The following is a 70,947-nucleotide window of genomic DNA, read 5'->3' on the forward strand; positions in this document are numbered from 1 at the left end:
GTAAATCCTCATTAGTTTTCAAGAGGTGAAGCTTGTGAGATAGCGTCATTCAGGCAGGAGCAATGCTTTTGGGATATCGTTCAGGAGGAACATTTCCCCCGTGCTTACCCTTAGGAAGGATTGTCATACAGCTTTTGCCCACTAGTGGGAAACACATTACTGACAGGGCCATTTGTGCATTTTGACATCAAGAGTTAAAGCATGTTTTCCATATTGCTAAGAATGAAAAACTGCCTATTCAATGGCCATTAGATAGGATGATGATATTGTTTTTGTGTATTAGCGGTGAGCACACAGTTATCTAAACTGGGTCATAAAAGTTGTGAAAGAGGAAAGGTTAACAAGTGTTGATTTAAAGAGTATTCCTTTGAAGCTTAATGTACAGTTATGTTATCTAAACATGAAATGTTACCCACACTTTATCACTTTTTTCTTTTATATTTGCAGAATATGTTGCAAGAGAAATAGAAGATTCTTCAACAAGCTGGAACTGTTCAGAACCAGAAACGGCTAAAAACTAAACATACATGAGCAACTCTTAAAGGTCTGCTGTATTCAGTAACACAATACATTGTTAAAAAGCAATGTGCATATAAATGTAGAAGATGGTTTGTTTCTTTCTGAATCTATGGGAGAAGACATTCAGACTGTACATGTAAACGGTTAACCACTTTCCGTTTTGAACCCATTGTTCTGGATTTAACGTAATTCTGAAATGGATTTTTATTTTTGGGATTCGTTAATAGTCTTGTGGCAGTCATTTAAAACAGGGAGCCGTTAACTGGGAGTTTTACCTAGAAGTATATGTATCATGAAGAAAATTGATACTTTGATTAACACTTTGGTCATGACTTTATTCAGAAATCAGTTTTTAGGAGATCAGTGATATCTATCTATAGTAGAAAATAGGAAGTCTATAAATCGTTTCTGGAGGTCTTTTACTTGTATTATCAGTTATTGTTAAATATGAAGTAGGTCATCATAATTAGTGAAGGCTTTTATATTCAAATGGAATATTTGCTTTTAGAACATTAATGACTTTATATGCAAACTTATAACCATAAGAGAAGGTTGAAATGCATAACAGAAGGAAAAAGCCAGAGGAGGGCTAAAGGTTTGTGAATTGACAATGATCTGTGACGTTTGCACATTAGCAAATTGTCCTCGGTGACACTTTGGGCAGATATATATACTTATACATGAGGCGATGGGAATCCTTCTTGTATGTTCCCTTTCTTTTCTTTTTCTTTTTGGTGGGGGTGGGGTGGGAAGGTGTTCTTTTTACTAATCACCTTGTTCAAATGCATGTTAATGTGTCACTCTTCTTAAACTAATTGAGATGATATAAGTAAACTAGCAAAAGAGTTTTGAAATAAATATTCTATAAAGGATTTCAGAATTATGTATATACAAAATATTTAGTTTCCAAGTAGAGAACAAGTATTGCTCTAATGCTCCTTGAGAACCATTAATTGGTGTGAAGATTTGATGAAGTACCAAAGAAGAATTCTTCCAAAGGTTATTACTAAATGCCAGCACTCAGAGAATTAACTGTTTAGTATTGTCTTTGACGCCTCCGAGTCCTGTATCCTTCCCATCCAGTTATGACTAGGCCCTGCAATGTTTACCTCTGCACCTGTACTTGAGCGGCTTACTTTGAATTCCCGCTGCTGCTGACCCAGTTCAGGACCTCATCATTCTCTGCTTGTACTATTAAAACTCTTATCTGATTGCTCTCTTCTCCAATCCACCCTTCACAGTTCTGCAATGTGATCTTCCAGAATGTATGCCTTCCCTCCTGAAAACCTGTCATTAGCTTCCCATTTTCAATTCTCAGGTATTCAGCGTGTGCCCCATAACAAGACTCCCTTTGTGCTCTCAATGCTTACATCCCTTCTTCCCTCCCGGGCCTTAGCTAATCAAATATACAGATCTCAGCCCCAAAGCCAGTAACTTGCTCAATGGGGAAACTTTAGCTCAGAGAAGTCAGAAACAAAACAAAAAGAGATGCCTAATACTCATTACTGTTTGACATTGTGGTGGAGGTATGATCTGACGTAATTAGACAAGAGAGAGGAAAATACACACATAAAACTAGACAGGAAGAATTAGTGGAAAAACCACTATAAACAATGGAAGATATTAGTAAAGTAACAGGTAACAGAACTAACATCCAGAAATCAGAAGTCTTCACATGTAGACACATAACCAGCTAGAAAATAACAAAGGAAGGTTCCATTAACAATGGCACAAATAGAAAAAAGGTCACCTACAAAGGAAAACCCATCAGGCTATCATCTGGCCCTTTGTCACTTTCCTGAAAATCCTCAACCGCCTATAAAACCCCAGACCCTAAACCTTTCAGGGCGCTCCTCTCTGAGGTCGCCCATACTTTCTGGGTGCGTAGCCTTAAAAATTTATCTCCACCTTTTAGCGCGCTTCTTCTGTGAGGCAGCTCACACTCCCCTTTCTGCAAGCGTGCACTTGCTCTCTTTAAATAAAGGTTAAACCTTTCAGGGCGCCTCTCTTCCCTGACGTCGCCAGCACTTTTTCTCTTAAGTAACTTTAAGTAAAACTTTTACTCTGCTTCATTACTATCTCTCTGCCCTTCAATTCTTTGTTGCAGCGGAGACAAGAACCGAGGAAAATATACACAACGCTCCCCCAACACCAAGAGGGCAGGGATGCGGCCTGCTTTAGCTCACGGCTGTATTCTCAGTGTCGGGCACAGCAGGGGCTCACAGCACCTTTGGTGACTTAGTGAGGGGTTTTGAACCCTACAGTAAGAGCTGGCGTTGCTCTGCTTCGCCCTCCGTTCTCGTCTCCCTACCCTCACCCCTGACCGGAAGGCGCCCAAGGGGTAAGGGTTCTGCGCATTCCTCCGTTCCCTCCTTCGTGGGTGGGCCCATTCACTCTCCCGTTCATTCATTCATTGGTACATTCAAGCCACTCTCCTGCTCCCCGTAGGGCTCGGGCCCTAGCGCGCGGCTGGTCTTGGTCTGGCCTGATCCTCCGCGCCGGGACTCATCTCCGCCCCCTTCCTGCCCCGCCCCCTCTCCAGACCAATTGGGGTCGGCGGGCGGGGCCTGGGCGGGGCCTCGCGCCCTCACTACCCCCAGCGGCGCCCGCGGCTCCGGAAACGCGCCGCGGGGTTGCTCTGCGCTGGCGGCTGCGGGGTGCTCCGTGGTGCTTCCTGCCACGCTGGGCGTGCCTGGGCCGAGCCAGCGCCGCTCTGCCGAGGGCCGTGTAGTAGCCGCTGCCCCGCCGCGGTGAGCGTGCGGAGTGCGGGAGGATGTGCGCGGGCGCGTAAAGGCGTATGGGGCCGGGATGATCGCGCCTAGCCGCGGGAGAATGTGCTGGGCGGTGGCCCGGGAGAGTGCGCGGTTAGGGGATGGCCCAGCCTTTTCGTCGGGGGCGTCTCTGGGCCCCCGGAAAGCTGTGAGGCCCTGGGGCCAGCCGAAGTGGGAACGGGTCCAGGATGACGGGTACGAGGAGGCCGGGAGGCCTTCCCGCGGCGGGCGGCTGGCCGGAATCGCGGACGTGCCGAGGCCTATGCTGCTTTTTGGGGGGGCGCTTGGAGATGGGAAAAGGGCAGTATGGGAAGGAGGGGACCCTCCCTCGAAGCGCAATGGAGGCTGAGGGGGAGGGGCGTTGAGGGGGCTGTTAAAGGGCTTTTTCCCAGTCTGGGAGGGAGACCGAGCCGCAGCCAGGGGTGCTGAGTGGGTGAGCTGGATTCGGTTCATTCTGATGGAGTCTCCTTCCCTCTTGAGTAGGGGGTCAAGCCTCAGTTTGGCGGGGAGGATGTGGGGGTGGGGGTTAGCCCAGCGCCCAAGCGCTGCCCGGGAGAGGGAGAGAACAGCCCTTGCTGGACGAAGACGAGTTCAAGGCCCTGAATCTGAACAGAGCTTTTTCTGTCGCCCTTTTTGGGGGGGCATCAGCTTCCTCTTCAGTGCCCCCCTTAAAGTTCTTTGCTGCCTCCTCTAGTGTATATTTCGTTGATTAATTACATGTCTTTTTCCATCCCCCACACACTCGCCTGCCGCCCGAAGTCCATGGTCCCTTTCAAACACCCCCCCCTCCCCCCCCCCCGTCTCCAAATCCTGGCCCTCTTCCCGGAGGTCCACCCTGTTCCAACTGACGACCTCCAGCCAGCTTTAGCCTCGCCCTTCTGCCAGCCCGCTCCAGTCTCCTTGGTCAGTGAAATATTTCCTCTTCAACCTCAGACCCGACATTTTTCCTCTACCAAAGGATATCAGATGGGATTGCTAGAACAGCACCCCCTCTGGGTACTAATGCTGCCTCATCCCATCTTCCCTCCCCCATTGGCCTTTAAGTAGAAGCAGCTTGCACGGGGTGGGGGGAGGGGGAGCGGCACAATCTAGTCCAGTCCCCAAAAAGTCCCTGCATCTGTAGAATCCTATTGAGTAGTGACTTCCAGCCTTCTTTGGGTAAGACCCCTTGCAAAATCACTAGAAAGTATGAACTCTCTTCCCAGAAGTCTGAGGGCACAGAGTGAGGTCCCAGTCAGGACGCTCATGGGCAGGAATCCTGTCCACTGAGTGAGCAGTGGAGAGATGAGGAAGCCTCCAGATTCTACACAGGCCCACTGCTAAAGAGGCACAGCTCTGCATCCCAGTCCCCTGGGTGCTGGTTGAAAATGCAGATTCCTTGGTCCCACCCACATTTGTTCTTCTGCCCCTTGAGATCTTAGCAAACCCCAAGCCAGGTTTCTAACCCCCTGATCCAGCCCTGGCCCTAACCTGCCTGTGCTCCCCAAAGGACCCAGGGCCCCTTGCGATTTGCACAGCATCTCCCACCCCCATTCAGAATCTTTCATATCGAGGTCAGTGTAACCCAAACAAAGCTGTACTGATAGTTTATTTTGATTTTTAATAAGATGCCATGCAGCTTCTTGGGGAAATGGAAACATAACCTTTCCTCAGTTAAGTGTAACAAACACTACAAAATCCCCTTCTGGTCTACCTTCTGGCTTTTTATAGGAGGGAAAGAAAATGGAAACCTAAACAGGGAGGGACAGGTGCTCAGGTAGTGAGAGAGGAAAAGTGGGGGAGATGGGGACAGATGTGTCCCACACACATAGAAAAGACATGTACAGACATAGACATCTTGAGAGAAACAGTCTTTTCTGGTGCATCACCCTCTCTTTTTTGGCCCTTTAGGGTTCTGCTTCTAGTAGCAGCGAGTTTGCTTAGTACAAGGTGAACCCAAATGGGTCTTTGGTGGCCACATCCTGGCCAAACAATTTGTGAGCATGTGAGGACCAGGCCCAGCTCCAACCCAGGAGCTCGGCTCTGCATTGCAGCCTTACCTGTGCCTTCTCTCAGCCTATCTTTTGGTCCAACACTCACAACCCACAAAGACATGTTCCCTGAAGGTGCACCCAAGTCTGCTTCTGTCCCCTCGCTGAATTATTCAGTCCAACAGGTAGGACCTTATCTGCCTGCCTAATTGCTCAGAATTGTTCTGAGACATGATGAGCCATCCCTTTCTGTCTTTTTTGGGTAAATCTGGGTGTTTCCAGGCCACGTCTGCTGGCCATGCTGTCAGAAGACCCCAGGTGTCAGGATGCAAGATAGTGAGAAGCGTCATTTCCATTCCTACATGCCAGTGTTGCTGAACCTTCTTTGCCCAGAGACAGTTCTCTAAATCTGAGCAACATGACTCAAGGGAGAACAGATACCCAGTAAGGAGAATTGGGAATCCAGATGATCCTTTGGGTGGGAGAGGGAACTGAAGGCACCTATCTGGATTAGATGCTGAAGAGTGAGCTCCCTTTTGTGATCTATAAAGACATCCTCCAGGGTATTTTCGCTCCCCCCAGAACCAAACTGAACACCTTGAGCCAGCTGTTGTCTTCTTGGGCCTGAGGGTATTCTGTTGCAGGTCCTTATTTAGATGCTTCAGGGAGTCCCAGTGTTACTGGCACTCAGACAGATCTTGCTTGGGTGGCCTTGCTGCCTCCCTGGCCCCCACTGCCCAGGGAAGGGCACCACCTGCTGGGGAGGTGACTTGGCTCTTTGTGCCATGGCATCAGTTAAACACTGATCTTTCAGACTCAGAAGTGGCCTTTAATAGTAGCCAGATGTCCTGAGGAGAGGTCCTGAGTGCAGAGGTGACCAGAAGATACCTAATTATTCATTACTTTTTGTGACATGGATCGTTTTTTGATTTTGGGGGGTTTTTTGGTAACGTTAATGTACAATTACTTGAACAACATTACAGTTATTAGACTTCCCCTAATATCAAGTCCCCCCCACATACCCCATTACAGTCACTGTCCATCAGCACAGCAAGATGCTATAGAATCATTACCTGTCTTCTCTGCATACACCCCGTGGATCGGTTTTATCTCCATTGAATTCAGCTCTCAATTTCTGTTCTTTCGGTTCAAAATGGAATGATTGTTTTGGTTCTCTTAATGTTTCTGATTCCCTACAGAAAATCGGTTTTAAATAAGTTGGTTAAAATTTTATTGCCATCTGAAGCACTTAACAGAAACATTTGTTCACTCACATGAGCTCTCATGTTTTAGAATACACAATTTTTCAGATTTTCAGGCAGTGGGTTAGCATTGGCATGATTTCCTATGTTCATGAAACAGCTGCAGTGTCCAGGGGCACTTGGCTAGGTCCAGGCTGGACTCTAGTCAGCCTCCATAGGGCCTTTGCTCTCTGAGCATAGTTGGTTGTTAGACTACTCTTCAAATCCTACTGAAAGAAAGACGGTAATATTATATTATTTATATTAAGAGGCAAAAACTTGTTTTCCTGTAGTCTTTCTCTTAACTGGCATTTCCCTGTTGGGTGTCAGAGTGCACCTTCTGAGATTTGGGACATGCTTTTCCACAGTGGGTCAAAGTGCCTTAAGTTCAAGGCTAGCATCATCCCCTGTGTCCATAGATAGCACTACAATGGCTTTCATATTTTGCCTGGAATTGCTTGGATTTCGGTTCCCCAAGGCCCACTTTTGCAGTGGACACCTGTATTTGTCACTTGTGTCACAGAACCCAGCTTTTCCAGATGAATTGCACCATTTAAAGTAGAGCTGTAAAGGAACATGGCTTCTGAGTGATCAGATTGTCTCCAGGATTGATGATAATTTTATTCTTAACTGCAGTGGAGCGGTTAATGTGTATTTTGTCTTGTTTAATGATCTTCCTTTGCTTCTAAAGCATTCACCACACACACTTAATTACAGTTTAGCTTCTTTTTGTTAAAGCAGGGCTCACTTTTCCCCTCCATTTTATGTACACCTTCTAAATGATCTCTGTGTGTCCATAGGCTGTGTTACTGTGGATGGTGATCTGAAGTGTGCTCAGGTTAAGTGCCCTGAGCAAGCCTGGTACAGGAAGGGCCACTCCTGTTGCTACACAGGAAAGGATAAATAACAATTCACTTGGGGTTGTAGCTCCTGGATTTCAAGAGTTAATCATGCTGATTAAGTAAAAAACTAATATAGGACCCGCTCAATTAAATGAAACATTTCAGGAGGATTTGCTCAATTAAACATGGTGGCTTTGGAGAATGGTGTGTGAGTATGAGAGAATTATATATATCTCTTACACAGTGAGGGTCTGCGATGGCATATTAATGGGCTGGTTTCAAGCCAGTCCCCAAAACCATATATACCATTAGGCTGCAAGGACCCTCTGGATATGGTCTGGTGTTAGAGTGTTGCATAGTATTTCTCTCTATTCTGGTGTGGTTCAAAAAGTCTCAAATCTTGGGAGCTGGATCTTAGGCAAGTTCCCTAACCTCTCAGATGCATGACTTCCTTCTCTGTAAAGCAGAGACAGTAGTAACTATAGGTTGCAATAATTAAATTATTTGACGGAAGCAGCACCGTGCCGAACACATAGTTGATGCTCTGTAAATGGAAGTTCTCCCCATTTAACACACTCCTACCCCCACCATTTATCACATGCCCTCCAGGTGCCAGAAGTTGCTGCAGGTGACCATGAAAGACAGGGCAGCGCCCCTGTCCTGTGGAGGTGGCATTTCTCCTGGGGGGTAGCGGGTGGTCAGGTAAAATCACAAGCAATTTCAGAGGATAATTTTTAGGTAGTGAAAAGTATTACAAGTAAATCCTGATGGGGCTAAAATACGAAGCTCTTTTGAGGAGGTAACACTTGAGTGAGTCCCGAATTCTTAGGAAGGGGCCACCCTATGGCAGCTCAGAGGCCCTGAAGGGCATCACCCTGGCATATCTAGGACAGAATGAAGGTCAGAGTGTCTGGAAGGAATGACTAAGATGTAGGGTGCAGGATATGGGCCTCCCTGCCCTGAGCCATAGTCATCGTCACCTCCCCCTCTTGTTTTTATACATTGGGATAATTTAGACCCTTCCTTTTGTAGTATATTTTTTCATCCTTTACTTTTAACCTATCTCTTTACATTTAAAATCTTTATATTTGAAGTTTCTCGTAGACATCATTGAGGTGAGTCTTGTTTTTTAACACAGTCTGATAATCTCTGCCCTTTGTTCAGAGTGTTTAGCCCATCACATTTTAGCTTAGTTATCCATATGGTTGGCTTTAAGTTTGCCATCTTGCAGTTTGTTTCTGTTTGTCCCATCTATTTTCATTCCTTTGTTTCTTCTCCTTTCCTGTTTTGGACTGTTTTTTAGAATGGTATTGTATCTCCACTACTGTCTTACTAGCATGTATCAGAGTCTTGGAGTTACTCCGAAAGCATACAACCATACATTCTCCTACATATGCTATAAACCCTGTATTACTTTACTGTTATTTTTGCTTTAAGTGATCAGTTTTTTTTTTAAGATTTTTAAATGAGGGAGGTAAAAGTGTTTTAGAGTTCTCCACATATTTACATTACTGGTATTTTTCATTCCTTTGTGTAGATCCAAGTTTTTATCTATCGTTTTCCTTCATCTGAAGAACTTTCTTTGATATGCCTTGTAGGACAGCTCTGCTGGTGACAAATTCTCTCCACTTCTGTTTGAAAAAGTTTTTATTTTGCCTTCATTTTTGAGAGATATTTTCACTGAATATAGAATTCCAGGTTGATATGGTATTGTTCCTTTAGCACTTTAAAATATCATTCAGTTGTGTGTGGCTTGAAGTTATTCTTAACTTTAAGTCAGCAGTTATTATCTTTGCTCCTCTGTATAAAATCCTTTTTTCCTTCTGGCTGCTTTAAGATTTTCTCATTATCACTGGTTTTCAACAGTTTGATTATATGTGTTTTGATGTGCATGTGTGGTTTTTTGGTTTTGTTGTTTGTTTACTCTTGCTACAGGCTGGCTGGGCCTCTTAGATCTAGGTTTCATCAAACTTGGAAAACAATTTTCTTAGTTTTCCACTGACATTATTTTCCTTGCCATGGGTCACATTTTCCTGCTTCTTGGCATTTCATTAATTTTTTATTGGATGTTGGATATTGTAGAGATTATGTTGTTGAGTGTCCAGATTTTGTTATTTCACTTTGAAAAGTGCTGGACTTTGTTTTGAGAGGTAGTTATTTGTAGCACAGTTTGATCCCTTTGAGGCCTATTTTTAAGCTTTTCCAGAGCAGGTCCAGGGTATCTATGGCTCCAGGGATAGATCAGTACTGCTACCAAGCATGGTCCATCGGATACTCTACTGCATACCGCAGGTGATCACTGAGGACTTCCCTCTGGTTGGTTGGGCCCTGAACATCTTTGTATGTTTGTCTGTCCTTGGAGTTGTTCAGCTGACAGCTTCTAGATGATTATTTTCCTAGTCTTTGGGAGCTTCACTTCATACTTATGTGGCTCAGTAATCTGGAAAGATTCAAAGGAAACCTTATGCAGATGTTTTGGAGCTCTTTTTTCACTGTAGCTCCCTTTCTGGAACACTGCTCGGTAGCTTCCAGCTGCCTCACCTGCCCCGAATGCAGGTCTGTGTCATGATCCTGTGCTGCCTGCTGTCTAGTGTCTATTAACATCTATTTTGTCCAGCTCTTGACTTTTGTTCATGACAGAACACCAAGCCTATTCCTTATTAGTCTATCACGACCAGAAGTTGAAGTCTCTACCCATCCCTTTTAACATAATGTCTAATTTTATGTAAAAGTCTGGAATATCTGGGCTTTGTACTCCTTGACCTAGTGTAGAAATGCTTCCTTTTCATTTAATGATAAATTGAATTGAGTTGACCTGACGTTAGAACAGAAACTGTTCCTATTTCTTTGAACTCACTGAAGTGGGGAGCCTATGATGCACACATGTCTGTGGATAGGACCTTATCATAGTTCACATATTTGGCAATCTGGAAGAAAAAGGTAACTTGTACATATTGTTCAGATCTTTTATTTAGCAACTTAGTGTTTGAAGATCTTTTCTGTGAAGCTTCTTTTTTCATTTGTTTTGTTCAACTTTTCACTTTGTCAGATGTATCACAGGTAAGTTCTTGTCTGCAGCTGTCTCACTGCTGCCTGGCCCACTGTTTCCATAGGGTGGGGTATGGCCTTTAAAGTGACTTGCTGCCGATCAGGAAACCCCAGCCCCTGCTGTTTGTTGCCTCTCTTCCTTCAGTGGCCCAATCCAGGTTTTTGTTGCTCCTGCAACATTGGAAAGGCTCTCTTGCTTCCTAGTTATTTCTTCAGATAATTTTGGGGGGATGCTTCCTGCCTGTGCAATGTGAGCATCGACCTCTCGGAGGCTGGCTGCTAAGAGGCCTGTGGCAGGCCTGTCTCTGGGAACTAGTCTCCTCACCATCAGCTCTGTCTTCTCCAGGATGTGCCTGGGCCAGCATTCATTGGTCCTGTCTGGGCCCCCTCTGGCCTTCCTGTATTAATTCTTTGCCAGCCAACTTTTCACACTGTTTGGGGTATGTTTTCTTAGGCATACCCATGCTCTGGGTTCATTCAGCCACTGCAAAAGAGAAGACTCAAGATTTAAAATCAGGGGAAAGGAAATCACCACGGGACCCAGAGGCAGGGATGCTGTCATTCATGGCTCTTCACTTTCCTCAGCTCGGCCTGCCCCTCAGGGTCTTGCCGTTCCCCAGGATGGAGCCCCAGGAAACCAGGTCCTGGCAGGCCCTGTTGAGGTGCAGGAGGCCCAGGTGAGCTGTGCTTCCCTCTGCCTAGCTCAGGAGTCCTCACTGCTCTCTGATTCTAGCCATGGCCTCTGCCTATTGGCCCCAGCACAGCACACTGCAGGGCCTTCCCTCACTGCCCCTTCTCCTCTGCCCCGAGTCTGCCAAACAAAGGATGCCCACGGGATTTGTAATTCCCATCATACTGGTAGGGGAGTTGAGTCTCAATCCAGGAAAGTGATTGAACTGAGGTCCCTTGGGAAGGCAGAGGGAGGCTGGGGCCATGGCCTGGGGCTCCTGTCACTTGGTCAGGTTCTCTTTCCAGGACTTCATACGGCTTGTTGGTTGGATCTCCATGTAAGCAGTGCACAACACCTCTAGACCCTCACCTCTTGTCTCTGGTGTTACTGGCATTCCCCCTGCCTCATTCTAGAATGGATAGAAGAACTGACTTTCCCTGGGAATTCTTTCAGGATCTGGTGACATTTGACAACGTGGCGTAGTCCCTCACACAGAATGTTTGAGGTTGGACCTTGAGCAGAGGACACTGGCACATTACAGGAATGTGACTTCCGTGGGTAAGGATGGCTCTACCCCTTCCAGCTAGGTCCTACATTCACAGTCCTATATCAGTGGGAGTGGGGTTAGGGGCACCTGGCATGCATAGCCTTACATAAGATCGCCTTCTGGGGCCTTGTGCCCTCCAGGGATCGTCTGTAAGGCAATCCACACCTGCCATCACAAGAGTAGGAGGGCTCCCTCCCAGCTCCTATTGGCATGGAAATAAGCCCTCTAAGTCTTTTATTAGGAAATAAATTTCAACAACAAACTGGCCACCATCATATGGAATATTTTTTAACCCACAAATTCTGTACAGATGGCATGGCTGTTTATTGTAGTTTGTTTTTAAGAGAGAGCTTGGTACAGAAAGCTCCACATGCATGAGTGGCAAGTGTTGTCAGGAGGAGAGACTGCTGGCCCGTGGCAAGGCATTCAAAATGAGCAAATGACTTGCCTAAGGTCACAGTCAATCCTTCAAACACTTTTGAGGATTGAAAGGGTTTCCCCTTTGAAAGCCTGCACCGTTCTGATGTCATCTCTGGCTGCCATCAAAACCCAGTTCCTTTTTTGTGAGCAGGAGTTCCTGTTTTGAATCCTACCTTGGTCTCACACCTGGTGCAAGGAGACGTGCTGCTGGCATCAGGTCCATCCCTTAACTTGGATCAAGCTAAGCCTTCTGGTGAGTGAAAAGGAAACCTGAAGAAATAGTCGGGGTGGGGGGGATGCGCACCCAACTGAGGCTTGGGGGAAGGGGTTTGGCTATTCCTCAATCACAGAAGGGGAGGCTTCCTCATGCTCAGTTTGGTAGGGAGAATCCACCAATCAGACCCTTCTGCCCCTTCTGCTATGGTCCTTGCTTTTCTGGATGGATGGGTGCCAGCCATCCTCTCCAATGGCCTCCAGGCCCTGTGCTAAGCAGGTGTTTCAAGAGCAAAGTGATTCTTGACAAAGGAGAGTAACGTCCATCCTTCCTCCTCTGCATACTGCAGTGTCTTGCGGTTCTCATTTCAGAAAACATCTTGGTGAACCAACACCAGACGATGGGTGAAGACGCCCAGCCACAGGAAATGGCACCCACACGCTCCCCAAGGGCCAGTGAGCCCAGCCCTGAGGTCAAACAGAATGGGGACTCTGAGGGGAGTGGGGGGAGCCCCCAGAATCTGCCCATAGAACATCACTTTGCATGTAAAGAATGTGGGGATGCCTTTCGGCTTAAGGTCCTCCTTGTGCAGCACCAGAGAATACACAGCGAGGAGAAGGGCTGGGAGTGTGGGGATTGTGGAATGGTCTTCAGGTGGGTCTCTGAGTTCAATGAGCACCGTAAGAGGCACGTGGCTGCCGATCCCCTGCCTGGCCCGAGCCAGGTCCTGGATGATGCCAAGGAGAAGAGGGAGCAAATGGAGAAGGAGGCAAAGCCTTTCGAGTGTGAGGAATGTGGGAAAAGGTTTAAGAAGAATGCTGGCCTGAGTCAGCATCTGCGTGTCCACAGCAGAGAGAAGCCCTTTGACTGTGAGGAATGTGGGCAGTCCTTTAAAGTGAACACCCACCTCTTCCGACACCAGAAGCTTCACACTGCGGAAAAGCCCTTTGCCTGCAAGGCCTGCAGCAGGGATTTCCTGGATCGCCAGGAACTTCTGAAGCACCAGCGGGTGCACACTGGCCACCTGCCGTTCGACTGTGACGACTGCGGCAAGTCCTTCCGGGGAGTGAACGGCCTGGCCGAGCACCAGCGCATCCACAGCGGGGCCAAGCCGTACGGGTGCCCCCACTGTGGCAAGCTCTTCCGGAGAAGCTCGGAGCTCACCAAGCATCGGCGGATCCACACGGGCGAGAAGCCGTACGAGTGCCGCCAGTGCGGGAAGGCCTTCCGGCAGAGCTCCAGCCTCCTGGAGCACCAGCGCATCCACACCGGCGAGCGGCCGTACGCCTGCGGCGACTGCGGCAAAGCCTTCCGCGGGCCCTCCGACCTGATCAAACACCGGAGGATCCACAGCGGACTGAAACCCTACGAGTGCGACAGGTGCGGGAAGGCCTTCCGGAGGAGCTCCGGCCTGAGCCGCCACCGGAGGACCCACAGCGGGGCCGGGCGCTGCGAGTGCACCGAGTGCGGCCGCGTGTTCAGGAGGCGGGCCGCGCTGCAGAAGCACCAGCCGGCCCACCGCCGGTAGGAGATGCTGCCGACTGGCCCGAGGCGGCGGGGCAGTCAGGAGGTGAACGGTTGTGTAGCGCGCAGGGATTTTCTCGTCAGAAAGGTTGAAACTAATTTATACTGCCACCAGCAATTTGTAAGTGTACATGTTTCCCATGTTGCCTATGGTGAGTAGCTTTGACAACATTAATTTGTTTTGGCAAGCATAACTGGCATGAAGTACCCTCAAGGTACTTAAATCCACAGACCTTGAATATGAGAAGGAGAAGAAAAACCTGGATGTGCGGGTGCAGAGCGGATGTGTTGGTCCTCTCTTCCAAGCTCCCCCTCGGGGAAAGTACGGCACAGAGCCAGTCAACGATGGCGTCAATGTAATGCGATCCCACCTTTCCCAAAGAGATCGTCCCAAAGGTTTTCAGCCTGCTTGAATTTTTAAACGTTTAGTGATGTAAATAGAGTACACAATTGTCCTATGATACCTAATTTATTTACTTATTCGTACATAGTGTAAATCACATATAGAATAATATATTAATTTAGAAAGTACTCCATTTTTTCCCTTGCTCCATTCCATGAGATCATTTTATTCTAACTCCTCACATGCATTTCTGACCTCACCATCTTCACCAACCTCAAAGCCCCTCTTGAGTCATCAGGCAGTTTCAAAACACATCCGACAGCTTCCATCCACTTAAGCTGTGTGCCATGTGGCACTATGACAGTCACTGCACAAGTCTCACACTAGAAACGTCTCCCAAGCCATAAGTACATGCTCATGGAACATTAGGACAATTACTGTTTTTTAAAATTTGTCCTGTAGTTCTACAACATAACAACTTAATGTGTGACTTTTTAAATGACCTTTAAAAGACTCTTTTAAGCATCTAAAACTTGTCATTGTGAGGTCATACTCCTAGGATCAGCAATTGAATCTGGGTTAAATTCTCTTGAATCCTTTTTTCTTAAACCAATTCAATCTGATGACTTCCATGTGTGTCCCAAACTAGTGTCTATGGAGCTTTCTTTCAGGCTAGTGGGTCTTGTCCTCAAGCAGCACTATTTTGTTTAAACTGAAGTAGTTGAGAGAGCATCCCCATGATAACAAGGATGTCTCAAGGACTCAAATCTAAGTGTGCGATACCACCTTTTCGGAAGGATAGCCTCTCCTCACAGGGCCAACCCTCTTGAGCTCTGTAAAACAGGGGTGATCACAGGACTACCACTTAGGTTATCATGAGAATGTCGGCACCATGCCTGGCACAGAGGTGCACACTCTGAAGGTCATCTGCTGTCATCACCATAGTCACTGCTGCTACCTGGGACTCTTTAGTACCAGAACTAGGGATGGGGCTGTGCCTCCTGACTCCTACTCTCATTGTCTTTCTCTCATGCAATGATTTAAATACTGTTGCCATTTTTCTTGCATGCAGATTTTAAGTTCATCTCCTTGACCAGTTACCAAGTTACCTTTGAGTATATTGACTTTATACAGCAGTTCTTTCTATATCAATTGTGGCGATCTCTTTTCCAGTTGTACCACTTTGCTCTCTGTAGCAATTTTATTACTTTTTTGTGTGCAGGCTTTTAATTTTTAGATATCCAAGATTTCATTGTTCTCTTTTGAGTCGTGAATTTTGTTCCTTCAGTAGTTAGATGTGATGACATTTTCTTCTAGAATTTTAATTACAAATGAAAAGTTGAAAGACCTGCCCCACCAGAAGGTGGATGCACCAGGTGGGCAGGCTGGATGGGAATGGGCCAGAGAAACAGGCTCTCTCCTCATCCACAGTGCACACTGTGCATGTCTGCAGGCAGTACTTGACTATCCGAGCTGGCCACTCAAGCACATGAGAGAAACATCCATTGCAGATTGGCCCGAACCATTTGACTGTTCCTCAGTATAGCCCTAGCCATCAGCAGCAGGGCTGGGCCTTCCCGAGAGCAATGGAATGGTCCAACCGTGGTCTTGGCACCAGCCAGCCTTCCTTGGAGCTCCTGGGAGCCTTGGCCATGCCCAGTGTGGATTCAGTGCCTGAGCAGCAGATCCACCCGAGAGGCATCTCAAACACAAGAAGACTCACTTGACTGATGATGTCACATGGATCTCATCCTCCTCCTATTGAGTGACTTGAACTAGAAAGGGGTTGGTTTGGTGGCTCCTGCTTTTGGCAAGTCGGGGTAAATTCGCCCACATGTTCTGACATCACCTCCTGCAGCCACACCTAAGAGGGGCAAAGGATTAAAGGCTCGAAGAGGAACTGTGCCCCTCTGATGGCCTGCATTGCCATGGTGATAGAGGCTGCCCACACCAGGCCTGCGCTATGACTTGCCACCACCGTGCCCAGCAGGGGCAATCAAACAAGGATGTAGAGGGCAACAATGCCCTTCTGATGGCCTGTGTGGCATAGAAATAGAAGTGATCATCCTGGGGCTTGGCTGTCACTTCCAGCAGCCTCCCCCAAGGGGAAGAGCAACAAGGGCTGGCCAGGAACCTGGCCTCTCCAGTGGCCTGCAGAGCCCAGAGGTAGAAGCCGGCTCCACTGGGGCTGTGGTGTGACTTCCCAACTGCTGTGCCCAGAGGAGTACTATAGGGCCCAGAGAGGAATTGTGCCTTCTGATGGGCCCCCTGAAACTGAGGCAGAACTTCCCAGAAGCACATTTGGAAGAGCTTCTCAGGCCCCTGTCCTGGGAGGCAGGGTCCCACAGTGATCGCTGTGACCCTAGCCAGAAGGTGCTCTGGAATGGCCCCCAGGCCATGACAGCAGCCCCCTGTGACCTCTCCATCCCGATGCTCAGGCTGGAGAGGCACTTGCTACATAGCATTCCTCTCGCTCTGTGGGCTTCAGTTCCTGCTGTGGCTGTGAATCCGTCTGAAGTCACTACCTCTCGCCTGCATCAGTTCTCTCTCTTCAAGCTGTTAGGACGTGTTGGATGTGAGTGTCATTTGGTAAGGACTGTGGACATCCACGGCAGGTGAGCCTGCGTTTACCTGGCAGCACTCCGCCCCCTCTTGCCTGTTCGCACTCATCTGTCCACTGTGATGAAGGATCCAGATGCAGTATTAACTGGAATTCAGCGTCATCATCGTCACTTCTCCATTTTTTCCCCAGCCAGGACACAGTGTCTCGGCATCCCCTCATGCCCTCTATTTTTCTTCATCTTTGGTTCTGTATCTGTCTCTCCAACAAACCTTCTGGAGTTACACTAAAAACCATGTCATTTCCGTCACTGTATTTGCGGGTGATGTCCATGCTCTCCAAACGCAGTAGTCTGGCTTTAATGTGTGTCCTATAGTTGCAGCGGGTTCCATTTTTGCCTCTGGTAACTTGGGGGTGGATGTCCCTGGACTCGGCATACTGCTGTGTCAGGTGCGAAATGTGATCAAACTTCCTGTTGTGTGTGCTTGTCTATGCACTTGTGCCTACCTCATTTCATTTTTCTTTCTAATCACATGTATTCCTTTTGCAAGGGAAACAAAGAGCAGTTGGGTTACGTGGAATGCTGGCTCTCATTAGAAATATACCCGTTTTTTATATTCTGAAAGAAACCCTCCATGGCTTTTGTTCAAGTTTTGAATACTTGCCAAAATTTTCAAAAGAAAGTCATGGTTTACCGTTTTTGCTGCTTACTAAGGTTTCCTGTTGTTGATGAGTTGTGTCATGCCCACTCTGGCGTTTCCAGATGAATCCCACCCAATCACTGTGGGTATCTTTCTCAAATGGGGTTGCATTCTGTGTGCCCTGGGCTTTGGCCCTTTTGTGTGCCCTGTGACCCCCAGCCCCTTCAAGGCCACATTAAACCAGAACTGAACACCTGAATCCGGGGCAGCAGCGGTCCTCAGAGCTGGCTGGAGACAGCAGGCTGCGCCTTTTAGGTTCTCGTTTGTGAAGTGTGAACAAGGAAACAGAAGGTCTTAGTTGGTGTTGGAAGAAAGAGGGAGCCACGCTGTATTTAGAGGAGTTGTCCCTATGGGTAACACCAGCTTGAAGATCTGTGAGCTCCTACTGGATACCCCAGAGCTGCATCAATGCCCGCACCCTGAGGGCGGCGTGGCCTGTCATGCTCTTGGATTTCTGGCAACTGCCCTCATCAGTCCACTTGTGTCCCCACCGTAAGTTCCCTTGACTGGAGCCAGCTTGTGTGGGTCTCTGCCTTCCGTAATCTGTCAAGACCATTTGCTTTTACCATTTGGCCTCCTGAGAAAAATCATGTGGCTGGGGTTCTTCATGTTCTGCCAGGCCCAGATTTCTGGTCCAACTCCCACCTGACCATCATAAACCTGTTGAAATGTGGTACTGTATTCTGTGTGCTAAGATGGGTGAAAATCTATGCCTTCTAGTCTTGGTGAGTTTGACCAGTGCTTTTCTGTCTGGGGATTGTTCCTGTACTAACCCCATGTTTGCCTGTGAGATGAGTTAAGTCACCACCCACTGTTCTCTATTTTGGAAGTGCCTCACTACTTCCAGCAAATCTGTCAGATTGGGGAATTGATAGCTTCTCTGTTACTAGTATACTTAGAAGTTGAACTTCTCATTCATCACTTTAGGTATTTACTTTCAAAGTAGAAATGGTCTCTGTAAACGAGGCCGTCAACACTATTTGTATGTCCAGCAACAGTAGCTGTGTCCTGCTCCAGTTTCATATTTTTGTTGTTGGCGCTCTTGTTCCTCCCGATCTCCTTGACTTGTCTGTCGTTTGGCACTTACTATAATCGGCCTTGCGCTAGAGCTTCACTCCCCTTTGCCCTCCCCCACCCTTTAGAGTGTGAGCTCTTAGAAGACAGGGGTGGCCCTTTGGTGTCTGATCGCCCTACCAGATCTAGCACAGTGCCTTGCATCCAGCAGGCTTCAATAAATCTATGTTAAATGGCTTTGGGCTGTCTTGACTTATTTCCTCAGCAGCTCCTCCCGTGCCCCCTGCTCCACACTGGAGTTCTGCCGTCTCCTGGGGTCCAGGTGCTCTTGGCCCCCACTTGCTGGATGCCTAGAGGGGAGAGGAGGTGCTCTCCTGAGGGAGGGCTGGTTTTCCTGGAAGTATGAGCTGTCTCTTGACAGGTGGGGTCTGTTGTTCAGCCAGTTGCCTTCCCCACCCCCAGCTAGGGCTCTCCCCTGAGTCTGAATTCCATGTGGGAGCAAAGGACCAGTGTGGACCCTGACCTCCTCCTCTAGTGGCCGGAAATAGGGCGGCAGAAGTGGCTTCTGGGATTTGAGGATTGGACAGCCTCTCTGGGCTGGGTGGGGTGGGAGTGGGGAGGTCAGTCCTCTTGGTGGCCAGTCACCAGCCCCCTCTCTAGTGACCATTACTTCAGAAAAAGCAGGGAATGAGGACAGGCCCCTGGCTTTCTGACCCTCCCAAATGCAAACAGGGCCATCTGTGGAGTCAGCTGCCCCATCCCGGAAAGACATGCAGAGTGGGCTCCAGGACTGCTTGGGCTCGGCCCTCTGGGACCATGATGTGTCCCAGGGGGAGGGAGCAACGCTTGGGAAAGGAGCATGACTCCTCCCAGCAGCCCAGTCTCCCTGGAGGTGCCCAGGCAAGGCCGCAGCCCCCTCATGCTGTCAGTTCGGACCCAAATGCAGCTTCTAGGCTAGTGGTGTGCTGCCGCCCTGCCCCAGCCCCAGTGCAGCTCCCTTGCCTTGCTGGCCAGTTGCTCGGAAAGCACCATTCATTTGCTCTGCTGGATTCGTGATATGTTTGCTACCAGTAATTCACCTGTTTTTCCTTAAAACGTGTAAGCTCTGTTCTGGCAAGCTTTGGTTGTGCAAAATTCAAGGCCACAGGCCCATTTGGATGGCTAATACTGGGCCCAAAGGGGAGGGCTCTGCTCTTGGGGCCCTATGGGCCTGTAGATAGGGTTAGAGAATGTTCCTTTCTGGCCCTCTTCCTAGTGCCCCTGACTCAGTCTGGGGCCCCGTAGCTTCTCCACACCACCCGTCTGAAGTCCCCCACCGGAAGTCCTTCACTTGCCTGAAAGTTTACAGTCCCCAGACCCCCACTTCACAGGCCTGAATCTGGGCCTCTCTTATTACCCTAGCCCAGGCTCCCACCCATGGCCCTCTGCCCCAGCCCACTTCTGTCCAGCTCATGGCCCACCTGGCAGGGGCCACTGGCATTTTCTTAGTCCAGGTTACTATAACAAAACTATCATAAATTAGGTGGCTTATAAATAACAGACATTTAGTACTCATAGTTCTGGAGGCTGGAAAGTCCAAGATCAGGGTGCTAGCAAAGCCAGTGACTGGTGAGAACCTGCTTCCTGATTCACAGATGGCTATCATTTTGCTGTGCCCTCCCAAGATGAAAGGGGTGAGGGACCTCTCTGAGGTCTCTTTTATAAAGGCACTAATTGTATTCATGGGGGCTCTGCCCTCATCCCCTAATCACCCCCTAAAGGCACCACCTACTAACAGCACCACACTGGGAGTTAAGTTTTCAATGTAGGAATTCGGCGTGGGAGGGGCGGGGACCTTCAGTCCATCACAGGCATGGAGGTAGACAAGAGAGGGTCTGCTCTAGTACTCACTGCATTGTAGCTTCCCCTTGCCGACAGCCTCCCAACCAGCTAGCCTGAGGCTTCAGAGCTGTATCGAAGTCCACCCTCCCCAACCCCTCCAAGAGATGCTGAGCTCCTGCTGTGTGCCAGCCTCATTAGCCCAGGCTGGCACAGGCCATCATCAGAATCCTGGGCTGAAATGCATCTCCTTCAAAAGGCTGGCTGCTAGAGTTGCCACTAGCCTCATGTCCAGGTGTACTGCTGATGTGAATACAAGGTGGCCCTGCAGGACTGGCCTGAAACCATGGCGCTAATGATAAGAGGAAGAGGAGAAAAGAAATGTGGGCCAGAGTGCCCTGTCCACTACTAATGGAAGTGAGGGTACTTGGGTAAGTCTTGGGTTTATGCATTTATGAGTTTGACTTATACATTGGTGCGCTGTTTGAATTGTTTCTCACTGAGCATTTTTATTGCTTTAATTAAGAGATTTTTCAAATATGTAATAAAAACATGGCCACCAATCTTTTTCAGGCACAACAGTCAGAAAGACATGGTGCTCCCCTACCCCTCACCCTTTTCCTGACCTTCATTCAACAAGCATTTACTGAGCACCTGTTGTGTGCCAAGCTCCAAAGGCAAATGACATAATCCCTATCCTCAAGGACAGAGCACCAGAGCAAGACAGATATGTAGCCAAAATGTCACCACAACCAGAACCCACATTCAGCACCAAGCCATGATCCTCCATTCACTAAGCTGGGCTCCTAGGATTTGTGCACTTTAGTGGATGCAGGTTACACTTCAATTTAAAAAGCTACAGAGCCAGAACGAGGATTAAAGATGGAGGCATGAGAGGTGAGACAGAGACCGCCTTCTAAAACCATATAATAAGAAAATATAATTAATACAACTAATCCTGAAAGAGCAACAGGAAAGAAGGCTGCGCCAGACTGCATACACTTGGAGGAAAGAGCAGACCTCACGGAACAGGGTAATTACCAAAGCTGTAACCCAGCGGGACCCAAGCCCTTCCCCCACCCCACCTCACCAGTGGGAAGAAGAGAAACAGAGCAGGGAGGTAGTGGAGGCCTGGGACTGCTGAACACCTAGCCCTGGAGGTCTGCTCTGGGAGCACAAAACTACATTGCATGGTGCCCTGGTGATTAGTGGGGTTGGAAAGCTAAGAGGCAGAATACCTGGAGAGACTGAGAGTCCAGCTGCTTGTGGAAACCAGGGATCCATATCTGGCTGATAAAGGTGGGCAGTCTGAGAGACTTCCTAACAGCGAGAGGGCTGCTAAAGGGGCAAGGATTGCACAGAGCTTATTGCTCAGGAGAAAGGACAGGTAGACAAAATTGTCCAGGTGCACTCTGCCCAGCGGGTTGGGAACTTTCATGATCTTCAGGTGCTCCATCCCCCTGGCTGGATATGCAGCTCCAAGGCCCCCCACCAAGATACGCAGCCTGCTGCACCTTCCTCCCAGCAAGCCCACACCTTCCGCACAAACCTGCAAACCCTGCCCTGGCGTCAGGCCAACCAGAAGGAAGCCCTGCTGAGAGCAGCTACAATAGCAAAGGAAAGAGGCTTACACCTGTGTGCTCGGCCCATTGGTTCTGCCAGTGGAGACAAGCATAGCAGCCGGGAAGCAGGAAACAGATCTTGCCTCCTCCCAGGCACCAGCACCACTACCCTGCGACCCCCAACATCACTAGAGGGGCTCAGCAGCTCCAGAGAGTAGAGCTTATTGGCACTAGAGGGCGCCAAATACAAATATAAAACGTCAAAGGAACCTGGTTCAAAGCAAGGTTTCATTTGAAATGAAACTGAACTCATCAAGCTTCCAGAAAGAGATTTCAAAATAAAAATCATAAAGATGTTCCTAGAGGTGCAGAAAAATATTCAAGAACTGAAGAATGAATTTAGAACACAGATCCAATCATTGAGGAACACAATGGAGGGTGTAAAAAGCAGATTAGATATGGTGGAGGAAATGATAAATGAAATGGAAATTAGAGAAGAGGAATACAAAGAAGCTGAGGCACAGAGAGAAAAAAGGATCTCTAGGAATGAAAGAATACCGAGAGAACAATATTTGCATTATAGGGGTACCAGAAGAAGTAGAGACAGAAAAAGGGATAGAAAGTGTCTTTAAGGAAGTAATTGCTGAAAACTTCCCCAATCTGGGGAAGGAGATAGTCTCTCAGGCCATGGAGATGCACAGATCTTCCAATACAAGAGACCCAAGGAGGATAACACCAAGACATATAATAATTAAGATGGCAAAGATCAAGGATAAGGACAGACTATCAAAAGCAGAGAGAGAAATAAGATCACATACAAAGGAAAGCCCATCAGGCTATCATCAGACTTCTCAGCAGAAACCTTACAGGCCAGAAGGGAGTGGCATGATGTATTTAATGCCATGAAGCAGAAGGGCCTGGAACCAAGATTACTTTATCTGGCAAGATTATCTTTTAAATTTGAAAGAGGGATTAAACAATTTCCAGATAAGCAAAAGCTGACAGAATTTAGCTCCTACAAACCATCTCTAGAGTGTATTTTGGAGGGACTGCTATAGATGGAAGTGTTCCTTCCTAAGGTTAAATAGCTGTCACCAGAGGTAATAAAAAGGGATAAACAAAGAGTACAAAATATGATACCTAATATATAAAGAATGGAGGAGGAAGAAGAGGAGGGAAAAAGGAACCTTTAGATTGTGTTTGTAATGGCATACTAAGTGACTTAAGTTAGACTCTTAGATACTAAGGAAGTTACCCTTGAACCTTTGGTAATGACAAATCTAAAGCCTGCAATGGAAATAAGTATGTACCTATTGATAACCGCCCTAAATGTAAATGGACTGAATGCACCAATCAAAAGACATAGAGTCACTGAATGGATAAAAAAAACAAGATTCGTCTATATGCTGCTTACAAGAGACTCACTTGAAACCCAAAGACATACACAGACTAAAAGTGAAGGGATGGAAAAAGATATTTCATGCAAGTAATGAGAAAAAAGCAGGTGTTACAGTACTTCTATTGGACAAAATAGACTTTAAAACAAAGAAAGTCACAAGAGACAAAGAGGGACATTACATAATGATAAAGGGCTCAATCCAACAAGAGGATATAACCATTATAAATATCTATGATCCCAACTGGAGCACCTACATATGTGAAACAAATACTAACAGAATTAAAAGAGGAAACAGAATGCCATAAATACATTCTAGGAGATTTCAACACTCCACTCACTCCAAAGGACAGATCAACCAGACAGAAAATAAGTAAGGAGACAGAGGCACTGAACAGCACAATAGAACAGATGGACCTAACAGACACCTACAGAACTCTACACCCAAAAGCAACAAGATACACATTCTTCTCAAGTGCACATGGAACATTTTCCAGAATAGATCACATACTAGGCCACAAAAAGACCCTCAGAAAATTCAAAAAGATTGAAATTCTACCAACCAGCTTCTCAGACCACAAAGGTATGAAACTAGAAATAAATTACACAAAGAAAATGAAAAAGCCTGCAAACACATGGAGTCTTAAAAACATGCTCCTAACTAACCAATGGATCAATGACCAAACAAAAACAGAGATCAAGCAATATATGGAGACAAATGACAACAACAAATCAACACCGCAAAAATCTGTGGGACACAACAAAGGCCATACTAAGAGGGAAGTATATTGCAATACAGGCCTACCTCAGGAAAGAACAGTCCCATATGAACAGTTTAAACTAACAATTAATGAAACTAGAAAAGGACAAACAAATGAGGCCCAAAGTCAGTAGAAGGAGGGACATAATAAGGATTAGAGCAGAAATAAATAAAATCAAGAAGAATAAAACAATAAAAGGAATCAATGAAAGCAGGAGCCGGTTCTTCAAGAAAATAAACAAAATAGATAAACCCCTAGCCAGACTTATCAAGAAAAAAAGAGAGTCTACACACATAAACAGAATCAGAAATGAGAAAGGAAAAATCACTACAGACACCACAGAAATACACAGAATTATTAGAGAACACTATGAAAAATTATATGCTAACAAACTGGATAACCTAGAAAAAATGGACAACTTTCTAGAAGAATACAACCTTCCAAAGCTGACCCAGAAAGAAAGAGAAAATATGAACAGATCAATTACTAGCAATGAAATTGAATTGGTAATCAAAAAACTACCTAAGAACAAAACCCCTGGACCAGATGGCTTCACCGCTGAATTTTATCAATCATTCAGTGAAGACCTAATACCCATTCTCCTTAAAGTTTTCCAAAAAATAGAAGAGGAGGGAATACTTCAAAACTCATTCTATGAGACCAGCAACACTCCAATACCAAAACCAGGCAAAGATACCACAAAAAAAGAAAACTACAGATCAATATCCCTAATGAACACACATGCAAAAATACTCAACTAAATTAGCAAACCAAATTCAAAAATACATCAAGAGGATCATACATCATGATCAAATGGCATTCATCCCAGGTATGCAAGGATGGTACAACATTCAAAAATCCACCAACATCATTCATTATATCAATAAAAGATGGACAAAAATCACATGATCATCTCCACAGATGCTGAAAAAGCATTTGACAAAATTCAACATCCATTCATGATAAAAACTCTCAACAAAATGGATATAGAGGGCAAGTACCTCAACATAATAAAGGCCATATATGACAAACCCACAGCCAACAACATACTAAACAGTGAGAAGCTGAAAGCTTTTCCCCTAAGATTGGGAAGAAGACAAGGATGCCCACTCTCCCCACATTTATTCAACATAGTACTGGAGGTCCTAACCACGGCAATCAGACAAAACAAAGAGATACAAGGCATCCAGATTGGTAAAGAGTAAGTCAAACTGTCACTGTTTGCACATGACATGATATACATAAAAATCCCTAAAGACTCCACTTCAAAACTACTAGAACTAATATCTGAATTTAGCAAAGTTGCAGGATACAAAAGTAATACACAGAAATCTGTTGCATTCCTATACACTAACGATGAACTAGCAGAAAGAGAAATCAAGCAAACAAGAATAAAATACCTAGGAATAAACCTAACCAAGGAAGTGAAAGACCTATACCCTGGAAACTACCAGACACTCTTAAGAGAAATTAAAGAGGACACTCACAAATGGAAATTCATCCCGTGCTCTTGGCTAGGAAGAATTAATATTGTCAAAATGACCATCCTGCCCAAAGCAATCTACAGATTCAATGCAATCCCTATGAAAATACCAACAGCATTCTTCAATGAACTGGAACAAATAGTTCTAAAATTCATATGGAACCAAAAAAATAACCAAAGCAATCCTGAGAAGGAAGAATAAAGCTTGGGGGATCTCACTTCCCAACTTCAAGCTCTACTACAAAGCCACAGTAATCTAGACAATTTGGTACTGGCACAAGAACAGACCCATAGACCAGTGGAACAGAATAGAGAGTCCAGATATTAACCCAAACATATATGGTCAATTCATATACAATAAAGGAGCCATGGATATACAATGGGGAAATGACAGCCTCTTCAACAGCTGGTGTTGGCAAAACTGGACAGCTACATGTAAGAGAATGAAACTGGATCATTGTCTAACCCCACACACAAAAGTAAATTCAAAATGGATCAAAGACCTGAATGTAAGTCATGAAACCATAAAACTCTTAGAAAGAAACATAGGCAAAAATCTCTTGGACATAAACATGAGCGACTTCTTCATGAACATATCTCCTCGGGCAAGGGAAACAAAAGCAAAAATGAACAAGTGGGACTATATCAAGGTGAAAATCTTCTGTACAGCAAAGGACACCATCAATAGAACAAAAAGACATCCTAAAGTATGGGAGAATATATTCATAAATGACATATCCAATAAAGGATTGACATCCAATATATATAAAGAGATCATGCACCTCAACAAACAAAAGCAAATAATCCTCTTAAAAAATGGGCAGAGGATCTGAACAGACATTTATCCAAAGAAGAAATTCAGATGGTCAACAGGCACATGAAAAGATGCTCCACATTGCTAATCATCAGAGAAATGCAAATTAAAACCACAATGAGATATCACCTCTCAGCAGTAAGGATTGCCACCATCTAAAAGACAAACAAAAAAAAATGTTGGACAGGATGTGGAGAAAGGGGAACCCTCCTCCACTGCTGGTAGGAATGTAAATTAGTTCAACCATTGTGGAAAGCAGTGTGGAGGTTCCTGAAAAACTAAAAACAGAAATACCATTTGATGCAGGAATTCCAGTCCTAGGAATTTACCCTAAGAATGCAGCAGCCCAGTTTGAAAAAGACATATGCACCCCTATGTTTATCACATCACTATTTACAATAGCCAAGGAATGGAAGCAACCTAAGTGTCCATCAGTAGATGAATGGATAAAGAAGATGTGGTACATATACACAATGGAATATTATTCAGCCATGAGAAGAAAACAAATCCTACCATTTGCAACAACATGGATGGAGCTAGAGGGGATTATGCTCAGTGAAATAAACCAGGTGGAGAAAGACAAATACGAAATGATTTCACTCATCTGTGGAGTATAAGAACAAAGAAAAAACTGAAGGAACAAAACAGCAGCAGACTCACAGTACCCAAGAATGGACTAACAGTTACCAAAGGGAAAGGGACCGGGGAGGATGGGTGGGAAGGGAGGGGTAAGGGGGTAAAAGGAGCATTACAATTAGCACGCATAATGTAGGGGGTGGGGGTCATGGGGAGGGCAGTACAACACAGAGAGGCCAAGTAGTGTTACTATGCTGAAGGACAGTGACTGTAGTGGGGTATGTGGTAGGGACTTGATAATGGGGGGATTCTAGTAACCATAATGTTGCTCATGTAATTGTGGATTAATTATACCAAAATAAAAAAAAATGGGTGGAGGATATGAACAGACACTTCTCCAATGAAGAAATTCAGATGTCCAACAAGCACATGAAAGATGCTCCACATCACTAATTATCAGGGAAATGCACATGAAAGCCACAATGAGATATCACCTCACACCAGTAAGGATGGCCAGTATAGAAAAGACTAAGAACAACAAATGCTGGTGAGGATGTGGAGAAAGGGGAACCCTCCTACACTGCTGGTGGGAATGTAAGCTAGTTCAACCATTGTGGAAAGCAGTATGGAGGTTTCTCAAAAAACTAAAAATAGAAATAGCATTTGATCCTGGAATCCCACTCCTTGGAATTTACCCAAATAATAGAACTTCTCGGATTCAAAAAGACATATGCACCCCTATGTTTATTGCAGCACTATTTACAGTAGCCAAGAAATGGAAGCAACCTAAGTGTTCATCAGTAGATGAATGGGTAAAGAAGAGGTGGTACATATACACAATGGAATATTATTCAGCCATACCATTTGCAACCACATGGATGGAGCTAGAGGGTATTATGCTCAGTGAAATAAGCCAGGCGGAGAAAGACAAGTACCAAATGGTTTCCCTCATTTGTGGAGTATAACAATGAAGCAAAACTGAAGGAACAAAATAGCAGCAAACTCAGATACTCCAAGAAGGGACTACGGGTTACCAAAGGGGAGGGGTGGGGGACAGCGGGTGGGGAGGGAGGGAGAAGGGATTGAGGGGTATCATGACTGGCATACATGGTGTGGAGGGATCAGGGGGAAGACAGTGTAGCACAGAGAAGGCAAATAGGGACTCTGTGGCATCTTCCTATACTGTTGGGCAGTGACTGCAGTGGGGTATGGGGGGGACACAATAACATGGGTGAATGCAGTAACCACATTGTTTTTCATGTGAAACCTTCATAAGAGTGTGTATCAATCATACCTTAATAAAAAAAAACTACAGAGCCAAACACACAGGCACAATATAAGCAAATGAATCCCCCATCCTCCATCCTCAGGTCCTATAGATTTTATATCCCGAAGACCACCCTGCCCTGGCTGTGAGGGGCCTTGTCCCTCCTCTGTGGGGCCCCTTGTGCTTTCAGAGGCCCCCACATTACCTGGGAGTAGCCTGTACCCCCAGACTGGGAGCCCCCAAGGCAGGTGGGACAGATCCAACATGGCCCCCAGCAGCGAGCCTAGGGCCAGGCACAGAGCAGGCCCTCGGTGAAGGTGTCCTATGAGTGCGAGGGGGAACACAGCTCTCCCACCCCAGAGCTGAGTCCTGGGGCCCCTGCAGGCTAGGACCTGGGTCAGGACACAGCCTCCACCCGGATCTTGCCCCTCTGCCCCTCCCCAGATTGAAGCAGTGGAGATGATGGATGAGATCATGCACTGGGTGCGGGAGGACCCGTCGGGGCTGGGCAGGTCCTGGCTCTCGGGGACCCCGGCCTCGGAGTCCATGGCGGTGCCCATGATGCTGCTCAACCTAGTGGACCAGCTCGGGGAGGCGGCCGAGGAGCTGGCGCGCAGCTATGCGGAGCTTGGGGACTGGTGTGCTCAGAGGATTCTGCAGCACGTGCAGGTGGGGGGCAGGAGGCACCTCCTCCATCCACACCCAGCCCTGAGCTGGGCCCCAATGGCCCCCTGTACAGACCAGGAGACACGGAGGCCTGGCCGGGGTGACATGCAGCCCAGACCCCAGGGAAGGTGGAGGGCCCTGGGGGAGCTTGGGGGGGGGCCCGGGGTAGGAGGGAGGGTGCCAGAGCCCCAGGCACATCAGAGCGCAGGAAAGCCGGCCAGGCCAAGTCCTCCCAGGCCTCTGGTGTTCCCGGACAACCACTTCGGTGACTTCTCCTGGTTGGAGGTGACAAGTGGGTAGCAGCAGGTGCCTGGAGGATAGTCAGGGGTGGGGACTGTTGACCCTGAACCTCAAGAAGCCTCATGGCCCCAAGCTGGCTATGGAAGGGCATGGAAGATGCATTTGGCCAATGCTAGATGGCCAAGACCAAAATCCCAAATCTCACTACAAGGGATGAGCTTGTGAGATTCAATAATAATTCTGAAATTTATCCACAAATATAACTGCTATTATAATTTTCATAAGCACTCTCACCCTCAGACTTGCAGGGCTAGCGCTCTCGTACAGGAACTGTGGTCTCCATGGGGTCCCTGCACTCTGCTCTCCTAGTGGCCCAGTGGATTTCAGCAGCAAGTTTTCAATAGAATGCTCTCCAGAAGGAACTTTGTACCTAGGATTAATAGTTTGTTCAAATCCCCAAAACCCATTGTCCTTAATTACTGAAAACAGTTGGCATGTATAGCAGTCCTCGTGACAAGGTTTCCTTTAAATTTTTCAGCAATGGTTTTTCTAAAGCATTTTGTAAAGCCTGGTTTGAACTTGGTTTAGTTGAGATCAAATTTGTGTTTGAGAACCTTGTTTTTCTCTAAAACTTGATTTTTTTCTTCATATGTTCACATTCTTTATTATTTTGGGACCAGAGACGATTTATCAAAGACACTTTGGAGATTTTCCACCAAGATGTTCTGCTTTAATTTCACTCTTACAAAATGAGAATTCCCCATAGGACTTTTCCTGAAAACCCTCATGACCTAAGTGGAATGGAACAACTGAATATTAATTCCATTCTTAAAGGTTTTTACTTAGTGTTATGAATGCTGTGCTGGTCTACAAAACCACTGAGTGAGATGACTATTCTCTGTTGTACTATTATTAAAAATGTATAAATCTCTATTTTATATTCTTTTAAATTTAATGCCACTAGCAAAACATGAATGTAATCTCTTCTAAAAATATTAAACAAGTAGGGATAAAATAAAGGCCCCTTTTAGCCCCTCCCTAGGCCCCTCCTAATCCCCCTTTCCCAGAGGATCCTTCCTGACACTTTCTGCATTTCCATGCATATGTGGACCTATACCATGGGGAGTTTATCACACTTCGTTCATTCTGCAGCGTGCTGTCTTCCCGTAACTATCCATGCCTCTGAAAGAGTTTTTGACTACAGCCCAGTATCCCCCAGGCTGCGGTGTCCCCACGCTCTCTCCTTGGTGCACGTTCAGGTGTCTGGCAGGGTTTTGCTAATGGAAACAACACTGCATGGACAGTCTTGTCCCATCCCACAGGCCCAAGAGTTGCTGCACGACAGATGCTGAACTGGTAGGACAGCACTAAACAGCCTCAACAGCGAGACCAGCAATAAAGCAAAGCAGCAGTTTAGACATGACTGAAGATGATTCCTCGCTCATGTAAGTCTGAGCCAAGCAGTCCGGGTTGATGGGGCAGCTCTGCTCCAAACAGTCACTTGGAGACCCCAGTTTCTTACTTTTTATTTCTCCTCTCTCCTCTAGAGCAGTGCTCAAACCATCTGGGTGAAAGATCAGTTCATATCTCCCACAATCCATTGCAAACCAAGACTTTTGTAAAATGCAATAAGGATATCATGGCAATGTTGAATTGCTGTAAAAGCTTCAGAGTGCTTCCTCCTGATGTCTATACTAGCTGTATCGTGGCCCACTAACAATGGCCTGTGGCTGAGTGGTGGTCCGGGGACCATGCCCAGAAGCTCAGCCAAGGACATTGCCTCGACTGCGGGGTCAGGTCCTGCACAGGCACATCTGTGTTCTGGCTTCTGTGATATTCAGGGAGAAGAAGGGCACATGTCCAGGGCAAACACTTGTCCTTTGAGCAGGTGAGGCACTGCTGAGCTCTTACTCACATGACTACTACACCTACCCCATGGGAGGCTGAGAAACAATCTAGCTGAGCTGCTCAGTGCCCAAGAAGAACAGCCTTGGGTGGAGACAATAAGCAGTCTCCCCTACAGATACCCAGAAGTGGCATTTACTGGAACAGGCACTTTAAAATCAGATACGGTCAAACTTTCCTCCAAAAGAACCCATGCCAAGCAAATACAAGAGTTCCCATTTCACCAACCCTAGCCAACACTGCTGGGCAGAAATGCTATCTCCTGGTCATCCCTGGCATTTTCCTAGTTACCAGTGTAGTCAGGTTGGGCATCTTTTCAAAGACTTACAGGTCCTCGGCACTGACACTTCGGCAAACCGCTTGTCCATATTCTTTGTCATTTTTCCTGTTGACTTGTAGTTCTTTTCATATGCTTGATATTAAGACTTCATCTGTTATACACGTTGCATATGCTTTCTTCCACACCACGATTTATTCTTAAAGTAGTTTATAATTTTACTGTGATGCAGCTCGTGGCTAGGAAGAATTAATATCGTCAAAATGGCCATCCTGCCCAAAGCAATATACAGATTTGATGCAATCCCTATGAAACTACCAGCAACATTCTTCAATGAACTGGAACAAATAATTCAAAAATTCATATGGAAGAACTAAAGACCCCGAATAGCCAAAGCAATCCTGAGAAAGAAGAATAAAGTAGGGGGGATCTCACTCCCCAACTTCAAGCTCTACTATAAAGCCATAGTAATCAAGACAATTTGGTACTGGCACAAGAACAGAGCCACAGACCAATGGAACAGACTAGAGAATCCAGACATTAACCCAGACATATATGGTCAATTAATATTTGATAAAGGAGCCATGGACATACAATGGCGAAATGACAGTCTCTTCAACAGGTGGTGCTGGCAAAACTGGACAGCTACATGTAGGAGAATGAAACTGGACCATTGTCTAACCCTATATACAAAAGTAAACTCAAAATGGATCAAAGATCTGAATGTAAGCCATGAAACCATTAAACTCTTGGAAGAAAACATAGGCAAAAACCTCTTAGACATAAACATGAGTGACCTCTTCTTGAACATATCTCCCCGGGCAAGGAAAACAACAGCAAAAATGAGTAAGTGGGACTATATTAAGCTGAAAAGCTTCTGTACAGCAAAAGACACCATCAATAGAACAAGAAGGATCCCTACAGTATGGGAGAATATATTTGAAAATGACACATCCGATAAAGGCTTGACATCCAGAATATATAAGGAGCTCTCACGCCTCAACAAACAAAAAACAAATAACCCAATTAAAAAATGGGCAGAGGAACTGAACAGACAGTTCTCCAAAACAGAAATACAGATGGCCAACAGACACATGAAAAGATGCTCCACATCGCTAATTATCAGAGAAATGCAAATTAAAACTACAATGAGGTATCACCTCACACCAGTAAGGATGGCTGCCTTCCAAAAGACAGAGAACAACAAATGTTGGCGAGGCTGTGGAGAAAGGGGAACCCTCCTACACTGCTGGTGGGAATGTAAGTTAGTTCAACCATTGTGGAAAGCAGTATGGAGGTACATCAAAATGCTCAAAACAGACCTACCATTTGACCCAGGAATTGCACTCCTAGGAATTTACCCTAAGAATGCAGCAATCAAGTATGAGAAAGATCAGTGCACCCCTATGTTTATTGCAGCACTATTTACAATAGCCAAGAATTGGAAGCAACCTAAATGTCCATCGATAGATGAATGGATAAAGAAGCTGTGGTACATATACACAATGGAATACTACTCAGCCATAAGAAAAGGGCAAATCCAACCATTTGCAACAACATGGATGGAGCTGGAGGGCATTATGCTCAGTGAAACAAGCCAAGCGGAGAAAGAGAAATACCAAATGATTTCACTTATCTGTGGAATATAAGAACAAAGGAAAAACTGAAGGAACAAAACAGCAGCAGAATCACAGAACTCAAGAATGGACTAACAGGTACCAAAGGGAAAGGGACTGGGGAGGATGGGTGGGTAGGGAGGGATAAGGGGGGGGGAGAAATAGGGGGGTATTAAGATTAGCATGCATGGGGGGGGTAGGAGAAAAGGGAGGGCTGTACAACACAGAGAAGGCAAGTAGTGATTCTACAACATTTTGCTATGCTGATGGACAGTGACTGTAAAGGGGTTTATAGGGGGGACCTGGTATAGGGGAGAGCCTAGTAAACATAATATTCGTCATGTAAGTGTAGATTAGTGATACCAAAAAAGAAAAAAAGGGCAGTTCCTGTGTGGTAACCTCCAATGAGTTCTACACAAGAGTATAAAGGGCATATAAAAGTGTAGGCAAAGGGTCTGTTTGTGTTTATACAGAGGTTCAAAACCTAATTGGGCTACCCCGAAAATGAACTAAGATACGATATGAAAAAGAACTTCCAACATCTGCACTCTCTGGAAGACTCATGCCAGAAGATGACCATCAAAAAGCCCCAACAAAGATCCACGCACTGCTACAGCTGTAGATGCACTCATCCCACCAGTTCCTGGACTTGCCATGGGAATGAGGAAGGAGATATCTAAGCTGGCCTGTGCATACAGTAAAACAACAAATTTGACTGGATCTATACTGTTGGAACTCAACCAAGAATTAGGAGAAGTGCAAATTGTAGCGCTCCAAAATCTTACAACTACAGACTATTTACTGTTAAAAGAACATAAGGGATGTGAACATTCCCCAGGAATGGGTTGTTTTAATTTGTCTGATTTCTCTCAGACTGTTCAAGTTCAGTTGGACAATATCCACCATATCATAGATAAGTTTTCACAAATGCCTAAGGTGCCTAACTGGTTTTCTTGGTTTCACTGGAGATGGCTGGTAATTACAGGTATGCTTTGGTTATGTAACTATACTCCTATTATGTTAATGTGTGTGCGCAATTTAATTAGTAGCTTAAAACCTATACATGCTGAAGTTACTCTACAAGAAGATATGTCAAAGAAATAATCAATCTTCCCATGTTTTCTACCTCCTGCTACTTCTATAGCTTTTCTTCATCCTTCCTAATTACAACCCTTAAATAGAATTCATGCCTCATATCAAATTTACCGAGTATCATAATTCTTCCAAGTGGTAAAGATACCTCAAGACAAATGCTGGGCATAGAAGCCACAGGGCATAAATATGCAAAGAAATAAAAAGCTAACCATTTCAAACAATAAGGCTTCCCTCTCACTTAGCAACTTTACATTTCCCTGTATGGCCCCGGAAGATGACTGGTTAGTCAGAGACGGGTAAGATTCCTCAAGGGAGGAACAACCTAAGACAGGCACAGTCGCAGGGGGGTCATCAGGTGAGAAATTGGGGATCAACAGAGGTGAGGCTTAGAACCTCACCCCCCCTGTTCTGAGAGAAATCTTCTGCATACGTGGATGTTTTATTGCCCTGGTCTAGCTTGGATGAACACATAGTCTACAGGCACACACCTGATCATCTACATTTGCTCTCTTACAACACTAAACTATGTTTTCTACCTTTATCTTGTATCTACCTACCACTTCAGCATTTTATTAAAAATAATAATAATAAAGAGAGAAATGTGGTATCCACATATAAATCAAGTACAAAAATCAAATGAGTATTCATATTTGAACTGACTGATTATAGTTCATAATGCATGAGCAAAACCGAAGGTTTCTGTGATGGCTGCCCTTGTACTGTTCACCATGTAAGAACTTATTCACTATGTAAGATTTTGTTCTCCATGTAAGAACTTGTTTGTTATGCCTCAGAAGATTGGAGACTGATGAAAATTAGGCTTGGGGTGGATTAATGATTGTGCATTGAGCATTGACTCCCCTATACAGAATTTTATTGTTGTTAACAACCATTTGATCAATACATATGAGAGATGCCCTCACAAAAAAAAAAAAAAGTACACACTTCCAATGGTAAAATAATAAGTAACCAGGATGTAATGAATATAGTCAAGATATTGTAACAGCTTGGTGTGGTGATAGCTGGTACCTAGAATTGTCATGTATATAAATGTTGAGTCACTATGTTGTACACCTGAAACTAATGTAATGTAATACTGTGTGTCAACTACCCTTCAATAAAAAATAATTATCTACAAAAAAAAAAAAATTTTACTGTGATGCAGAGGTGCTGTTTTTTTATCTTTATGTTGTCAGATGTATTGGGTTTTTCTTTTATGGTGCCTGCATTTTGTGACTTGCTTAATATCATCTTTATACAAGGACTAGAAAGATGCACTCCTCCAGTTTTCTTTTTATAAATTTGAGAGGGTTTGTTTTATATAGTTTTGTTTTTTCATGTGTAGATTTTTGAATCAATCAGGAATCTCTTTTCATCTACGACATGTGGTCAGAACCTAATGCTTTGTTTTCCTTATGTGGGGAGCCAATTGTCCCAACACCATCCTTTCCCCAGGTGATTTACCAGGTGCTTCTTTTAGGTTCTTCAGACAAATAAGCATACCATCTCTGAATAATTTGTCTTCTCTTTTCCAATATTTATATCCTCTATTTCCTTCTTGTCTCACATCGGTCCTTTAGGGCAGAGCGGCAAGGATGGTGTGAATAGGTGCTGGATTTCCTCAAATGCTTTTTCTACATCAGTTGACATCATGTATTTGTTTCCCCTTTATAGCCAGTAATGAAGTGAATACATTAATAATTTATCATTGCATCCCTGGAGAAAACTCTTCTTGGGCATGATAAAGGACATGATTTTGTGTTTGTGTTCATAAGAAAGATTGATCTACAAAGAGCTTTTATTTTGCTATCTTAGTCCAGTTTTGGTACCAGAGTTATAATAGCCTCATAAAAGGGATTTGAATGTTTTCCTTTTTTTCCACTGCAGAGAAGGGCTGACAGTATGAGAATCACCTTTTTCTTTCCAGGTTTAGTAGAATTTAACCATAAAACCACCTGGTCCTGATGCAACTTTGAAGGATAAATCTTTGACTATCTACATTTCTTCCATGGGTATTGCTTTATTTTGATTTTATACTTCTTGACCAATTATTATAACAACTCAGATTTTCCTAGAAAATTATTTTATCTAGATTTTCCAATGTATTCATGTAAAGCTGTATGTATATAGTATTCTCTTTCAATTTTTAGAAAACCTCCCTCTGCATCTAAAGTTATAACCTATTCTGTTTCTTATGATATTTATTCATTTCTTCACATTATTTTTTCTCCTGACCAACATTACCATGAGTCTGTGCATTTTTTATTTTGGTCTTCTTGCCATTTATTTATTTCATTAATCATTATTTTCAGTATCAGGAGTTTTCCTTTGGTTAGTAATCTCTGATTTTAATGCTTTGGATTCAATGAATACGATTTCTGCCTTTGGACTTGCTGGGATTTTGTGACCAACTACATAGTTTTGGATAATGTTCCATAAACAGCTGAGAAGAATCTGTATTATCGGATTATCAGTTGTAGTTATATGTACACTGTCGATCTGTTAAGCCAAGCTTATGACTCGTGTTCTCTATATTCTTACTTATTTTATGTCTCCTTGGTCTGTCCATTCCTGAGAGAAGTACAGCCTGTCTCTTCCACTCTGATTGTGCCAATTTCTTTTGGAACTTCTACCAGTTTTTTGCTTCACATATTGTGAAGCCATGTTAGGCACAAAGGTTTGTGCCTCTCATACCTTCTTTGGGCTTGTGTCTTTTATTTATAGGAATACTCATATTTGTCCCTTTGGAAGCCTTCTCTTTGGAATCTATTTTACATGATAGCAGTATTGCCCTTCCTGCATTTTTCTATTCATATTGCCTGGCATGTTTTTTTTAATCCACTTATTTTGACCCTTACTTTGTAACAAGATGCTGAGTTTGTTGGGAGTAGCAATGTACCAAATTTCAAAACTACATTTCCAGCCTCCCTTGCAGATAAGGCCAATGAAACAAGAGTCAAAGTCTTTTGGTGGGGCTTCTGAAAGTTCTTTACAGTGGACTGAATTAGTGGAAGTTGTTCCCTTTTAGTCCTCTTCTGCCCCTTTTTCTTTCTCCCCACCTGTAACACATATTTGATAGCTGGAGCTTCAGCAGCTATCTTGGTACAGTAAGGAAAAGGCCAAGAGAATCATAAAGACGTTTCTCTTGACATCCTTGAGGATTTAATCAAAGCCAGTTGTTAACTGACTACTTTCAAACATCTCAATACAGGACAAAAATAAACTGTGTTTAAACAACCATTGTTGCATGTCTGTTACTCCATCAAACACAGTTCCTATGTTCCAGTGCCTGTGGAGGCAAACAGTGTTATTAGTTTCTTGTGTATCTTTCTAAAGATACTATTTTTATTTTCATTATTCTAAGTATGTTTTTTACTTTTTATTATGGAAATTTTCAGACATACACAAAAGCAACAAATAGTGTAATTAACCTTCATGTACCCATAGCCCAACTTCAACAACTAGTCAATCAACTATTCATCAGGATTCAATCATCAACATCCAGACTGTGGGAACTCTACAGTACAAACAATATAGTTTTCTCAACAAATAAATTGCAAGGAAAAAAGAGAAGAAGTACCTGTAGATTAAAGGACACTTCAAAACAGGTCATTCCATGTATGGACCTCAATTGGCTCCTAATTCAAACAAAAACACTATAAAGAAAAAAATGTGACAGCAGAGGATTCAAACGCTGACTGGATATGTGATGACAGGAAAGAATTAATGTTAATTTTTAGTGTGATAATGGCATTGTAGTTATGTTAATAGAGTATGTCTTTTACAGATATGATACATACTTAAAATCTAGGAAATGACAGCCCATCACCTTCACCATGTCAAAATACTGTATAATCTTTGATGCTCTTATAAATAATGTTTTACATTTTTTATCTAGAAATAATTTCAAACTTACAGGGAAGTACCAATAACAGTATAAAAACCACCCACACACATTTTAACCAGCTTTACCTATCATCAGCATTATGCCCCATTTACTTTATCATTCTCATCCTATCTTTGCTACTGAAATCTAGGCTCCTTTCTTTTCCCGCATTTGTTTATTCATTTATTTATCTCTTTGTTATTGGTTTGGACTCACAGGTTTCCATTTTTTCAATGGTTTATAATTCATTACTGTTCTTACTTATTTGGTGCTCAAATCATCCCAGATTTGGCCAATGTAAGAGCATTCTCTCGAGCTCCAGCGTCCTTTTGCCACACCACCATCATTGTTTGCATACGTCTTTATGTCCTGCCCCAGTTCTGAGATGAGCCATTTCTCTGAGGAGTCCTGGTAGAGACCAACATCCCTGTGCTGGGCAGGCTTGCTGCGACTGGGCTTTCTCAGTGGAAGGAGCCTAGAAATATATGCACGTACTGAGCAGTCTAGACACAGACATATTTTCACACACACATACATATACATGTGCACATGTGCATGCACATACATCGAGGCCTTCATTCCACGTCCAGCCCCGCAGGTTTCCTTCTTGTCTTCCTTCATCCCGTATCTGTACCTCCCTTCTTCAACAGTGAGAGCCTGGCTCCCGGAATGACACCGTGACCCATTTGCCCGAACCTATAGTACACCAAAGACAGTTTCAAAATTGTTTCACACTTCCCACCAGAAGAAAGAAACCTACTAAGTGCTTGGGATACCTTGGCAGTCCCCCTTGCCCCTGCAGCCCTGCCCAGGGTTGAAGGTGGATAGTCAAATAAGCTTAAAAATAGTCTTAAAATACAGTGTTTATGAGTTACTTGGTGTTTTATTTCCCCCTCAATGTGGTTTTGGTATTCAGGTGACATACAATTAGGTTCATTTGCATTTAGTTTTAGACTTTTTTTCTCCTTCCCATACTTATCGATTTTATTTTATGAATACAAAGAACATTAACATGATCGCAAAAGTCAAAACTAATCGAAAAGTCATACTTGGAGAAATACAACACTCTCCTGTACCCCTTCTGCCCCATTTCCCCTGGCCCCTCAGGTGACCAACTTTTTGTTTTCTGGGTTATCCTTCCTGTGTTTCTCTTTGTAATGATTAACAGACACGTGGACATTTCCTGATTTTCCCCTCTTTATTACACGAAAGGCACCACACTGTATTGTCTTTGCACTTTGCTTGTTCTACTCAACAATAACTCTTGTAAATCACTCTGCATCAGTCTGCAGAGAGCTGCCTCATTCTTGTTTGCAGTTGCATAATACTCTACTGTGTCTGCACCCCGTGGCCTGCTCGACCACTCCTCTATATTTTGGGATTGCTTTGTTGAACGATGAATTTTATGTATACATAAAATTACTGCTTGCTAATTTAAGTAGTAGCTTAAAACCTATACATGCTGAAGTTACTCTACAAGAAGATATGTCAAAGAAATAATCAATCTTCCCATGTTTTCTGCCGCCTGCTACTTCTATAGCTTTTCTTCTTCCTTCCTAATTACAACCCTTAAATAGAATTCGTGCCTCATATCAAATTTACCGAGTATCATAATTCTTCCAAGTGGTAAAGATACCTCAAGACAAATGCTGGACATAGAAGCCACAGGGCATAAATATGCAAAGAAATAAAAAGCTAACCTTTTCAAACAATATTGCTTCTCTCTCACTTACCAACTTTACATTTCCCTGTATGGCCCCGGAAGATGACTGGTTAGCCAGAGACGGGTTAAGATTCCTCAAGGGAGGAACAACCTAAGACAGGCACAGTCGCAGGGGGGTCATCAGGTGAGAAATTGGGGATCAACAGAGGTGAGGCTTAGAACCTCACCCCCCCCCTGTTCTGAGAGAAATCTTCTGCATACGTGGATGTTTTATTGCCCTTGTCTAGCTTGGATGAACACATAGTCTACAGGCACACACCTGATCATCTACATTTGCTCTCTTACAACACTAAACTATGTTTTCTACCTTTATTTTGTATCTACCTACCACTTCAGCATTTTATTAAAAATAATAATAATAAAGAGAGAAATGTGGTATCCACATATAAATCAAGTATAAAAATCAAATGAGTATTCATATTTGAACTGACTGTTTATAGTTCATAATGCATGAGCAAAACCGAAGGTTTCTGTGATGGCTGCCCTTGTACTGTTCACTATGTAACTTATTCGCTATGTAAGAATTTGTTCTCCATGTAAGAACTTGTTTGTTATGCCTCAGAAGATTGGAGACTGACGAAAATTAGGCTTGGGGTGGAATAATGATTGTGCATTGAGCATTGACTCCCCTATACAGAATTTTATTGTTGTTAACAACCATTTGATCAATACATATGAGAGATGCCCTCACAAAAAAAAAAAAATTACTGCTTGCTACCGCTCCCTCCCTCATACACTGTATCTCCCCTGCCTGCTTTAATCTTACCTCTTATCACTTACCACCGTCTGATAATCTATACGTGTATATTTATTGTCTGTCTCCTCTCTCTAGAGTGTCAGCTCCATGAGTGCAGAGACTTTATTTTGTTCACTAACCAGAATATAATAAAATGCATGAACTGCTGTGCAGCATTTGATCATATAATTATAACATGTTTTACTTATTTATTCTCCCCCTGATGGATGTTCATAGATTGTTTCCAATTCTGCCCTTTATTTAAAAATGGCTCAGTGAAAATCCACGCATATGTCTCCACAGGTATGTGGACAAGAGTTTCTCAGGGGTATATTACCAGGAGTCAACTGCTGAGTCACATGGCCTTTGCTCTTATTTTACTTGTTACTGTCAAACTATTCTCTAGAATGGCTCTACTGATTTACACCCTCATCAGAAATGTAGGCAGAATAGCATTTTCCCCTCACCCTTGCCAGCATTTGAAATTTTTGTGGCCACTTGATGAATAAAAATGGTATCTTGTTAATACTTTAACTTACACCCCGCTGTTTTCTAATCATATCTAGTATCTTTTCATAGATGCATTGACCATTTTTATTTCTTCCTCAATGAATTTTCTGCTTTTATCTTTGCCCATTTTCCTGTTGGATGACTTCTCCTTTTCTTATTTCTCCATATTAACTCCTTGTCTGTTTTATATGTTGCACATATCTTCTTCCAATCTGTCATTTGGTTGTAAGCCATGTTAGTGGTGTCTTTGATAAATACAGTTTTTAATTTTGATGTAATGAAATATATCTTTGCCTATGTGCTTCTGTGTCTTAAGAAAGTTTCAGAAAATTTCCTACAGCATGGTCATTTGTCTTGTACTTTATTTTAATAGTATTTGAATTTTATCTTTCACGTTTACATCTTTAACTCCTCTGGAAATGATTTTGAGAATAGTGTAGAGTAAGGCTCTATTTTCTTTCTGTCCACATGGAGCTCTGCATTGTCCCATCATTTAGTGAACACACTTTCCTTTCCCACTGGCTCATGATACCTCCTGTGTCATTGAGCAGATATAGAAATGTCTCTTTCCTTTTCTGTTCCATTCATCTGGTGTCTAGTCCTGAGCCAATACCCGGCTGCTTTAATTACTATAGCTGAAAACTGACTTGATAGCTGGTAATGCAAATACCCTTCTTTGTTCCTCTTTTTAAAAATATTCTGTACAATCTTTACCTCTTTACTCATCCATGTAAATTTTAGGATCAGTTTGTCAGGTTTCCTCAAATCAACTGGATTTCTATTTAATTCAGAGATTAATTCGCGGAAGAATCGTCAGATTTGCAACGCCAAGCCTTCTTTTTCATAAGCATGGTATACCTCTCCATTTACCTAGGCAGTCTTTTATATCCTCCACTTAAGTCTGATAAATACCTCCGTACGGGTGTTGTTGCACATTTTTTGTTAGGTTGAATCCCAGACACTTTTTCATTGTTACTGCTCTTGTGAACTGTATCTCCTCTGTATTTCATTTTCTTTGGTGATTGATAGTATATAGCAATACTAATGAATTGTATATGCTGATCTAGCTGGCTACTTTGCTGCACTTCTGATTCATTTTATTAAGTTGTTCATTGATTCTCTAACTCATTTTTGTAATGTAGGATCCATAATCCAATAATCTTCAAGTACTGAAAATTTAGTCTCCTTTTTTCTAATTCCCAACCTGCCCATTTCTTTGTCTTATCATTGGCTAGTACTTGCAATGGAAAAGCAGACAGTGATGGTGGTAGCAGACAGAGGTCATTTATTCTTCAACAAGTGTGGCTGCTGTAGGTTTTTTGGTAGCTAATCTTTATTAAGTTAAGGAAGTTGTCTTCTTAGTTTGATAAGAATTTTCATCAGGTACAGGTAGTGATTTATATCTAATCCCTTTTCTGGATCTATTTAAATGGTAATATGGTTTTTCTCTTTCAATGTGTTATGCAGTAAATGACAGTGACAGGTTTTAAATTCATAAAAATAGATTTGGTAGATTTTTCTTGTTTTCTCATAGCTTAAACAGTTCATATAAATTAGAAATCATCTAATCCTTGAAATCTTGGTAAAATTTTTTAAATGCCTGGAGCCTATTTTTTTTCTGGGAAATGTTTACATACTGCTTTCAGCTCTTTAATAGTAATTTTTTATTCAGACTTCCTACCTCCTCTTGAGTCAATTATGGTAACTTATATTTTTTCCATGCGGGAGGTGGGCGGGTGCGGAAGGATCGCAGGCTAGATCCCGGGGCGAGGCTCGCGCGCCCGCCCCGCTCCGCCCTGGCCCCGGGCGCCCGCCAGGTGGGCCGGGCTCAGCCGGGGTCAAGGCGCTCCTCATCCTTAGCAGCCACGGAAGCCGCGGCCCTCCGCGATTCACCAGCCTTGCGGTGAGGATCCGCCGCCCCAAACCATCAGGGAGTCGCTCCGCTTGGTACCTGAGACACGGAAATGGGTGTGATTTCCTAGAGGGAGGATTATTAATAGGAGGATCTGACCACAAACTGATATATAGACATTATGCAACACTATATTCTGTCTTCTGTGTGGCTTCTTCATAAAGTGAACTTGACATTTTAGATCTAATTCAAGTATTTGTGGAAACATTAGACAAGTGTTTTGAAAATGCCTGTGAACTGGATTTAATTTTCCATGTACACAAGTACATTTGTCATGTTCCGCATGCTGTCACTGTGGGATCCCTGATCACCACGCTGCCACTATCTGGAACACTGTCAGTTTCTATGTCAAAGAGAAAAGAGTTTTCATGGGTTCATAATATTCTTGTAGAAATGGTGACAGGGGAATGGTGTTGGAGACCAACATGAATGAGATTGTTACACAAATTGACGCATAAAATAAACTGGAGAAATCTTGAGTTTGGCTTAGCAGGAGCTCCAGCCCTGCTGTATCCGCTGTAAAGAATAGGAATCTTCCTGAGATCCCAAGAAATATTAACATAGGTGACATCAGTATAAAAGTGCCAAACCTGCCCTCTTTTAAATAACAAATTAAAAAGGCCACTCCCAGGTGAACTCCAGGGGGAACAGTCATCCAAGTTTGCCATGCAGTTGTTCACCAAACATAGAAGGCAGTCTTAACTTTTGCTCTTGGATTTCAGTCAAGGTACTATCAGAAGTTGTGTAAAATTTGTATGGAAGTTCAGTGTTGCTTTTCTTGCTCAGTGATTTTAAAGAAATTGTGTGATTTTCTTTCTTTTTTAAACTGCATTCCTGTGCCCACCTAAGGCATGCCTCTCCGTATTGGCTACTAAAGTGTTTCAAAAAGTGTTTCAGACAGATCTTTAAATTATGTACAACCCAAAATGTTGGTGTTTTGTCTGGATACACAAGTGCAGCATTCCTTGATTCTTTGTTATTTGTCAGAATTGTTATTTAAGGAAACAAGTCGGTATTGCATGACAACATTATGACTTTTTTCTCTTAGTTTAAATAAACTCCAAGGTAACTGGACTTCTAAAGCACCTTTCTGTTTGCCTGCTATCTACGTTAGCAATAATTTTTTTTTACAACACTCTGACTCAACAAAGTAAATAAAAGTATATTTTATCATTGTTAAAAAAATAAAAAATAAAAAATAAATAAAACATATTGCCATAATTTGTTCATAGTATTTTCTTATGATTTAAAGAAATCCCTACTGTAGCCTCATACCCTTTTTCATTCCTACTATTGTTTGCCCAAAGTTTGCATATTTCATTAGTCTTTCTAAATAATCAGCTTTTGGTAGTAGTGATCATTTCTGCTTTCTGTCTGTCACTGCATTATTTGTTTGCTATTTCTTTAATTTCTGCATTTATCTTTGTTATTTATTTCATCCCTCTTTGGTGTGGCTTTCTTCTGTTCTTTTTTTTTTTTTTTTTTTTTTTTTAGCTTTTTAAGCTGAACAGTTGCTACTTCAGTTTCAAGATCTCTTCTTTTTTAATAAATGCCTGTAAAGCTATACATTTTCCTGCAGGAACTACCATACCTGAATGCCACAAATTTTAATATGTATCAAAATTTTTATTTCAAGGTGTGCAGAATTTTCCATTACCTCTTTTTAAAAATGTGTCTTAAATATTTCTAGATCTATAGGACAGCTTTTTTTTAAGTGATTTCTATTTTTGTTGCATTGTAGCCAAAGAATGGTTTTGAGGTAACTGTGGCCTAATGTATGGTTGAGTTTTATAAATAATCTACATGTGCTTGAAAAAACTTCTCGGTTGGGCACAGGCTTTTATGTGAATGTATGTATACACATTCACATATGTGTATATATGTTTACTTTTATGTTAGACTTTTCTTTCCTTTAACCTTCTATATCATTACTTCAATTTTGTCTGTTTATTCTCTAAGTTTCTAAGAGACATTTTGTCTATTTGGCATTTCCTCTATAATTTTGTCAATTTCATAGACAGATGATAGATGACAAACAGATAGATGACTATGCTGTTAGAAGAGGAAGGATAGTATAGCAGTTAAAAGCACAGAATATGTGTTAGGACTGTGGGTTTCCCATCCTGAATCCTCCATGACTTCAGCAAGCCACTTAACTGGTTTGTGCCTCTATTTCTTCATCTGTAAAATGAGAATCATAGTAGCACCTAATAGGATTTCTGTGACTACTCAGTAATTTAATAGTATAAAGTACTTAGAATGGTAAATGACTGCTATTATTTATACAGATTAATGAATTTTTTGATATTCAAAGCCAACTGTTTTATCAGAAAAAATTCTTCTAATTCTATTTGCCTTTAATTCTATTTTGTAGGATAATTAACATAATATTTGTTTTTCTTTGGTCAGTATTGGCTTGGTTTATCTTTCTCTTTCCCTTTATCTTCAGTCTTCCTGAATCACTTTATGTTAGGTGTGTCTCTTGTTTGTTTTATCCATTCAATCTGAGAATCTATTTTAATCAATGATTTTAACCTACTTACACTTATGATTCCTGAAATATGTGGGCTTTATATCTTATTTCAGTTGCTGTTTCTGTTTTTCCTTTCCTTCTGTGTATTGGATTGTTTTTTTAATAACTTTCTCTCTTTACTAGCGTGGAGTTTATACATTTTGGGTTTACTCTTTTAGTGATTGTCCTTCCATTTTAATGTACCTGTCTTAATTTACATCTTTTTAAGAAAGATTAAGGTTAATCACCATCTCTAGCCTCCTCCCAATCAAAATAAGAACTTTCATTCATTTTAATCCCACTCCCTTCCCCTACTTCATCCTCAGTGTTCTGTGAGATTTTGCCACCCTTCCCCCAATACTCATTTAGATTTTTTAACACACTTTGCCAATTTATTTGCTCACTATTGTTTCCTCATATGACTTTTTCCTACCAGGATAAGTTTTGTTCTTGTGAAAGTACACCCGTTAGAGGTCATGTAAGTACAGATTGTGATTGGAAGCTTGTGATAGGAAGTCCCAAGTTGACGGTCCAAGATGGGCCCACTCTCAAGGACTTTTCAAGGACCTAAGCTCCTTTGTCTTCTTATCATTACATTCTCAAGCATGTGGCTCATGTCCTCATGGTGGGAAGATGGCTTCTGAACCTCCTGAATGGTGTAAAAATTCTTGGCATAAGGAAGGGAGACACTTGAAGAGCCAAATGTGCATGTTAGCTGAGTCTGACCCGTTGAGGCAGCAGGCTGCTGAAGAAGCAACTAACAGTAGCTGTCACAATTGCTCCTTTAGATTTGTCTGTGGGTAGTAAAATCCCTTAAGCTTGGTACATCCAGCCCTTCTTTTTGAATGAGAGTAGACCTGGATGTAGAATGCTAGGTAGACAACTTGCTTTCTTCAGGGCTTGGAATCCCTTTATTGTCATATGATGCACAGCTTACTACCAATCTGCCTTTTCTCTCAGGTAGATTTTAAGGGTTTATCTTTGTCTTTGGTGTTCTGTACTTTCACTGCAATGTATTTAAGGGCAGGTTTTCTTTTTTTTAAAAAAAAACCTCACTTGGCTCTTGGAGAGCTGCTGACATTTGAGGACTTATATCTTGAATCAAATCTGGAAATTTTTCAACAGGCCTGCAACAGAGTGTCTTCAGAGCTCTCAGAAGGAACCAAACCTGCCCACACCCGGATCCCGGACTTCTGGCCCCCAGAACTGGGAGAGAATACATTTCTGTTATTGAAGCTACCCAGTCTATGGCACTTTGTTACAGCAGCCCCAGCAAAGTTACACACTCCCAGATCAACAGTTCTTTTCAGCTCTGTCCATTGTGCTGTTTGTCTCACCTAGCAAGGTTTTCTTCCAATGACCATTTTTTATTTCTAAGCTTTCACCTTGGTGCTGCCTCTGTATCCGCCTGCCTCTGATCTTGTTCTGTGGTGCTGGTCCTTCCCGCATCTCTTTGACATGCTGGAGGACTCTGGCAGGGCTTTGGACTTCTTGGTGTGTTTGATGGCTTTGGTCTGTGAGTTCATCCTCAGAGGGAATAATCTTCCATAGGAGTTCTGAGCATAACTGATGTCTGGGTGAACTGGCAGCTGCTTTTTCAGTCTTCCGGCTCAGGAGAGTAGCCCCATGCAGGTGATGCCTATTTGGGCCACCCATCACTCCAGGATTGACACCCAAAATTCCCTCTTTAAACTATTCTGAGTCTGGCTTCCATTCCATTGCTGCTACTCTTGTCCAGGCCATCAGGGGCCTACAAGTGATTAAATCCAGTGAGCACAGTATGTCCTATTTCACTCCACCCTATCAGCAGAATTCAACACAAGTGACAACCTGTCCTTCTGAAAACCCTTTATTCTTTTGGCTTCTGTGACACCACACCCTCCCAGTTTTACTTTTGACTCTATCTCCTACTATTCTCCCCCATGCTCACTGTATTCTGGCCTCACCAGCCTCCTTGCTATTCTTACCATGGGGCCTTTGCATTAACTGTTTCTTCTGCCTGGAATACTTCTTATCCCAGATAGCCACATGGTTCATGTCTTAGACTGGGTTTCCCAGAGCAGACCCTGAAATGAGGATTTAAGTGCAAGTAGTTTGGGAAGTGATCCCAAGAAGGCCAGTAGAATAGGCAAACGGGGCAGTGAAGGAAGCAAGTTCCCACTATGGTCAAGTGAATCTCAAGCCTCAGATGCAAGGCTGCTGAGGGATTTCTCCTCCAATGCCTGTCTGTCATTGCCTGAGGGCTACTCCTGGGAGCACAGACCCCTACACATCCAGATGAGAACACAGTGGGTCAACACCTTGATTGCAGCTTGGTGAGATCCCGAGCAGAGGACCAGCTAACCCCACAGTCCTAACCCATGGAGACTAGGAGATAATAAATGCATGCTATTTTAAGCTGTGAAGTTTTTGGTCATTTGTTATGAAGGAATAGAAAACTGATACACCTGTTGGAGAGAGTTGAAGGGTGGCCACCCAAAAGGCATGTCCTTGTGGAACCTGTGAAAGAAGGGTCTTTACAGATGGGATTGAGTGAAGGATCTCAGTATATGATCATTCTGGAGTAGGGTGGGCCCTAAACCCACTGACCAGTGTCCATGTAAGAGGCGGAAGAGGAGAAAGACACACACAGATACAGAGCAGAGGGCCATGGGAAGGTAGGGGCAGAGATTGGAGTGACTTGGCCACAAGCCAAGGAAGGCCAAGGATGGCTAGTGGCCACCAGAAGCTGGGAGAGGGCCGGAGCAGATTCTCCCTCCAAGGCTTGGTTTCAGAATTTGGGCCTCCAGAACTGGGAGAGAATACCTTTCCATTGCTTTAAGCCCCCCAGTGTGTGACACTGTGTCCTGGAAGCCTTGTGAAACTCATAACCCCGTAAGTGAACACAGGGCAGAATGAAAGGTCTGCTCACCAGAGCTACAGAGTGCAATGGGGCTTGGAGCAGGGAGAGAAGGCGACACCTAGCCTGGGAACTGGGGGACACCTGTGGGCATGTCACAGAGAATATGGAGAATCAGGCTTGGTCCTGGAAAACAGACACAGGAGAAGTTAGGCAGAGTGGGGTGGGCCTCATGAACATGTGGTGTTCCCTCTGATGGCTTTTCTATGCACAGAGTAGGGGGACGTGGAGGAATTCTGCTGTGGCTTTAAGCCGGAGCCCAGGCAAGCCAGAGGAGGCAGTCACAGTGGCTTGGAGAAGAACAACGTGTGTGAACAAAGTGAGCTGGAGAGGGTGACGTGTGGGAAAGCTGAATCAGCCAAGTGGCAAGAGAGAGGGAGGCAGGAAAGAGGACCCTCCATGCTCAAAGCAAGGTGAGTGAGATAATGAGGCTTGACAGGGAGACAGAATCTGGAGTGCGCACAGAGCCCTTCTGAGACCAAAGAGAGACCTCCGGTTCTTATCAAAATAGACATTGCTTATGCTTACTAAGCCAGAAGAATCAGGAAAAGCATTTAAAACAGAAAGTCATCCCCCAACCCAGCCTGGCTGAGCCCATCAGTAGTTCCTGACAGACAGATCGATCTGAAAATGTCATCCGTTTTAGGTGACTGTGGTGGCCTTTCCCTCTACTGGCTGTGGCTCTAAGGTCATTGGATCCCAGCTGCACCAGGGTCTTTCCAATCCTTTCCTGTTCCCAAATAAGCATAAGTAACATCTAGGTTCATGGGACTCAGCTGTTCAGGGATTCAATCTTCTAAGCCTGCTCCCCAGTTCTTACATTCCATTCAGATTGTGCTGTAAATCCCAGTAGAGAGCAGAATTTTCCAGAGGAAACAGGCTCTCTCCTAGCTATGCCTACAGCTTTCTGTCCCTCCTGCACTGCCCAAGGCCTACAGGGCCAAGGCCAGTGGACATGTGGTGGCCACCCAAAAGATGTCCACAGTTAAATCCCTGGAACTGTGACCATGACCTTACATGGCAAAATGCACTTTGCAGATGTGATGGAGTTAAAGATTTTGAGCCTGGGAGATGGCCCTGGAGTGTCTGGGTGGGCAGGCCCTAACTGCTCTAACTGCTACATGTGTGTCTTTACAGGAGGGAGATTTGAAAGACAGAAGTGAGCAGGCACCGTGATGGAAGCAGAGTGGAGCCGCTGTGCTGGTGGCTGTGATGAGGGAAGAGGGGCCACAGGCCAAGGGTGCAGCTCTAGAAGCTGGAAAGGGCCAGGAAACAGATTCTCCCCTTAAGGCTCTGGGGGGAGCACAGCCTTGCTGACACCGTGACTTTGGCCCAGTGAAGTGGATTTCAGACTTCTGACTCCCCAGATTGTATAAACGGCAGGGCTAGACCTCAACCTTGGCCTATGAAGACTTGAACAAAACACTAACAATTTCTAACAGCTCAAGTGTGTATCCCTAGAATGGCTTGAGCCTTGTGGGCCAGGTGGAAGGTGTGGGGAGGAGGAAAGCAGAGGAGAGGGCATGCGGGCAGTGCAGGCAGGGCTTGGGGAGAGGAAGGGTGCCAGGGAGCTGGCGTCTCAGTGCTCACTGCAAGAGCAGGGGGGTCAGACTGGTGGGGTCAGCTGCAGCCAGGACTTCCAAATGGCCCGCTGGGGTCACTGGTGGCCCCCTCATAGGGCTCTGTGTGGGGAGAGTGCAGCGACTGCAGGGAGCTTTCTCTCTCCCTCCCCAAACTCTGAGCCCCATGTCTGTGCCCCCAACCCCTAGCCCAGGCTGGCCAGAGTGGGTGCTCCATGAACGTCAGCATCCTTGAATGACACCTACTATGTGCAGGCAAAGGGCTAGGAGCCGGGGATGCCATAGGGAACCACTCAGAGCTCCTGGTCACCAAAGGGAAATGGGCATCTCACCAGGAAAGAAGTGCTGGTTATGGGATGGTCACAAAAATCCAACACAGCAGAGCCAATCCCTGGCGGCACCATCTTGGGCGCACGGTTCACCACTGTGAGCCTCTGGCCCCTGACGCGTTCAGCACGGTCGGCCAGGTGCCCCACACGAGGCCTTGGAACATTCCTTCCACTTCCATGGGCACTCCCCTGCCACCTGCTGCTCATCCTTCAGCATTTGGATTCAAGATCACCTGCCCAGAGGGCCTTCCCCGAGCCCCACCCCTGTTCACCCCAGTTCATTGTTTTTGAGTGTGGGAGTCAGATTTTCCATTAACGTCTGCCCCCCCAAGGCCATCCTCTGGATTTTGCAAACGTCCCAGGACCCAGCCTGGAACGAGCCCATTGGCAGCATAAGTGAAGGGAGGGCTTGTAAAGATCAAGTGCAGTGCAGTGTGGAGAGGCACCCAGTGCAGCGTCTGCCACAAAGTGCTTCAGGTATTTCCTTGAACCGTGAGATCTGAATGGTGTGTCACTTCCAGAGAGCTGAGAGTGCTTCCCAGCAGGCCAGCTTTAATCACTTCACCACTTGGCCATGGGGTTCAACTCCAGCCCTTCCTGGGCAACCCTGGCCTGAGGCACGGGACTTCCTAAGTTAGAACATGTTTCCATCAGCCAAACTGCTGACTGAGAACAGACCTTGACACCATTGGCCGCCCTCCCAGCCCTCCGAGCTGCGCTTGCTGACGGAAGGCCAATTCTCAACCCTGAGACCTCAGGGCTCTGACACAGAAGCCACCAAAGTAGGGCTTTCTGGAAATGGCAACTTCAGGTGGCAGATGGGTTAGCTGAGCTCTGAGGGGCCTTCGAGGGAGGCTCTCAGGCCAATGGGTGAGACAAAGAAGGCCCACGAGGTCACAGGCAGTGACTGAGGTGAGTCAGGACATCCCTGAAGAGGGTGCCTGGGGCAAGAAGGACTCTCAGTGTGAGAATCTCAGCCTGAGACCCCAAATGTGGGGCATGACTCAGCCCAAGGAAACAAGGACAATAGCAGCCAGCGGGAGGGCCGAATGCTGGGCTATTTGATTCTTTTGACAAAATATGTCCGCTAGCTGCTCTGGGCTGCCTCCCTTCTGGCTGGGGCACTCAGGGACAGAAAGAGAAGGCAACCCTGCTTCTCACCATTTCTCCACCCTCGAGGGCCCCTCAGAGACCCCATCACCTGCCCTCACCTGGGACAGGGACTTGAAACTGCCCTTCAAGGCCTCGGGCAGGCCCCAGGGCCCCAGAAGCTTCCCCTCCCAGTTCCTCCTTCCCGGGTGCTGCATGTTGGGGGCCCTGTCACCTTCTACATCTCGCTCAATCTTCAGGCAGTATGGTTTTGAGGAACATGTCATGCTTTAGGCACCAGAGAAATGGTTTCCCTCCAACCATGCACCCTAACTTGGGTGAGGGTCAGGGGACGCCCACCCTGACATTTGTGGGTTGTCATGGGCATGCGGTTTTTGAAGGCTCACTAATCCACATGGTTTTCTGGGCCTTCTCAGTGGCCACAATGGATGGAGGGAGCTACCTGGGACCTGCTGCTACATCTCATTTTCCTTTTGTCCTGGTGGCCTTCTAAAAAAAATGGTCATTTAAATGGTGCTCTTTTTTTTTTTATAATGTCACTGCTGTGCAACCCCATTACCCAAGCCCAGACACCTAGAACCACCATGGGACAGACACCAGAAGAGACGTGCAGTTACCATCCCAAGTTCTGATATCAACGAGGAGCATGCGAGAAGTCCGCAGCAGGCGGCTCACAGGCACACATCAAGCCCAGGCCCCGAGCCCTCCTGAGTCCACTCGGGCACATCCTCTGGCCCTGCGTCCTGCTTATGCTCTTTCCTCCGTTTCTCCAGGGGGCCAACATTGGGGCCGCCTCACCGGGGTGGGAGTAGAGAGGTTGAAGCATATCCAGAGGAGACCATTCTAGGTGATGTTCGCCCGAGAGGAAAGGCGTAAACTAGGGAGTGACTGACGAGTGGTGGCCTTGGGCCAATAAATTAGGAACAGGCTCAAATCTTAAGCTACAAGGTTCTAGAAACACCATGCGTCACAGCTCATTCATCCGAGGCCCACAAAGGACAGGCGCCTGCCTTCTTGATCCCCACAGTAAGCTGGTGGCAGAGTTCATCAAATACTTAGCTTGACTTGGAGTAAGTAGCACAGGGCTTGTTTACAAGCGGCAAAGTGACTTGTATGGATTTTCAGACCAAACTAAACCCCTGAAGCCAGGTCGGGTAGAACAGCTCCCGTGCTGACATGTTGGTTTACCAGTGGCAACGTCTGCCTGGCTGGCAGTGGCTGTCCAGCAAATTACTTACGTTGAACTTACAAGGGGACTCTGTGCTTTTTGAGACAGGCACTCCAGATTCCACTGGACTAAAGCCTATGTCTTGACGCACACCCCTCCATTAGGGAAGGGTAGCTCAGCAGGCTGGGAACTAGCCCTCAGCATGGGGTTTTCCTTGCAAATCCCATCTCCCATGTCACATGACTAGACCGCTGTTGCCATGGGGAATTGGTATCATACTGTGACCTTGATTCTAAGCAGAAATGTACGTTGCCTTGACCATGATTACAGAGAACACGTTGTCTAGGCAACAGCATAGTTCCGAGAACAGGAAGGGCTAGATCATTCTTGGCTTTGACTGGAAGCCACACAGGGTTACCTTGTACCCAGTGGGGTCTCAGCTTTCTTCAAGGGCCTCTCAGCTTTGCGTCTGTGTGCATGACACAGAGAGACAGACAGAGAGATGGAGACGGAGGCAGGGATAGAGACAGAGACAGACCGAAAGGGGAGAACAGTAACACCCCTCTGCACATGTTGGGAAGTTTCGAGCCAAGACAATCTTCGGCAGCTATTGTTTGGAAGCACCCTCGCCCATCTCTTACTAGGAGGCTGCTGGGGAGGGGAGCAGTGCTTCTGGGCTCCTTCCCATTCTCTGTCACCCAAGTTCCAGAGCTGCAGAGGCAGAGCACGGGGGAAGGGCCCCACCAGGCCCTGGGAAACACACAATCACGTATGCACACAAACTCCAGAAGAGGGCAGGGCTGCCCCAAGAGTAGCTTGTTGGGACGTAAATCTGTTTCTTTCCCCAAATAAACCCTGGGTGCCCTCAGAGCTGGCTTCCCAGGCCAGCCATGAAAGCTGCCCTGACCTAGAAAGACCACAGGAGGAATCCCATGAGCCTGTGAGGCAGTTTTCAGCAGGGCACACTGAGCAACACTCAGCAGAGTCTGTATGCGGGGAAACGGCCTGTGCTTGCATTGCCTGACTTCCAGTCCAATGACTTCCTCAGCCCCATAGACCTGGGACCTTCCCTCTCACAGTCTGAGAAGAGCCCAGATAAGGAGCACATCCCCTGCCCCAGGTGGACACACCTGCTGATCAGGGACCCCACCAGTTGCCCAGGCTGAAAGCCTCCCCACCATCCTCGACTCCTTTCCCTCAGCCACAAGCCCACCCCCAGGGCCAGTCCATCAGGAACTCCTTGGCGGACCCGTAGGTCAGCCATCCACCCCTCTCCATTCTCCCTGCCAGGTACTCCAGCCCAGGCCCATCCTCACTTGATTGATAATTGCATGCAGGAGGGTTACAGTAAATTCTTCTCAACAAATAAATAACTAAATAACTGAGCAGGAGCGAGAGAGATTGCCATGAGACAACTAGCAAGGAGAGGAGAAGAGAGAGGGAACAAGGGAATAAATCACATGTTCTAGAAAAGTCCAGAGAGGAGATTGAATCCACTCCAAATCCCAGCACCCAGAAATCCCCATCATCAACATGCCCCAGACTTAGGTGTGAAAAGACAGAAAGCTGGACAACTGCAGGAGTGGGTAGGTGAGATGGAACCATTTCCCCCAGCAGGACTGTCCAGTGGAGTCAGGGAAAGAAGCCAAAGGCCACATTGTGCCTAATTCCACTGACACAAACTGTCCAGAACAGGCCAGACCATAGCATCACAAACAGATCTGTGGGCGCCAGGGGCCGGAGAAAGACGGACTGAAACACACGCAAGGTTTCTAAGACTGGCCTTGTGCCCTACAGCAGGGCAGGTGTGGATCAGAATCACTCTTCCATTTCTAAGGTCTTTGTTTTGGTCCATCTTCCAGTCGACTTGCCTTTATTGTCTGGCGGCAATGTCTGCTTTCTCCTTTTAGAGGTGAGAGACACACTATGTGGACGTGACATTCTTGGAGCAAGCTGTCTTTCCCTCAGAAGTTTGTAAACCTTGCCCTACTGTCTTCTGGCATTGAAGTCTAAAGCCAGCATGATTTTTCTCAGGAATGTTTTCTTCTCTTTGTTGTTCTCTTTTGCAGAAATTATACATTTTTTAGGAATTATGTAAGAGTATGTGAGCATGTTTTGCCACTCCCTTCCTGGCTTCCGTGGGTGCCATCTTCTCCCCAGGGGTTTGCTTGGTTTTTGCCTGGAGTCCCCCATTGTGATGTGCTTCCCAGCTGCTATTTGCTTCTGTTCCTTTCCCCTTCTTATTAGTTTTGTAACTGTTGCTCCTGCCATTGTATGTACAGGACCCACACTGGGTTGTGAATGTGCTTGATTTTGCCAAGATGCCCACATTGTCTCCCACTTCTGACTGGGTCTCCACAGTGATGTTGCACCACTCCTGTGGCCTATGTTCTCAAGTTTCATTCATCTAACCAGAGATTTGTTTCCTATTTTTCTATGACTTTCTGGACTGTGACCCTGACTTTGAGGACCCTGACTTTGAGGCAGTACGCTTTCTGCTCCAGTTCTGAGGGGGCACTGCTGGCCTCCCTGGCTCCCTACTCCTGTCCAGACATGGTGGCATTTGGCTGAAGAGCTTCCTAATTTGTTCTTTGGGGTCAGTGCTGTTCCCAACGCTGTTTTTCTCTTTGAAGCTGTGTTTGAAGCAAGGCCAGCCCATCCGTTTTCTGTATGACTGGAGAAGAAAAGAGCCGAAGGCCACAAAGGAATTTCTTTTCTTAAGTCAGTATCCTTTGCAGACAGCTAGGATTCAGGCATGAGCACAGAGCCCCAAGCTCCACCAGCTCTCAGGCGAAGCCAGTCACTGGGGGGCTCTAGACTGGGAAGGCTGAAAAGCCTCTCTGAGCTGAGACCTGCCCTGTGGGGAAAATGGGAGGGCATCTCTGTCACTGAGCCTTGCTGTCTGCCGGGCAGCATTCTTGTTAGGTCGCATCCAGTGTGCCAGGTAAATGTCACAATAAGCCTTTGGGACAGGTGTCATGGCTGGGAGCCAGCCCTCAGCTGGCTGCCTCTTGGGGGCCTCCCCGGGCCCCAGCTTCTCCGGTCTTCCTACCAGGTGGGTGGCAGGTGGCATGGACCCCAGGGAAGGCTACTGGAGCTGAGCAAAGGCCATTGGGGTCTTGAGTTGCCTGACCTCCAGCGGAAGTTCCACCGGGAAGGAAGTTCCAACTGCACTTGCCCTGTGTGTCCCGCCTTTTGATGAAGAAGCCCCCGTTCCCGATCTGGCCCGAGTGGCTGCTGACAGGTGGGCCTGGTTTCGGTTTTCCTTTTCTGGGGAAATAGCCCCATCTCGTGGTCTTGTGTGGGCATCAGCGCTCAAGCCCGCTGGCTGCCCCTCACTTTGTGGGCACTTCATTTCAGGTGGAAACAGTGCCCCCTCATCCGTCCCTGCCCCTCAGCCACCCCCCATCTGCCACAAGTACTTTCCTCCCCCGCACATTCAGCCTGACCCTCGCCAGGGTCAGCATGCAGGGTGGGAGCCTGCTCCCCTCCCTGGGGTGGGCCAGCCTCCTCTGGCCCATGGCACCTGCTTACCCAGCCTCTCACCCAAGGTACCAAGGTACCACTGTCTGATGGACCCGAACCTGCCTGCCCACTGTTGGGTTTGGGGGAAACCTGATTTTCAGGGCCTGGAACCATTCTTCAGTTTCTTCTCTGCCCTGGAAGCCCACTAACGTCAAAGAGTCCCAGGAGAAGCTGCTCTCCGGTTCTGCAAGCTCCTTCCAGACCTTTTTAATGTACATGCTGGGGAACATCACCCCATTCCAGCCTGGGGGTTACTTGGCATTCGGGTCTGTGAGCACAGGGCTTGCCGTGTCTTCCTTTCCAGGATTGAAAGTATGCTGACGTTGGGAGATAAGGTCTCAAGGGTAGATGTTGTTGTGTGTCCACCTCACATGGCTGGCACCTCCAGGGCACCCTGTGGTGTCAAACTTCAGCCTTGGTCCCAGTATGTCTTGGGGTAGGGAGACCAGAGATAACAACTCTCCCTCTCTACTTTCCTGTATTTTCCAAAATGGATCATGACCTGGCAGTGTAGTCACGGCAGGCACAGAAAAGCTTGTGTTGTTTTCCAGAACAATTTGATTCTAGTCTGAAAACCCCTGCTATTCTCACTCTTCTCTGCCCCCAATGCATTTAGACTGTGCAGAGCCCCCATGTGTCATAATGGAACACATGTGGCCTGTGGACGTCAGAATGACCACTTGACAGTGACACTCTTGCCCTCCCCTTTTTTACTGAGATGAGGTTCACGTCACATAAAGTTAACCATTTGAAAATGAACAATTCAGCAGCATTAAGTGTATCCACAATATTGTGCAACCATCACCACTAGGTAGTAAATCATTCTTATCACCCCAAAAATGAAACCCCATAACCCTGAAGCACTCAGCCCCCAGCCCCCACCAGCCCCTGGCACCCACCGATCTGCTCTCTGACTCTCTGGATTTACCTATTCAGGACATGTGACATATTTCATAAGACGTGAAGATCTTTGTGCTGTCAGGTCACTGGACAGTCACACTCAGAGAGATGAAAGGCAGACTGTTTGCCACTTGGAGCCCAGAGGAGAGGAGGCTGCCATGTGGGGCCAGCGTTGGGGGGGTCACTGGTTTCCTCAGGGTCCCTGTGCACTGGCTAATTTGGATGATTTCCTAGGCTCTGGTCCTGGCCCCAGACTGTGGGAGCCTGAGTAAAGGAGGGCTGGGAGGGTGCTCACTCACCGCGGAGAGGGGGGCCCTGATAAGGGAGGTAGCTCGGGTGGGGGCTCAGCAAACCCCGGGAAGGCAGAGGAGAGAGTCTTCAGTCATGACTTCAAAACTAGATGAAGACAACTCTTGGGAAATCTTATATTACAGCACATAAGTAATGGAATCGCCCAGTCTGTGGCCTTCCAGTCTATGCCTGCTTTTTTCCCTTTAGCATAACCAGTCCAGGAACCAAGGCCCCCTCCTCAAGGCTGGGTCCCTCCTCCTCGCGGCCCCCATGTGTGCAGCGGGAGTGGGCACCTGTGCGGGAAAGCTCAGCGACTCCTGACCCAAGATGCTGGATCGGAGAGCAGAGAAGTTTCTAGCTGTCAGCAGAAGCGGCCAGCAAGTCTGTGCCAGCCTGCCTCCTGCCACTCTACTCTTGCATGACCAGGGGCCAGCCCTTCCCTGCCCCCATCATCCCCACAGGGGCTCGGGCCCTTCCTCCTGCCCCACAGAACAGCCGATGGGAATGGTGTCCACTTGCCATTTCAGGCGGCAGCGCTGAGCTGCACCTTTCTCAAGGTGCCCAATACCAGGACCGCTCACCAACAAGCTTGCCAAGAGCACTTCCTGAGAGTCCTGGTCTTGCCGAGGTTGGTGGCCGTGAGAAGAGGCGGAAAGATGGCAGGTCAGCCTGCAGAAGGGACTAGCCAAGCGCTGAGTGTGCATGGGAAGCTGACCCCTTCTTCAGTGGCCCGGCCCTAGTGAGAGTCCCCTGAGAGGTGAGAAGCTGCCTTCGAGGTGGTAGGGGGGCTCCACGGGGCGACCTCGCTCAGCAGAACAGAGCCAGCCAGCCTGCTGGGGGCCAGACCCGGGCAGTTTCCCTTTCCCCTGCCCTTTCCTAGGGCTCTCCTATGAGCAGCTTCCCCGGGGCCCTTCCACGGCCCTTCCACGGGCAGGCAGAGCCTGTTTTTCCATGCTCCTCTTTACTGGACTTCGCAGAGCCTGCGGTTGGTACAGAGTGAAGGCTCGTGGCAACCCTGCGTGGAGCAAGTCTGTCACCCTCTTCTCGACAGCATTTGCTTGCCTTGTGTCTCTGTGTGACATCTTCAAAATAGTCTGCACTTTCTTGGTATTATTCTGTTTGTTAGGTGGCCTGTGATGAGGGCAACTTGCTGAAAGCTCATATGATATTACCATTTTTCAGCAACAAAGTATTTTTTAAGTAAGGCATGTACACTGCCTTTTTAGACATGATGTCATTGCACACCTGGTAGGCTAGAGTAGAGTACCCACATAACTTTTATATGCACTGGGAAACCAAAAAATTCATTTGATTCACTTTGTTGCAACATTCACTTTATGGCCACCAGGACAGTATGCAGGTTTCTCAAAAAACTAAAAATAGAAATCCCACAGGATCAAGTAATACCACTTCAGAGAATTTATCTGAAGAAAACAAAATCACTAATTTGAAAAGATATATGCACCCCTATGTTTATTGCTGCATTATTTACAATAGCCAAGATATGGAAGCAAACTAAGTGCCCGTCAGTAGATGAATGGATAAAGAAGATGTGGTACATATACACAATGGAATATTATTCAGCCATAAGAAGAAAACAAATCCTACCATTTGCAGCAATATGGATGGAGCTAGAGGGTATTATGCTCAGTGAAATAGGCCAGGCAGAGAGAGACAAGTATCAAATGATTTCACTCTTCTGTGGAGTATAAGAACAAAGAAAAACTGAAGGAACAAAACAGCAGCAGAATCACAGAACCCAAGAATGGACTAACAGTTACCAAAGGGAAAGGGACTGGGGAGGATGGGTGGGAAGGGAGGGATAAGGGCGGGGAAAAAGAAAGGGGGCCTTAATGATTAGCATGTATAGTGGGGGGGGGCACGGGGAGGGCTGTGCAACACAGAGCAGACGAGTAGTGATTCTACAGCATCTTACTGTGCTGATGGACAGTGACTGTAATGGGGTATGTGGGGGGGACTTGGTAATGGGGGGAATCTAGTAACCACAATGTTGCTCATGTGACTGTATATTAATGATACCAAAAAAAAAAGTGGTGCATATACACAGTGGGATATTACTCAGCCATAAAGAAGAATGAAATCTTGTCATTTGTGACAACACGGATGGTAGCTTTCCATGGTGGCTGCAGCAACTTCCATTCCCACCAACAGTGTAGGAGGGCTTCCTTTTCGCCACATTCTCTCCAACACTTGTTACTTTGTGACTTGGTGATATTACCCATTCTGACTGGTGTGACGTGAGATATCACTGTGGTGATGAGTGATGTGGAGCATCTTTTAATATACCTGTTGGCCATCTGTATGTCTTCTGTGGAGAAATGTCTATTTAAGTCCTTTGCCCTCTTTTACTTATTTGTTTGTATTGTTTTAAGAGTTCCTTATGTATTTTGGATATTAACCCTCATCAGATAGATGGTTTGAAAATATTTTCTCCCATTCCATAGGCTGCCTTTTCATTTTGTTGATGGTTTCCTGTACTGTGCAGAAGCTTTTTAGTTTGATATAATCCCACTTGTTTGTTTTCCTTGCCTGGAGAGATGTATCCAGAAAAAAAAATTGCTAATGCTGGTGTCCAAGAGTTTACTGCCTATATTTTCTTCTGGGAGTTTATTTAGGTCGTCAGTGCATTTTGAGTTCATTTTTGTGTATGGTATAAGACAGTGATCCAGTTTCATTCTTTTGCATGTAGCTGTCCAGTTTCCCAACACCATTTATTGAAACGACTCCTTCATTGTCCTTACCATAAAGGCAAGTTAGCACAAATGGCTGCTGTGATTACCAGGTGAACTTGCAATATACTAGGCTGGGCTATCTTGGGAAGCATCTGTCTGGCTACATTGACAAGGCTGTAGTTTCCTTCCAACTTGGCCTCCTTGGCAGATGGCCTCAGATGGGTGTGGTGGGTAGTTTAGTGGAATGCTTATCTAGAAGGGAAGCTGTCTGCTTTCTTTGCTGCACTTGTGGATAGGACTGTGGGTGGGCAAGACCTTCAGTTTTCCCTAATACATGCAGGGTCCATGGGGTATGGACCTAAGCGGGGGGATGTGCATGTGCAGCCCAGGCCAAGGACCAACATGCCCAGCTTCCCAGGCAGAGCTGGACCCACAAAGGTACCTGGCCTCACCCTCCCCTCCTGGCCTCCTTGGGACAGCTACACCTTGCCCCACTTAAGGGACCCCTGCAGCGGGGACTGAGTCCTGTGGATGGCTAAAAACAAGGATGAAAATTGGGAACCTTTGTAGACATATACCCAAACTGAACAGATTGTATACATTAATTATGTGCAGTTTTTTGTTCACCAATTATATCTCAATAAAGCTGGGAGGAAAGATAAAGTAAAATTAAGATTTAAATTTAATTTGAAATAATATAAAAAGAGAGGTGCCTGGAATGCCATCCAGGAGACAAGAAGTAAGGAGCAGGGTCAGAACAGAAACAAGTTAACAGACAATGGAAGAAAACCTCCGCGGTGGGCATGTCAAGCTCCAAACCAGATTGCTAGACCTGAGCACTGCCTGGCAAACATTCCCAAATTCCCAGGATAATGGGAACATCTTAGAAGCTTCCAAATGGAAGGAACCGGCCACAGCAGGAATGGATCTGAGGGGGCAACTCCCCAGGCAGCTCTGGAAGCTGGAAGCTGGGAAAGTGTCTGCAGGCCAGGGGGCCCGTGCATCCTGTTCCTAGCCAGTCACTCACCCAGCAGGGAAAGGAGAGTGAGAATTCAGAAGCCACCTCCTAGAAGAAAAGCTCCTGGGCCACATAGAGCAGAGGCCTCAGGAAAGAAGGAGACAAAAGGAAGCAGTGGTGGGCAGTCCCCTTACAAACTGTGCAGTTCAGGGTCAGTGGGTGGCAGCAGGGGGGCCAGCAGGCACTCTGCAAGCAGTAAGTGTAGATTCACATATATTAAGGAATGAGGTAAAGCCCAGAGAACAGAGCTGATGCACCTGTCATGGTGCAGGTTCATTTTCCGTGTCAACTTGGCTAGGCTATGGTAACCAGTTTGTGCTCAAACAGTAGTCTAGATGTTACTGGAAAGGGATTTTTTAGATGATACTGACATTGAAATCAGTAGACTTTGAGTGAAGCAGATCAGCCTCCATAATGTGGGTGGGTCTCATCCAGTTGGTTGAAGCCTTATGAGAAAAAGACCAAGGGCATTGAAGAGGAAGGAATTCAGCCCCTAGATGCCTTTGGACTCAAACTGCAACACTTTCCCAGGCCCACCTTTCAGATTTCGGACTTGCCAGCTGCCACAATCATATGAACCCATTCCTTATCTAAATATCCTACTGGCTGTTTCTCAGGCAAACCCTGATTCATGCAGTCATACATCTGTAAGCACAAACACTCAGCGACTAAATGCAGGAGATGTTAAATGTTCAGGAATTTTGAGAACTGATTGAAATACCACCATTATTAAAAATTAAATTATATAAACTTCCGCTTAAATAAATGATATTAAGCACAAAGGAAAGAACTCAAAATCCATCACATCTTATTTATGTTTTGACACCCACCTTACTGCATCCACCCGGGGGGAATCTGTGTTACAGCGTGCTACCACGCCTACTTTCCAACTTCGTGTTCAATGATGTCACATGGATAGCCTCAAATTGGCCTGCTAGAAGTATTCACAACTTGGGAACCAGAATATGCTATAAACCAGGGCTGGATCTATCATTGTTTGAATGACTTGAGTCTATAGTCATTACACTGTGAATAGCCAAAAAAAAAATAGGAAATACTTTTCCAATATCAAAAACTATGATTCAAATCACCAAAGGAGTTTCTCATGTCACCAATGAATGTGTGAAGTTCCCACATATATCTTTGTAGTTTCACTTTCATCTTACTCATTAAGATAAATGAAAATATCAACCAACATTTATGTGGGAACCACACAATTCCCCAGTTGCAGTTATGGGTCAGGCACAGATACAATAGTTCAGCAAAAGTAAGTTCAAAGGTTTTGTGAAAATCAACTGGCCGTATGGGATTTATGAACAGTGTGGTCTATATTTTATTGTGTATTTCACATATGTTGTTGATTTTATTACTTGTAAATTGTGTGCTCAATTTTACTTTCTATCAGTAAAATTACTAACAAACTTATATGTGTGTTGTATGTATGCCTGAAATAGATACACACACACGTTGGAGTACGTTGACTTTCCTGGAAAGCTGTTGTCACCTGTTTATCAGCACATTGGCGCTTTTTCAGGCAGCAGCAGGGCAGGCCCCAGCCTGTCCACACAGCTCAGAAGGCACAAACCTTGGCCTGGCGAGTCTGAGCATGAGCTCAGGGAGGGCACCTGAGGCCAGGCCACCGTGAGGCCAGGGAGAGGGCACAAAACTGGACACCACTCTGGACAGATCGGGCTGGGGACCTGGAGTCAAACCACCCCTCTGGCTTGCCTGCAGATGAGAAGTGAGCCCCTTGGCACCACCCACTTAGCAAGCCAGTGGCCTGGAGCCCAGCCAGCCCGATGAAGGGACCTGGCCCTGCCTGGGAACCAGGCATCTGAGGGGCCCTGGCTGCCTTGATCCTCAGCCTCCACCTTCCCCTGCCTTTCAGCTCCTGCCCAATGCAGGCTCCCGGACTGAGGGCCCACCCTGGTGGCACTCTCCCAGCAGGGTGCCAACCACCCCTCCTCAGGAAGCTCTTTGGTACACAGACCAGACTCCCACACAAGCCTCCTGGCAGTCCTCCTCTTACCACGGGCCCTCAACTCCTGCCATTCTGTCCTTGGCCAGGCCAGTAGCTCTGCTTCCGGCAGGGCTCCACCCCTTTGCTCCTCTCTCCCTAGGCTGCTGTCTACCCCTGCAGGCCAGCTCTAGTCCATTTGCCACACAGAAGCCTTAGAAATTTTGTAAAAAACGTAAATCACATTTTGTCCCTCCACTGCATACAACACTCCATGGCTCCCTATTGCCCTCAGAGTCATTCTAGACTCCCTGGCCCAGGGAATGAGGATGGCCTGAGGTGGCTACCACTCTGCCACCGTGCACAGTGCAGTGGTTCTAGTTACTCTGACCTACTTAGGGTTCCCTGAAGGGGCCCAGCAGGCTCAAGGCTCAAGGTTTTAGTCATGCCAGTCACTCTCAGGTGTGGCTGCCCCGCCCACCCCACCCCTTCTCACCTGTTCTCCCAGACATCCTGCCCCTGCCCTGTCCCATTGTTTGGTGATAGAGGTGGCTGCTGAGAAGCTGCCCTCCCCGCAGAGCAGCCTCCCGGCCCTCCTTGGTGGAGCCACAAGAGACACGGGGCCCAGGACAGATTCCTTCCTGGGTCCCCCACTGCACCTGTCCTCCAAGCTAAAGATCAGCCTGGAGCCCCCATGGTACCCTCACCCCTCACACTCCAGTGGGCCCTCCTGTTGCTTGACCAGCACATTTAAGGTCCATTTTGCCATGCCTGCGTGTGGCTGGGGCACCTCCCTTTTCCCCCCACTCTGAGGGTGCCAGGCCTCATGCTGCTGTGCATGCCTATGTACCATTTCATCCCATCGCCACTTTGAGAGCAGGTATGGGGGTTCTGGGAGAGAAAGGAGTTGGCTCAGGGTCCTGTAAGGAGCAGGTACTAGAGTTGGGGAAGCCCAGGTAGCTCCCTTAAGGCTGTTTATGGATTTCCTGTGCGTCTGATAAGGCAGGAAGGGGTCCTGTGGCTCAGACTCCACAGCCGCAGCCTGCCGGCCCCTTGGCCCAGTCTGTAAGCACCGCCACCTTCCCCACCCACCCACCCACTGGGCACACCACACGGGAAGGCCACAAGGGGCCGGTCCTGGGGGCTCTGGTCTGGCCCCTGGCCTGGCTACCTGTCTGCCCAGTCTGCGCAAGGCAATGTCAGCGGGTGCGCACTCGTCAGTGTTTATTGAGAGATGGGGGAGGGGTGGGAGCCTGCAGCAACAAGCTCCATTGAAGCACAGGCCAGAGGAGCGGGGTTAGTTAGGCCGGGGCCAGGGCTGACGGGCTAAGGGGAGCCTGGCCCAATGGTCAAGGCTGACGCTGCCTGTGGTGCAGCGGACAGGCCTTATCCCCCTGGGTGGTGGTGTCAGAGCCCCCTGGCACTCAGGCCTCAATGCTCAGCTCATCAGGCGGCACGTACATGGGCTCAATGTGGGCCCAGCTTCGGGCCTGCTCATCAGCCCAGACGAGCAGCTCAGAGGCGCGATGCAGGAAAACCATGAGCAGGGAGCGCACATCTCCCTCAGCCGAGTGGGCCGCACTCGGCTCCGCCTGGAAGTAGCGGCGGAAGAGGCTGCCCAGGCTGTAACCCTTGCAGCCCTGGGCCCGGCTGCCGTGGCTGTGGGCACGGTCCAGGCCCCGCAGCGCAGGCAGCGTGTCCAGGCAGATGGTGTCCCGGGGCAGGTGGGCGCCCAGGTGCTTCAGCTCTGCACATAGCAAAGGAAAGTCATAATCGAAGCCGTTGTGGGCCACTAGGCAGATGGGGCGCTCCTGGCGGCTCAGGAAGGCCTGCAGCGTCCGCACCACAGCGCCGTTGAAGGTGGCCTTCTGGCATCGGGCCAGACCCTCACTGCTCAAGCCGGTTATCTCACTGGCCCTAGCAGTGAATGGGCGCTCTGGGCTCATGCACAGCGTGAGCTTGTCCAGGACCCGGGGCAGCACGGGGGCACCAGATTCATCATACTCTGGGCTCTCCAAGGAGGAGCGGTGGACAGCGAACAGGGATAGCTCGGCGATCTCAGGGTTTGTATTGGGGAGCCCAGTGGCTTCCAGGTCCAGGAAGACAAAGGTCTTGGCCTGGGGTGACTCAGACATCTCACAGGGACAGCGAAGCCTAAAGCTGCCAAGCAAGAGAACAAGACCTAAAGAAATGGGAATACCTGGGCCCAGCCACCTGCACCCATCCCCACAGCCAAGGCTCCAACCTCTCTGGGTTTATTTCCCACCACCCCATGACCAGGGCATCACTTCTGTCCAGGCTGAGGCCCCATAGGGGCACATCACCGGCTGTTCTGTCCCCTGGCCCATCCCTGACCATCCCTAATACCACCACCTAGTAAGCAGCCCTGTCAGTACCTTCACCTAGACACCCTGGCTGGGAGCCTCAGGCAGAGCACCCTGCTCTGTACCCCTGTGGCTGGCTGCCGGGAAGCAGGCAAGCAGGCACCCGGGAAGGCTCTCACGGTGATCCCAAGCCTCACTGGCAGCGCCTCCCGCGGCCTTCTCCCTGGCACTCCGCCTGCCTCCAGGCTCTCAGCTGCTGTCGTCACGGGCTTACCTGGGGCAGGCGTGCGCTGGAGTCCTCGGCTGCTAGGCACCTGTCCCTGCACGGGCTGCTCCAGGCAGCCTTTAATCAGCGCCCACAGCCCGCCCCCAGCCACCGGTTGGGCAACAAGGAGGCCTAAGGCCGCAGGACCTGCACAGCCAGCTCACCGCCCGGGTCGTGACTAGCACCAGGGGCTCTGGCGGTCAGGGCGGTAGAGGGCCGGTGCCCAGCTCCCAGGAGCCTCCTGGTCTAGTCACTCACAGCCACTGGGACACACGCCCTGTATGCAGACCAGAAAGCAGGATCCTGGGCGTGACTGTGGACTTGAGGAACAAGTCACCCCAGGCCCGAGGAGGAAAGCTGAGCCTTCCGCCCAGCCCTGCCTCCAAGTGCAACTGGCCAGGCAGCAGCAGCTGGGCCTGGCCCACCTGAGTTCAACACCCAGCCGCACGCCGGGGGTCCTCCCGTGATGACAGTGAGTCCCCTTCTCCAGGGCACAGTTCCCACCACAGGAGCCCAGGCTGCCCCTTGTGGGGCCATGGAAGGGAAGGACCTCATTGTCATCCCAGTGACGGGGGAACGGGCAATCTCAGGGCAGCCCTCACACCGTCTGGCTGCAGTGCACCCACCCTGCAGGCTCAGCTTCCACCACGAAGGGGAGATGGCACCTGCTTCATGGGCATAACGACGCATATCTAAGGGGCCTTTAGCAGAGGCTGCAAGGGAGGAAAGGAGGTGATCGAGGCCTGGCATGGCAAGTCCTGTGGGCCTCTGCTGAGCCAATCCTTCCCCTCAGAAGAATGAGCAATGAGAGAAAACAGGGTAGGGGACTGCCCGGGTGGCACCCACAGCCCCAGGACCATCGGAGCAGGGGTGAAGCCCAGCCCTTCAGACCTCACTCCAGAGCAAGGTGCGCCAGCACTCAGGAGCACAGGAAGGCGAGCCACATGCTGGTGGTGGCCTGCACAGTGCAGGCCGTCGGGAGGCCCCTGGCTTGTGAAGTTGTGCATGCAGCTGGGCAGGGGTGGCTGTGGGCCTGCTTGTCCTCCCACCTCCCACAACAGCCATCTGCAGAATGCCATAGGTGGGCGACTAGCGCCAGAGGCTCCCAGCTCCCAGGAGCCTCCTGGTCTAGCGCACCCACAGGGAACTTGGGGAAGTGGAAGTGCAGGTGCAGGGAGCAGGGCAGAGTGGTGCATGTGAGGCTGGCAGCCACTGGGCCTCCACCATACACCTTGTGTAGGGGAGGCCCCTGTCGCGGGGCTGAGGGGGGTGGGGTCACCACCAGTCGTTCCTGTTTCTGTGCTTGGAGGGAGGGAGGTGACTGTGACAGGTGCACTGCTCAGCAAGATACTGGGTCACCCTGGGAAGCCCAGAGAGCAGCTTCCTGGACAACCAGTCAGGCCACTGGCAAGAATTCCCCAGGCCAGTGCTAGGTGCCCTGGGAAGGAGGAGGAAACACGCGGCCCACCCACCAGATCCCAGATGCAGTGGGTGGCAGCAGCTGGGCAACAGGCCGGAAGTAGTGTTCATGGGGGACCCTAAGGCCAGTCACAGAGGAGGAGGCACAAGGTTGGGGGCAGGCTCTGGTCCCATGGAGCCAGGTGCCTCAGAGAGACAGAAATTTTCAGGGCTTGGCATTGCCGAGCTTAAGTGGGCAGTGGCAGGGGAAGAAACAGAAGCAACAGGAGCTGGTGCAAGACGGCGAGTACCCAGGGCAGGCAGGGCATGGGAGCATCACAGCCCAGGCCCCTGTTCAGCAGGAAGGTCACAGTCACGGGCCAGGACTCAGGGTGGGAAGTGAGGACTGAGCACTCGGGCACCGGGGCCACCTCAGCGCAGGCCAGACAGCACACAGGACACAGTCACGCACAGCCAGGGAGGCCAACAGGCTAGAGACCGCTTCTTATAATCTGAGGTCCCCTTCATCCTTTCCCCTCCCAAACTGCTGGGCACTGGGACCCTGTGCCCCCGAGAACACAGCAGCTGTAACTGCTGCCTCTGTCGGAGGTGCTGCCCTCCCTGGCTGCCTGCGTCTTCAGGGCGGAGCTTCGTGCTCCGACTACTCCGTGCCTTTGTGCAGACTGTCATTGAGGATCTTGTATTTCTGGGTTAGTTCCTCCATTTTGGTGACTGCAGAGAAAAAAATGCGAACAGAAAATTGACTCTAACACCTCCCAGCCCAGAAGAGGCACCCCCCTCTTGCAATGCCCCCAGCCAGGCCCGTGTCCTTCGCTGGCTCTCCTCGGGCCTGGCCACCTCCACGGCCCCGGCACTGGGAACTGCCCGCGGGGTTGGGCCTCTTCATTGCTCATCTTCATCCTCAGTGTGTTCATCTGTCTCTTTTCTTTCTGTTCTTAGATTTGCTGCTTCATTTTGTTTTCTACTCTTCCTGTTATTTTTTCAGTACTCTGGCAACCATTTTTATCTTCTAAGAGCATTTGCTTGTTTTTCTAGGTACATTTCGACATGATACTGACTAGGTCAATTCAAATGCGTTGGAAAGTTCTTGCTGAATGGCCCATTGGCTCTGCTTTTCCAGGTCCTCCTCGTCCACAGTGCTGGGCTGGACTGGACAGAGGCCTGGGCAGCTGGTGCACTAGCCCCGCTCAGCTCTGGTGCAGTTGCCCATTTCCCCTGCAGGAAGCTTGTGGGGGGCAGGACAGGTGGCGCAGGCAGGGACCAGCCCCCACGCCAGCGGCCCTCAGAAACCAGAAAGAGGTGGGCTTTACATGGGCCACCAGCCAAGGCAAGAGCCTGGATTTGCCATTCATTTCAATCAGTTTCTTCACAAAAGAGCAGGCTAGGATCTCACCAGGTGCACCAATCTGTACAGAACTGCTTTGCTGGTGCCCTCTGCTTCTGACCCACTCACCACTGCCCGCTGCCTGGGGCTGCTGGCCACCCAGCCCTGGGGCTGTGGCAGTTCCACCGCGCGGGCTGGCTCCTCGGGCTGTCCTCTTAGTCGCTGTTTTCTCTACCTACTGCATCCATCAAATTGCTCCCATCCACTTCCTACTTCCAGAAACCTGTTACCATCTCTCCCCCTTGGTGCTGTCAACTCCCCTCCCTTGCTCTTAGCACTGAGAGGCTTACTTTGTTTTCAAAATGCATGCATATGTTCTTGGCACTGGGGTCTCTGGAGGCGTGGGAGGCAAACGGGGCTTCAGATCTACCCAACTGAGATAGTGACTGGTGAATGACGATGGGACAAGCTGCCCACCCACGTCACCAGAGCTCCCCCCAGGCACACAAGGCCAAGGCTGCAGGCACAGGCCCCAGCAGACACACCTGGGCCCCTGTCCGCAGATATGGGGCAGCACAAGCAACGTAGCCTGGCTACAGGAAGCCAGATTGGCGGCCTAGCTTCTTCTAGCAGGAAGGAAATAGCACAGACACATAGACCCTCCACAGTCAGGAGGCCTGGGTCATGGAGACAAGATAGGACCCTTAGCATGGAGCTGGCGTGGACCACTTCCTTGGCATGTGTATAGCCCAAGAACTCATCTCAAACAAAACTGAGAAGCTGCATTCACAAGAGCTGAGCTTGAGGGCTGGACAGGCCAGCTCCCCACCAAGCCAGCGCTGTCCCCTGCAAGTGGGAGGCAGGCCCACCCTTGGGCACAACATTTTACCTCACGATCGTGCAGACCCCCTGAGGGAAGGCAGAGCTTCTCTGCAAGCACCGCACAGAGAGGGAGGTGGGGGTAGGGTGGGGGAGGAGGGACACCGAGGGAGGGGGTGCACAGTGTAGATATCAGAGCACCTGTGATCACAGGTAACATGGCACACGGTGAAGAACACTAATGATCATTATATTAATGAAACTATGGATTGTAAGCGTTTTATGAACAGCACATTATATACACTGGAGGTGAGAGTCACTGTGACAGTGGTGATTAGGATAAACATTATGATAAAATTTTTAAATGGAGGACTCTGTTGCGGTTCAGTCAGAAAGAAGAGAAACTCCTGAGTGCCCTGTATATATGTGCCAAGTGTGCATACGAAGGCCAAGAGCAGTGAGCAGGCCAGCTGCCCAACAGCAGGCTGGCTGGCAGGAGGGTTCATGCAGAGGAAGGGCTCAGAGTCTGTGTGACCCAAAGCCAATCCTTATGGATGCACTGGGGGTGCGCTCTTAGAGGCAGGCGCTTTAGTCACTGCTACCTGAGGCAGCGGATCGGAGCTCAGCAGGGACAGGCTGGGGACTGAGACGTCCACAAGGGCTTTGGGAAGCTCTGACAGTCCTGGGAATCTAGAAGGCTATGCACATGCCCAGGGCTGTGCAGAGGCCCAGGACAGAGAGCATCTGGCCCACAGGGCCTAAAAAATGTAATATCTGCCCCTTGACAAAAAAAGAAAAAAGTCTGCCTACCCCAGCTACATGGCAAAGAAAATGAACAAATTACTCACATGGCAGATGAATCTCATGGAAACATGATTCTCACTGACTCAGGACGGCAGTTGGCTGCATGCAGGAAGAGGCACGTGGGGAGTTTCTAGGGTGCTAAGCATGTTCCATTTCTTCACGTGTGTCATGGTTATACAGGCACTCACTTCAGAATCATGTGAACTGGCATAAAGGCGGTTTGCCAGAGCACAGGGAAAACATCCAACCATTTCATGTTTCTACCCCTATGAGTTGAGGCTCTTCCCTAAAGGCTATTTTTCTTAAAAAATATATATTTTTTAACTCTTTCTGAATGCATTATTTCCATAATAAAAAAATAACTTTCAGAAAAAAAAGTTAATGAAAACTACATTCAGATACAATTTTGCCCCTTTCGAATGGATTAAATCTACAACTGATGAGGATACAGTAAGACGGAAACCGCATGGCCTTACAAATGATAATGAGCCTGGCCTTAGCACCACACCACCAAGAGCCCCATGCGAAGGCTGCGATCTAAGATGGGGACGCACTGTACGTGAGAACATGTGCACTGCTTCCTTTTATGAAGATTGACAGTGTGGGGGGATTACTGAGGGACACACATTCACGAGGGGATAAACAGTAAAGGAACTGAAACAGCTCTCAACCCAACACAGAGAAAATCAGTGTTCACATACTGGCTCACTTTCTGCAAGGGGCTCTTCTATATTTTTTTCCTTCAAAAATGTGAGATCATACTGTGTATTCCATTTTTAACCTGCATTTTTCCCTTTAACATTCTAGAACATGCATTCCCTCATGTCGTAACCAACTTCTGAAACAACAAATACTATCCCATCAAATATTTACCCAAGTGTTACTTATGCGAGCATTACCCAATGTTAAAACTTTGGATTATTTCCATTTTTCACTATTATAAATCCTGCAACAGCATTATACATAATAGCAAAAAAAAAGAAAATGACCTACAGGCTCAGTAATAGGAAATGTTAAGCCAATTATAGCAAATGTCTGAATGGAAGTGTTTGACAATTAAAAAGGTCACTTTGAAAACATGGGAACATGCTTCTAATGAGGTCCTAGGGAAAGAGCATGATATAAAAGCAAGCACATGTTGTGATTACACTTAACTTATACAACGAAATAAAAAATGATGAGAGGAAAAAGAATAAAGGGAAATACATTAACACTGACCATCTCTGGGCCATCAGGTTACAGATTGTTTTTATTTTACCTCTGCCCATCTATGGGTTACCCAATTTTTTTTTCTACAATTAATGTTTTTATTTTATAATCCATTGAAAGAGAACCTTATGCATTAGAAAAAGAAGGAAGAACTAAGGGGACAGTCCCCAGATG

At 46.7% G+C, this 70,947-nt stretch overlaps 3 protein-coding genes and 1 pseudogene across 8 annotated transcripts in view; 2 read left to right on the forward strand and 2 right to left on the reverse strand.

Moving 5' to 3' along the window:
* The first annotated feature begins 3,133 nt into the window (after positions 1 to 3,133).
* Positions 3,134 to 18,621, forward strand: ZNF275 (zinc finger protein 275). 2 transcript variants are annotated; one of them, XM_036887194.2, is made up of 5 exons: positions 3,145 to 3,269; positions 10,846 to 11,068; positions 11,515 to 11,619; positions 12,180 to 12,281; positions 12,614 to 18,621. In XM_036887194.2, the coding sequence occupies exon 5, from the start codon at positions 12,643 to 12,645 to the stop codon at positions 13,768 to 13,770; it is 1,128 nt and encodes a 375-aa protein (XP_036743089.1). In that variant the 5' UTR covers positions 3,145 to 3,269; positions 10,846 to 11,068; positions 11,515 to 11,619; positions 12,180 to 12,281; positions 12,614 to 12,642; the 3' UTR covers positions 13,771 to 18,621. The 2 variants fall into 2 exon arrangements, with proteins under 2 accessions (XP_036743088.1, XP_036743089.1); XM_036887193.2 differs by lacking the exon at positions 10,846 to 11,068 and having other exon boundaries at positions 3,134 to 3,269.
* Positions 18,622 to 28,520: 9,899 nt separating this feature from the next.
* LOC118913332 (AP-3 complex subunit sigma-1-like) lies at positions 28,521 to 43,511 on the forward strand (annotated as a pseudogene).
* Positions 43,512 to 63,816: 20,305 nt separating this feature from the next.
* On the reverse strand, positions 63,817 to 66,864 carry TREX2 (three prime repair exonuclease 2). 3 transcript variants are annotated; one of them, XM_036887224.2, is made up of 2 exons: positions 65,208 to 66,864; positions 63,817 to 64,769 (listed from the first exon to the last, which is right to left on the reverse strand). In XM_036887224.2, exon 2 carries the CDS (start codon positions 64,742 to 64,744, stop codon positions 64,034 to 64,036), a length of 711 nt encoding a protein of 236 aa, XP_036743119.2. In that variant the 5' UTR covers positions 64,745 to 64,769; positions 65,208 to 66,864; the 3' UTR covers positions 63,817 to 64,033. The 3 variants fall into 3 exon arrangements, with proteins under 3 accessions (XP_036743119.2, XP_036743120.2, XP_057351262.1); XM_036887225.2 differs by having other exon boundaries at positions 65,097 to 66,864; XM_057495279.1 differs by having other exon boundaries at positions 65,006 to 66,864.
* Positions 66,865 to 67,071: 207 nt separating this feature from the next.
* HAUS7 (HAUS augmin like complex subunit 7) overlaps positions 67,072 to 70,947 on the reverse strand; it is a 17,653-nt gene continuing 13,777 nt past the window's right edge. For 2 of the 3 annotated variants that reach the window (XM_036887195.2, XM_036887196.2), the window contains exon 10: positions 67,072 to 67,328. In XM_036887195.2, the coding sequence (XP_036743090.1) occupies positions 67,258 to 67,328 (71 nt within the window). In that variant the 3' untranslated portion in view covers positions 67,072 to 67,257. Of the gene's footprint in view, positions 67,329 to 69,608; positions 69,664 to 70,947 lie in introns of all 3 variants that reach the window. The other variant, XM_036887197.2, reaches the window with a different exon arrangement.

The sequence above is a fragment of the Manis pentadactyla genome, chromosome X (assembly GCF_030020395.1).
Source record: "Manis pentadactyla isolate mManPen7 chromosome X, mManPen7.hap1, whole genome shotgun sequence".
NCBI lineage: Eukaryota > Metazoa > Chordata > Mammalia > Pholidota > Manidae > Manis > Manis pentadactyla.

Excerpts from the sequence above, each read along its gene's own strand:
- ZNF275 (XM_036887193.2), top strand. The coding sequence starts at position 12,643 with ATGGGTGAAGACGCCCAGCCACAGGAAATGGCACCCACACGCTCCCCA.
- TREX2 (XM_036887224.2), bottom strand. The coding sequence starts at position 64,744 with ATGTCTGAGTCACCCCAGGCCAAGACCTTTGTCTTCCTGGACCTGGAA.